Below are 68,944 nucleotides of genomic sequence, written 5' to 3'. Positions count from 1 at the left end.
CACGAGGAGCGAAAGACGACAAACGGGCTGAAGAACAGAGAGAAAATGAGAAAATGACCGTCGCCGTGAACATTTCATTTCATTGCACACATGCTGGTTATACGGTTTTTTAGGGGAATAGCATCAAACTGAGGGAAGATAGGAAGCAAGACAGGGAAACTGGGAGGGAAAATGCTCTGGGGGGGGGGGGGGGGGTGGAGGAAAAAGTGGAATAAGAAGAGAAAGAGAACAAAAGCAGGACAAATCATCTAATAAAAGAGAAAGTTACAGCACTGGTCATTTGTTCTAACTCTTAGAACAGCCACAGTTTATATTGTGATGATGAGCTGGTGTGTCTATTGTGTGTAGCAGCAAAGGTAGAAGATGTGCGACATCATTAGGAGACCTGCAGTGGGAGGTGAGATGTACAGAAGTAATTAAGGAAACAATCCAACTGTTTCCTATTGGGGGTGAATGCTGTTTTCCTCTGATCATTATGATTATAACCACTTACCTCAGTTCTTTTTACAGAAGCGTTTTGTGACCTGACACAACTTTTGTGAGGATGACGTCTTCTGTCTGTGTTTTGTATCGAAGACTCATCTATATTCTCATGGAGCGATGTGTAGCCTGCATGGATACAATGGTTTTCAGAGAGCATCATAATCACAACCCCTTCATGCACATTTTTTTTCTTTTGACAAGGCGACCAACACTTGTTTGTAAAGAGGCCCCTCACTACACAAAAACTCACACCTTCACTGCAGAGGCAAAAGATTGTGTTCAGTGACTAGAGAGCTGTTCGCTTGCTGTTTTTGGGGCCTTGCCCAGTGCTCCCAGCAAACACTGCTCTGAAGCCACACTCTCTGTGCTCTGAGCCGCCATGCAGGCCAAATCACCAGGGCTCAAGTGTGTGTGTGTGTGTGTGTGTGTGTGTGTGAAGTCTATTACCACATCGGGCACCAAGAGATCACAGCTGTTTCGCCTCCGAACTTTCACAACGAAAAACTACAGAGAAAGCCAGGAGAGGGAGGAGAACTCAGCTCTAAGGCCTAATTTCCCCGACATTGTCCCTCACCTAATTGCAAAAATCCCTGCGTCTCTCCTTCCCTCCCTGCCGTGCGGCTCTGCGGCGCTCCGAGGTAAAAAAGAAGCCGGGTTCTAATTTCATTTTGGTTTGTCTTAGGACAACTCCAAGACGTTTAATTCTATCCCAATTTCATGTAATCAGGCGAAAGGCTTCCCTAGAGGGAGGGCCACGCAGGCCAGGGCCAGGCGTGTGCTATTTGCAAATGTAATTGGTCCACCTTTGTTCTGCTCTACCTGATGTTCACGCCGACTTTTCTCTCGTTTATCCTTCATTATCTTTGCATCCTTCTTTCCCTCTTCCTCTGTAGCACAACACTATATTCCTCACGCCTCCTTCCTTCCTTCCTTCCTTCCCTTCCCTTCTTCCTCCCCCCTCCTGTCCATTCCCGTCCCCTCCCCTCTGGGCGAAGCCAGCGTGGTTGTTATTGTGATTTCATATTTTCTTCTCATCCCTGCCTCTGCAGCCTCTGGACATTGACTACAAAATCCATTATCATTTGTATATTTTAATTATGCAAATGAGGATAGCTCAGCTGGCCTGTTGGAGGCTGCAGGGGAGAAAGCGGGAACTCCATTGCGGGTGATTACAATTCATCCGCTCGTCTCGCTTTAATTGTAACAAGCTAATTACCTTGTTTCCATTTAGTTTGAACAATGCCAAAAAGAAAAGGGAACAGTGATAGCTTTGGCTAACGCGCACGACGAGGCTAGCTGACGGGGACGAAGAGGCGAGGGAGGGAGGGACGAGCGAGAGAGAGAAATTAAGAAAAAAGAATGGGGGGGGGGGGAGTCATACGTTTGTAATACTTTGAGATAAGACTTCAGCGCTATGGAAAGTTATAGCAAACTCAGTGAACATTACCAGTGTGGGTGAGGTGAGTATAGTAAATAATAATAACAATATGGCGAGTGACAGCTTAACGGCCTTCGTGCTACAGCCTTCACCAAAGGGCCTGTATTAGATATTCTGTCATGTTAATGTGGAAAAGTCTTATGCAAACTTTGGTTACACAACTGAGTCACTCTCAACTTTCATATTTATATAGATTTAGTTCGTAGTTACCTTTTGTGTAATTTAAGTTATTTAAACTTGCAGCACACTTGCAAAATGTTTTTCCATTATATTCAAATTGAATTGCATAATTCAGCTGCATCAACTGTTCCCATTACATTCCCATTACATTCCGATCATACTATTTCGTCCACATTCAGAGCTGTTTTGATATCTCATAGCAGTGACCATGTTTATGAGAGGGAACCGACAGGTAAGAGGCTGATCTAGATCTCTGTGTTCTGTGACTAGTTTGTAGAGACAGACCAGCTAAAGTGGAGTCTGCACACTTTCTCTGGTTTGCAGCCGGTAGCAGAAAAAGCAGGAACAGATGAATTTGTGAGTTCACATTGACATATGTCATCTATAGCTGATTGGGATAATCAGTACTTTTAAAAATTGGTAATGACAGCTGCTCTTTTTTTATTCTTGCTCATCTGTCCTTGAGAAAGCGGGATCTTACGTTGATTTGCACAGATACAATCACAAGGCTCTCGTGCTTTCAACTGTTGGATTAACTAGATGCTGTTCCCCCGCTCCTGACCTGTACTTGTGCTGCTGATGAAAACAAGTTTCACAACCTTTCATTCCTCTCTGGTCAGATGGAAGTGTGCAGCTCAGAAAAGTCAGTTTCCCAGTTGACACACAGAGAGAAATCCTACAGAGTCTGGAAAGCATTTGAACCTCCCCCCCCCCCCGAAAAAAAGGAACAAAGAGCGGCCATGTGTGGGCTTCACGGTGCAGAACAGGACTTATCGTCTGCTCGGATCTCTGTACTTGAGACCAGGTTTGTGTTTCCGCCAGAGGTGTTCAGTTTCGTATTCAGAGGTTTCTCACTGAAATGAGTCCAGGGCTTCTGGGGATCAAGACCAGGCCTCAGCTGAGCAAGATCTCATTATCTCTCCCTCACAAAGACCCATGCGCACACAGACACATACACACACACACACACATATATATACACACACACACACACACACAAGATATGTAGTTACTCACGCACACGCTCCAGCATGACACAACGAGCAGCATGTCACGATGAGGGATCCTGTATGTATGTCACTCCCAAACAAAACACTCTTTAAAGTATAACTCAGATGTAAATGAGTTACTGTATTTGGTAAGGGGGTTCAAAAGGTCCAATTTGTTCTTTCTCTGGGTCTTTGTCTGTTTTGCTGTGCTGATTTCTTTCTCAACTACACATACACACATATTCACATCCATATTGACCTTGCAAACACAAGGGACATGAACACACAAGCTTTTCTACAGACACCAAACAGTAATCTTTTCTCCTCCCGACCTCCACTCGCACTCACAAGTCATGAAAGCTCAAACGGCAACTTCCACGTTAAAGTATCTACACACAAACACATTTTCACACACTCAGATCTTCACCTGGCGTCTCCACCCGGCAGCGAGGCCTGCTCCTCTTACCAGCTCCCACCTTCGCCGTGCCCACCTACTTTGTGGTGCCATCAGGGAGAAACTTGAAAGGTATTTGAAACTGTCTTCCTTAATCATTTCCCGGATCCCGCAGGACGCCGTGTATGACGTGACGGAGGACGGACAGAGAAGAGGAGGGGGGAGAGAATTAAAAAGGGGGTGGGGGATTGGATGTGTTACGTCAGTCTTCTCCAAGGGTTCGGGGGGGAACGCCCAGTGACACAGATGGAAGGAGTGAGAGACTAGAAACATCCCTCAAGAAGTGTTGTTGGGAACATAATGGTTGGATTTTCTGCAGGATTTCTTAAAAGTTGGTGTCAATTAGTGAAACTGTAAATGTTTTCATAATGTAGCCACAGGAATCATGGCAAAAACATATTCAGTTAAACTCTGGTTATAATCTCTTTCCAGTGGGATGTAAAGTGGGTCATGGGCCTCTCTCTTTTATCACCTCTATCCTCTCTGCATCTGTGACAGTCGTGTTTTATAATGACATTATCGCTGCCTGATCATTTTAAAGTTGAATCATCTCAGTAAACCATCTTCTACTTCAACTTAAACACTCAAATACCTAAGTTGAGCTTCATTCTTTCAGCCAGTGTAATGATGACCAAGTTTTTTAGTCTAGAGATTTCTCTTGCCAGTGTTTTCTGAAGTTGGAATCTCCTGTAGAGCATTAGATATAAAGGTTTGGTATATTTCCGGATCGATAACCTTCAAGTGCTGACTCTTGGCTTTTAAAAGGTTTCTTGGGATGTGGAATGACTGTAGCCAGTATGGCAGTTGAACCAGTACCAGCCGGATATTAAGTTCACCACTACATGCAGTACGGCCTATGGAACCGAACTCCTATACAGGGTCTGACTATGAGTGGGAACCTGCTGCCATTGCAACTTTGATCCATACAAGCCATCCATATGTAATCAAAGCCGTGATAATCAACGTGTGCTCCAAAACAATCTTTCGGAGTGTTTCCAATCCCAGAAAATTCCAGACTTTGAATTTTGTACATTTTATTATCACAAGTCTTACCACATCATTCTTCTGTCTCTGTCCATGGTCCTGAAATACAAAACTCAACCACAGCAAAGTAAGACTGTAATTTATTTGTGTGGATGCAGCTTTCATCCATATTCCATTTGAATATCAAGATTAACAAGGAACATTTTGTGTTTTAAACTGGACAAGCAATTCATTGTCTTTATCAGATATATGAAAATCAGCAGCTGCTGCATATGTTTTTAATCCTAATACTGAGAACCTATGTCATATAACAATAAGAGCATAATGGAAACATCTGGGGCCAATAACTCCCATGTCCTTCTACTTACATTTTTAAAGTTAACTTGTGTCGCTAAGCTGTGGTCACGCATATTTATGTCTGTGATCCTTTGCATACGTATTCAAACGCTTAATTTTCTGCTTCTCATGCTAGATTCCGGTATATAATTATAAAAAAAAATTTAATAATTGCAAAATACAGCATTTCAAAAACAGAAACTCTTACTCTGCCATTATTTACATCTCGTAAGGTCAAGAAATACTTGAAACTCTGACCCCTTGACAGGGACGTCCCCCACTGGACGAACCCCCTGATCCTGTTATAGCTCTCAATTACTTTCATACACAGATGTCCCGCTGCAAGTTAAAGCGGCTGTTAATACCAGAGAGTCTTAATGTACAGAGACAGAAAGAGAGCGATTTGACGTCCTGGGTAAATATGTGGTGATGACAGATTACACAGCACCGCGGCAAAGTGACTTGATGCCTATTTGGCCTATATGAACGTATCACTGTGGAATGCACCGTGTCTTCATGTAAAGAAACTCAGCTGTCATCAAAAAAACTTACTTTGGAACTTACTGAAGTTTCCAGTAAGTTTAACCTTAGTCACCTATAAGCTGTATTAATGCAACTGTGTGGTTTATTAATGAGAATGTTTCCATATGTTTGAAGTTGTGTGTTGTCCTCTTACGTGTGTTTGTTTGTTTGTTTGACAGCTCATAAGTGAAAATGGTTTTGCTATTTGAATTGTTGAGGGCTGATGTTGCTGTTGATCAACTAATCGATTAATTACTTCAGCACTAATTAAAAGCCAATTTGATGGCACACTTATTTTCTTGAGTAAGAGAATTTGATTAGGTCACAAGGTCTTTGTTTGTGTGTGCATGTGCGCACACAGCCAAGCATGTGTGTGCACGTGCGTGTTTATGAACTGGGACTTGTAATTGGGGCCACGACATGGAAGGAAGTGCGCACGTATTTATTAACGAGGCAACATTTCATTCTCTGTGTTTATTAATCAAGTAAGAAATAATCAGAATGGAAATCTTTGTCATTTAATTAATGAGATTCAGATGAATGCAGTGAACATCACAACACATTAATTAAAGAGTCCAGACTTCAAAAGATGCTGTGTGATGTTAATATTTAATGTCAGTCCATCATTCAACACTCCACATACAGGGTTGCTGCACATGATGCACTGCACAGTGTGAAATGCATTAATGTTGTAATGTGAAATAAAGCCCAGACATCTGTGGAATGTGCTCGACCTTTGGCCGAGGGTGAACTCTATGTTTCAAGTACATCTCAGGGGCTTAAAAAACTGAGACCTGCATCAGCCGGAGAGACGGCAGCCATATGTAACTAATCCCTCGTCTGTGGAGTGAAGGATTCACAGCCCCACAGCCTCTGTTTGTATAACTAAGAGTGTTTCATGATGGGATTACTTCTTTCCCTTATAGTTTCCTGTTTGCAGTCAACTCGTACACCAGCCGGGCATCCCCACACCAAGTTACATGTTTCAGGCGACAGGTTCACACGAGAATGTTTACTTTCTGATCAGAGCAGCAGAGAACCATGCAGTTGGGGAAAAAAACACTAAATCACAGTTCTTAAGAAGCTATTCAACTCACACCAGATGAGGGATTTGATTTATGTTTCAAGAGAATTGAGGAAAATCTAACAAAACACTTCACTTAGTCTTTTGGAATTCATTTACTTTTGGATCATCTCCATCCATCATGCTTTTACAGGCTCTTAAATGGAGTGTATGCCCTTTTGTGTTTCCAATAAAAATCAGAGGTTAATCGTGCTTCTTCTCAAAAGCAAGGATTAGAATGAGCATAATCTTTATAGTTACAGTATGGATGAAAGGTTACAGCCTGCTTGGTTTGAGTTGGGAGCAGAAATTGAGCTTGAATCATTTCTTAGCATATTGAATTTTTTATGTAGGCTTGATTGACTTTTCATTTTTGTGTGTCTGATTCTTCTCTGTAGAACAGGGAGCTTTAAGAAGAATCCGCCGGGTCCCTGATTTCAAATGTTGAGTATTTTAAAAGACCTTTTCAGGACAACATCTTTTATTATATATTAATACTTATAGTTATTAAAGGACTTCCGTTGTTGTCTTGCTCCATTTGCAGCTTGTAATCTGTTTCAAAATGTCACCAAATGGCTTCAACAGACGAGATATTTAAAGATCTGCTTCCTCTTAAATATCTTGTCTGTGGCCTCTGGGTTTAAAATACAAGTCAGCGGTTTAGCAGCAGCAGGTTGGGATCAGAGAGAGTGAGCGAGAGAGAGAGCTTTAAATCTGTAACGTTCATTTAGAGATCCGACACTCAGAGGATCAACTCAAAAATGTATCTGAAAAATAACCCATTTGAAATCTTCTTAAGATTTTTTTTTACACCATGCGACCTTGTTTTTTTTTTCCTGAAATTGTTCATTCAGTTTATACAGTAAATATTTACATACACAATATGACCAAATGTACATGAAACATAAATTGCACTGTTTAATGTGTTCTTGGGCTTTGACTTTTGAAAAACTCTTGTGAAAGATGGAGATAACCAAAAGTTAAACATTTGACAAGTAAACTTTAGGGGATATTATTTTTAAAAATGATTTTAATTGGTTTGTAAGTGTTGACGTCACTAGCTCGACAACTCTGACTTTCCAAGTTGTTGTAGCTACTTGAGATGACATTCACATGACTTTAACCCGTGGGGAAGTTCTTTGGAGAACTACACAAATTAAGTGTCACAAGTTAGTTCCTTGTCCATTGAGACATCTTGATTTCAGATGATATATTTAACATGGGGGGGTCTTCCTATCACCTTAAGAATCAAGGCCACCTGTAGCAGAAATAAGACATGAGCTATAAATAAATAACTGGTAAATTGAAGATAATCTTTAAAACAGAGAGAGGGGGGACACCTTTAATGTTGATATTTAATGTTGTCCACCCCAGGGGGAGCAAATACAATCCAATCAGAACAGTACCCAGGGCAGAACCTTGAGGAACACCACAACCAAAGGATCAAATGAGGAGACACTTAAAGTTAGATTCCGACAGACTGACACCCGAGAATCAAAAGTGTACATTCAAATGTTCACCGACTTTTGGCCACATGTCCTGTCACCTCGTGCCACTTTGGTTTTTAATCTGTTTTGAAAAGTCGTGGTTGCGTGTGACTCCGCCCGCTCCCGGCCACGCTTAACTTTCATTGTTTCCGCTGCTCTGCATTAACCATCTCGTGATTAAAGTTGTGGGCCAATCAGAACGGCAGAAGACCGGGGGATTACCGCCGCCAACATCTGGGGGGGGCCGCGCTAATGGACCGCATATGTTTTTAATGTTTAGATTCAGAAGTCAACATGTTGTTCTTAATTTCATCCGAGAGAAAGAGAGAGCGGGGGCGAGCGAGGTGGGTGGAGTTTAGGAGGATAACTCTCTCTTTTAAAATAAGTAAATCACAACTGAGTGCAGCTGTCATCATTAACCAAAGTACCACTGACGACAGGAGACCCACCCAAACTGTGCGAGTGTCCCCGAGCACTTAAGAAAAACCAAATAGCCCCATCTGTCAATTTTACACTTAGTGATTCTTACTTAGCGCACAGAGCCCCTGTAAGTGTAATATGCTGTGGGGATTTTATAAAAACCAAATACACACGCCACAGACACAAACATAGTTACGCTCTCAGCCGTGGTTTTTAATCCACGTTTTAGAGTAAAAGCCGTTGGAGGAAAAGTATTTTAAGAGTCAGACGCAGGGCAGCCGGGCCACTTCAGGCCAAGAGGAACCCTTCTCTCTCTCTCTCTCTCTGTATGCTGTGTGTTGCACAGAAATAAACAATTCTTCCTGAACATCCACTGAAGGGTGAGGAAATTATCTAATGGTGTGAATGGTTTTAGGAAACCACAGGAGTCCTAAAGGCTTCAGCTAAGATATTTCCAAAGAGGATGAGAGGATATACATTTAATTCCAGTTGCAGATAGATTCCTCCTCCAGTTCAATCTGACCTTTCACACTCAAATCATAGATTCACCAACTTCCAGCTAAAGATAGGATCGGTAACTCATCCAGGATGTTTATAGGACAGGTTTTACATTTAGAGTTTACAGGAGGCTTTGTCACAGTGAAGGAAAACATGTGCAACAAGTGTCTAAGTCCAGTTTGACGATCGGGGTCGACTCTGACAAAAGTGAGGTTGGAATTTTAAGGTTTGCAAAGAGCAAGCGCAGAATTGAATTTGACTCAAATATACAACTACAGCAAATATGACGTTCAGTTTGAAATTGTATCTTTGATAAAACCTTTCACTGACTATCACAGTTAAACTCACTGTTAGCAGAAGTACTGCAAAATGACAGACACACACAAGACACCGGTCCAGTCAGAGAAAAATAACACAAAGTTGGAGCTTATTGTAAAAAGCACACAACTTTAGTGTGGCCACTGCATATTGTATACGACTCTAGCTTTAATAGTGTTAAATAGAGCAACAACAAAAAACAAGTTACAACACCTGGAATCTTTACTTTAAACTCAACATTTCAATACAACACTATGTGTAACAACAGGTTTATATTAAAATCCATGATGGTGTGAGAACTCCCCTGATAATTAAGATAAAATGTAATCAAACTCAAAAATAAGTCTTGTGATTATAAAGGATAATGTTTTGTGTATGAATGAACCTCGGGACCTTTCCAGTGTGCTTAGTATTAAAGATGTTTTTTTACATTTTTTTGTCGCTTTTTATTCATAACATCTGTCCTCACATTGTGAAAAATAGATTAAAACGATTTTAAGGGGAAACTAATCCATCCTGAACATGAAAAACATCTTGTGGAGTAAAAAGCACAGTATGCTGGTTTGTGACCTGACGTCACGAAGCATACGCTGTTTGTGTGTTTATGAATTTTGTGCGTTTGACTGAATCCTACTCAGATGACATTAAAAACAACAAAGACTCACATTTCTGCGATCATTAGCGCGGTGAGCTCAGTGTCTCTTTCAGCCCCGCTGCTAATCCCCCAGTTCACACACTGGAGTAGAAGGGTATTTACGCACCAGTGGATCAGCGGTAATTCAGCAGGAGATCATGACAATAATAATAATAACAATAATAAGGATGAGAGCTGTTTTCATGCTGAGTTTTAACTTGGGGGGATTAACACATCAAAAACAATGCAGATGTGAGATCAGTGCAGCGTAGACTCCTCTTTGGAAGACAGAACAGAAAGTTCTGTTTGCATAAGTTTGCACTTTAATATGCAGAATTACTCTCATGGAAAATCATCATAGTTAGAATTTTACATACAGTTTTTCTGTCAGTAATATGTATACATATAAAAGTAATACATATACAAGTATTGTGAAATCAATTCCCCCAAATTGGTCAATAATGTGCACATTTACTTCTGAGTCTGTAGAAATATTACTTATTAATCAGTAACATAAATTAAAGTAATCAAAAAACGTTATTTCTGAGTTTGAGTTGTGTATTTGGTCGTAAAAACAATAGCATCTAACCTGCTGAATATGTATTACTTATCTGCACAAGCTGCTGTGTGTTTTAATCTCCAGCTGCATTGTGTGTCTGTGTTATTGTTCTCGCCTCATGTGTGCATCTATCTGTGCCTCGTATATGTGAATCAGCCTAAGCCACCTCATCCTCGTACACACACAGACACAGACTCACACACAGACACATACACAGACACACAGTTGTCTTATAGGGAAAAAAAGACAGCTAATATTCGTTGTTATTTAAACAACAGAGCAGATAGGCAGCTGAACAATAATTATTTCCTGGAACAATAATTATTACCATTTAATTCTGTTGTTTACCATTTTGCCTGGTGGCCCCCCTTTAAACCTCAGCCTCTATCTATAATGGCGAGCCCTTGAGCAGAACTGCGTTTAACACAAATATCAAATAATTAAAAATCAAATAATTGAAAAATAAAAGTGTTGGTGTGTGTGATTGTGTGTTTGAACATTAATTGCCAGTCAAACATGTGAGCTGCTTTGTCCCACAGGATGTTCTTGGTTGTTTTTTGGTATCAGATTTCATGTTTATACACATTCATTTTGAAAAAAAATCATGTTTTACACTGACGGGGAGCAAAGAGAAGCTTATTTCAGTTTATTCCATATTCACACAGATCATTATTTTGTCAAGTATTTGTCAAAAAGTCGAAGCAATACTTTATTTATAACGACTTGCGGTGCAGTTAAGTGTACCTGTGTGTAGTCATCTCAATTATGTAGATGAAAGAAAGTATTATTTGCTTTTACTTTGACAAGGCGTCCCAGTAGGGAAATATTTTTGAATCATTACACATGATTTTACATTTTTGGTCTATTTTTCAGCAACATACAAACAACAAATGCAGATCAACTCCGTGCAGTGTAATCTGGCAGAGATCTCTGCTACTCTCCTGTATGTTTGAGGGGATTACAAGCAGAATCACAGGATTACACAATTATAGCCTGTCTGGGGTGAGGGGGGCCACGCTCATGTGACACAAACACCAGGTACTACACACACACACAAACACACACTCACGCTGGGATTCAATTTCTTTCCTGACAGTGTAAATAAAGGTTTGTTGTTATTGTTGCTAGATTGAGCTCCTACGGCCTTTCAATTGTAAGCATCGTGTAATTTTCCATTTTTCATCTTTTTGGGACTCATTTCAGATTAACCTATCATCTGTATTATTTTCATATTGGGTTAAACTACTTTTTTGCCAATATAGGGGGCAAGCTTCTTGAGGATTCTTTTAGAAGTTTTGAAACAAGACTTGTTTTCTGTGACAAACAGAATAAGAAAAGATCAGTTACAGGATTGGGGATATGAAGAAATAGTTTTAAATAATTTGTTGTATTATATAAATAGATATTTCAAATTAGTATCCTAAAAAAAAGTATTTCTGAAAAGAGATTCCAGTTTTTAAAATCAAACACTTGTTGTATGATTTCCAGACTGTTTCAACTGAGGTGAGACAACATTTACTCCACTGTGCACTAATGGATGATCTCATTTTTTTAACACATCCAAAGTCATTGCTGATTGATAGATGATGAGGTCATCATCACTGATGGCTTCCTCTGTTTAATTTCTGTAGAAAAACTTCCCCCCCCTCCACCCGTCCCTCCATCCCCTGCATCCCTCTCTATGTTGCCTGGTGATTAAGAGGTAGATTAACCTCCAGTCCTCATTAATAATGGACGAATAGAAAAAGCCCTGGTTTGTCCACTTCCTGTCTGCAGCACTAATAGAGCCCTTAACGTTCACATTAACATAGCTCTTGAGTTCTGGAGACGGACGGACGAGTCAGAAACATGGACAAGTGGAACGACAGGACACATAAGCATCATAAAATAATGTATCTGCATATAAACTATGTGGCCAAACTAAGTGTCTGTCAGTCCCATGTCCTCTGGGAGAGGTTCTAGAGTATTTTGGAGCCGATCTGCAGGAACTCTGTTGGATTAGGTTCAGCTCAGGACTCTCAGAACAAAAGTATTAAATTCAAAAGAGGTTTCCAGACACTATCCATCCACATGTTGCACAATACATGGATCGGATCCAAGCTGCTGCTCTTGTTGCTCTTAGTCGCAGCAGTTGCAAGAATGTCTCCTGCTCATGTGCCCTCCAACGAGTCTCCACTTCCTCCCACTGTCCGGAGATGAAGCCAGAATGTGAATATGAATATATCAGATATGAACACTGCCATCTTGAAGATCTGGAGTCTGCGTACAAGCGATCGGCGGATGGAGCTCTACCAAAACATGCATTGGATCGCCTTTTTGGAATAAAAACAGGGTGAAACATTAAGGTTAAGAGCTGAGACTGACTCCTGATTGGTCAAGAGCATGTTTAGGGTAGAGCCTCAATCACTCTGCTCCATTCCCTGATCACTACGGCTCTGACTCTGTCTCCAATAGGCAAGATGGCGGCGTTCATTTCATATGCAAGATATTTTAGACATGACGAAGCGCTGATGAGGTGTTTTAATAAATGAATCCTCAACCCACCGGTGTTTGGTGCGTTTATTATGATACGAGTGCTTTAAAAACAGGAGAACTTTCCACATTGAGTACAATGTTAATAACAATGAGAAACTGAGGTTTTTTATTTGGGTAAAAAAAAAAAGGTCTCACACATACACACCTCGAGCATCTAGAGAGTAGAGCCTTATGGGACAACATTTGTGGTAATTCATTCAGAATCCATTCTAACACATTGAGCGGGCCTAAGTGCCAATCTCCCTTTTTGGTGAGTTTCCATGATTTTATGTCCCATATAAAACGATGCAGTTAGCTCCACAATGGCCTATTTAAGTTACATTACCGCCGCATATTCCCCAGTAAAGAAAATTAAGCTGAAATACTGTGAGATCATCTCAGTTAGTTATCTTCTCCCCGCCGAGATGTGTCGCTTTGACACCCCGCGGAGAACTGAATGATTCTCCTGGACGAGGGATAATAGTCTTATGCTGTGTGTTGCTTGTCTAAGATACCTCACACACACACACACACACACACACTGCCTTTTCTTGTCTTTTCAAACCTGATCCTGAAAATTAAGTTCTATATTTCGTGTTGTATGATGCTGTTGGAAACAAAGGTTGGAACAACAGACTAATACTGTAAATATGAGCGCTACAGTAACTTTAACCAAACCGTTCCCACAGCAGATGAACTATTATCAGATTGAACAGATGAACACTGAGCCCCCAGTGACTTTTTATGTATTTACCAGTTTGATATCAGATAAATACATAAAATATACAAACTAACACAGCAAAATCCCTCTTAAATGTTATAAGAAATCCTGATTATAAACCCCACACATCTATATTGAGATAATAACAGCTTAAAGGAGCCATATCAGTGGTTTTGCTTGATTTAGCCCATTAACCTCAAATTGTATCATATACATTACTGCCCGTAGTTCTCTATAGCGTGTTAGTTTTATTATTCATAATAGATTCCAAGGCTTAGATTGATAACAGAGCTTCTTAACTTAAAGGATGTAGAAAGTGTTGTCAAACTAAATTCTTCTGGAATGGAACTCCCATGTCGATCATCATTAGTGCCCTAACTCCTCATTGAATAATATGCTGTCATTTGCTTTTTTTGCTTTCTTACCTTAAAGAGACTAATCTACTGTAAACATGGACTCTGGACACACACACAAACACACGCACACACACTCTCTCTCACTCTACCCTGCCCCCCCCTGACCCTGTAGGCTCTCTGCTTGCCTTTAAAGAGCACTGTAGCGCCCAGCAGTCTGCCTGCACCGGAGCTAATTGGCTGCAGCTCAGTGTTCACCGTTAACGTCTCATTACTCATTCCACTCATAATAATAACTTGCACAACTTTGCTTGTGTGCCGGGGTCATTAAAAGTCAAGCAAGCCTTTAATTACTAAGCCGGATCATTCAGTAAGTAAAGTTGCATCTCCCTGCAGGTCTTCAGTGCTCTGCATCCCTGATCCACTCCCTCGCAAAAAACTGAGAGTGCTCATGAAGCACAGCCATGGTGATCCCCAAGTAAATGCTGCAAAGATCCAAAGGTCACAGGGAAATTGAAGTTGATCACGGAGGAAAAATCCTGACGAGACGTTTAAACATATTATAAGGTCACTGTAAACTCACTATTGACTACAACACAGACACTTTAAATCTCAATAACAACAGCAAAGTTAAAGCCATCATCACTATCTATAAACTCATCAATTTAAATAGATATTTATTTATAAGACTTCCGAATTCTGTTTCAATGTGCTCTTTGTCTCATTAAATGCTAATAATAAAACATATAATATGTGGATATAAATGCTTATTAACATTAATTAGCTTTTTTTAACTGTTTGCTCCAATGACAGTGAGATCACTCCTTTCTCATTTTGAGTTTCATTATTATTATTATTATTATATCACAACAGCTTTTTACTTATTTTTTTTAATTTACTTCTTTTATCTCCTTTCATTTGGTAATAGCTGGTTGGAGAGGAAACATTACAACACACACACAAAGCTCTGTAGCCTACAGACAAAATAAATCAGATCTACGGCCTGGATTTTTAAGTCATTAGATAAATTAGAAAAAACAAATAATCTTCAGCCTTTCTATAATATATAGGTTACCTTCATTACATTATGGTCAAATTAATTATGACGCAGAGACCTGAGGAAAACACTCATTACTTTTTCTTGAATAATAAAAACAGAAATAACTAAACTCCTGTGGGGCCTATAAATATATATATATACATTCAATTATAAACGATTTAAGGCATCTGATTAAAAACACACACTCAGGTTCTGTGAACATCATATGCATTTAGTGAAATAATAATTTCTTAATAATTCACTCTGACTAATGTTGCAGATCTGTGGTGAAATATGAGGATCTTTAGTGGAGGCTGCGCTGCGCTAATTGGTACAAGCGCCTCAGGCCAGCTCCCATCCAGCAGACTGAGGAGTGCATCGTTCACGTGCACGACGGGAAAAAGGTAAGTGAGAACAGATGACTATATATACCCACCTTTACCATGCTATTAATATTTCGTATATGTTGTTTGTGCTGGTGACTTTCACTGAAGTGAAGTAAAGTAAACGAAAGGGATCAGAATTCAGAAGTTTAGATTTTACGCATTGCTTTCAGAAGACAGTGTAGCCCAATAACAGGCTGTCAAATGACTAATGTGTAAATGTTAATATTATAATTATCATTGCTGTTATTAATAATGCAGCAATCATATTTTAAGTGCTTTTACAAGTTTATTTATACCGCAATTAAACACACAACAGCAGAGATTAATGACACGTGCATGGTGACACAGCAGAGCGCGTGGGCATGCATGCACGACCCAGTCCCTCGTGCGCACCCAATGCACCCCCCTCCCCCCTCCCCATCAAGGAGAAAGCGCGGATAAAGAATAAAAAAAAAACAATAAAACGCACATAATCATAATAATTGTTTGGTGTTTGTCCTGCAGGGTGATTAAGATGCGTGTTAATTGTAGTGCTGTGGTAAATCTTCTCTGCAGAAGAGTCTCATTCGGTAAAAGACGTGCAGCATTAAGTAAGGATTTAAAGTGGGGCACGTAAGCAGGGCGACTGTGCAGCATATTGTCTCCATCCGCCTTTAAACCCACAAATATGAGCACTGGTGCAGCTGCTGCCTCGTGCAAATACCACAGTTAGGATATAGGCAATATAACACATCTTTATAAATACGTGTTTATAGGTACAGTTCGGTTGATTGAGGCTTGATCCAGTGCGTCCTGCAGAAGGAGTCGATGGATCTCAGGATGGTAATCGCTCACCCGGGGCCACGTTTCGTTTATTGACAGATTTGATGTTAAATGTCTCAAGCTCACTTAGTGTTGTAGCTCTTAATTTGTTATGTTTGCAGCAGCAGCTCCCTCCTCCTCCTCCTCCTCCTCCTCCTCCTCCCCCTCTTCCTCCTCCTCCTCTCCGCTGTGACCCCGCCAGGTCACGCAGCCAATTCTTTTTTTAAACGCATGATTAATTTCTCAGTAGGGCGACCCGGCTAATGCGCGCTGGAGAAAGAAAGAAAGTGAAATGTATTCCAAAGGGGCTAATAGCGCTATTGTATTCCAATAAGAGCCTTTCTCCTCCCCCTGCACACGGTTTAGATATGCTCTGCTTCTGATAACATGTCACACGCGTCTTTTTCTTTACGTTGTTCGTCGTGTAAGCGGTTTAAATTAGTGTCGTTTAAAAACGAAGGGAATTCTCCACGCGTGGTTTTCACGTGTCAGGACCTCAGCTTCATTTAGTTCGCGTTATAATAGAAATCCCACATATGGTTCAGGGAAAGAAAACCCAGGCCTGTCAGCAAGTCAAAAAAAAACAATCAATTAAGAACTTCATAAAATAAACTTTATAAAATATATATCGTTCAGCTAAATGTAGAAACATCGATTTGGTTCCTAGATTCTGGTAAAGAGCCTATTGTGTTGGAAAACAACATTATAAAACATTGAACATTTGTATTATATTAGGTACTATATTTAAAATAAGTAAATAGTAAATTATACTTTTTTTATGTATGAAACATGTTTTGTGATTATTAAAAAATTCACCAGATTTTCTATTATATCCTCTCATCTCTCTATTGTGACGTCAGCTGCAGCTCTCTCTCTCTCTCTCTCTCTCTCTCTCTGTCTCTCTCTCTCTCCCCCTCTCTCCCCCCCTGTGGCAGGCGTCCGCGAGACACAAAAAAGTGCGCGTGCGTGTGACACCAGCACTAAATTGGCTCGAGTTGGAGCAGATGGGGCTCGCGCTCATCCCCGTGCCGCTCGCGCACACGTGCACAGCATTGAAGGACTGAGCCTTTATCGAGACGCGACTATATGAGAAGAGATTGGTTAAGAATAAATTACAGCCAGTGTCAATGTCTCACATCCGAGTTAACCAGATTGACTGATGTGTGGAAATAAACACAATGGATTGAGTATTATTTGTATATATATATATAGTTCTTTTTTTTTAAATCAATATACAACTGAGAGCAGATGAGCTTAAAATGCAACTGTAAAAGTATTTTACACAAGTTAAAGTAACAATATAGACTTCAACTTAAACTTAGTAATAAGAAGAACCAGTTTTGGTTTGAAAAGCAACGGTGTAATGTCCATATGTTTTTTTAGACACGTGTGCACTTGTCCCTCATGAACAGCCACCGTCTGTTACCTGTGGCACTAAGTTCTCCTCCGTGAAATCATTTTGTCCTGTAAAAAAAGAAACTTCATTAAGCTGATTTAATTAACAGGGACAATCAGGATGTGGGACACTTCACTCAGAGCTGAACAACAGCCCCTGCTCGCTTCCTTTAAATACTTCCTGTGAGGCAGCTAATATCTAGATTTCATGTGTCGTCTGTTGACAACTGTGACAGAGCATCATGTGCTACACGTCTGGTTTAAGAGCTTCATGCATGGGAGGTACCTGCACAACCAGAGAACCCCCCCCCCCCCTTCCTCCATTCTGATATATTAAATACTTCTACCCTGCCACTTTCAGGGCCCTCTCCAGGTGAATAGTCACTGGCCTTTATAGCACATGTTGTTCACTGGGAGCTCCTCTGACCCTCACTCACACCAGACGGCATATAGGCTTCCTGCTCTGCCTCCGGTCTCCTGGGAGCCACCTGCACATGTATCCAGAGTCGTGTTTCCAAACGGCCTCCTCGGACAGTGAACGGTGGTATCAGCTGCACTGACAGACACTACTCTGATCCCCAGACTGTCTGTCTGACTGCTGCCTCAGCCTTTTCTCTCTCCTCCTCCTCCTCCTGCAGGCCCCTGTGGTCCGAGCCGCTGTTCTCCACTGTGTCTGTGTTTGAAAGGTACATTTTCATCTGCTGCATGTGTGCTGTCAGTGCTGCTGCCTCTCTTACATTGTTGGAAACTAAATGAACCTCTGACTCTGTGTGTGTGAACAGTCACATCACCATGCTGTCGGAGGCTATTTCCGGGTGTGATGGGGAGATGTACAGGCGGCTGGCTGGTGGTTAGTGTGTGGGTGTTTTAGCTATAACGTTAAAGTTTTTTTTTTTTGGGGGGGGGGGGGGGGGTGTAATTCTGAAGGGGTCATTTCATGCACGCGCAAATGTGGCGTGCATCAGTCCAGGCTCGTGCCCGTTGCTTTGACTTTTGCAGCGTTTGAGTGGCAGCTCCAGCGAGACGACAAGTAAAGCGTGTGTGCGTGTGCATGTGCGTGTCTGTGTGCGTGTGCGTGTGCGTGTGTGTGTGTGTTCCGTGAGTGGTGGGCTGAGCTCGCGCAACACGCCAATCAAACGAGAGAGCGAGAGAGGGAGGGAGGGAGAGAGAGAGAGAGAGAGAGAGAGAGAGAGAGAGATTAGGACGGCGCGTGCTGCTTCTGAGAAGCGAATAAAGCCGGCGCGAGCGGTCGCAGTTTACTCACACCTCACGCGCTGCTGCATCGGTTCCGAACTCCACGTTTTACCGGATCTAACCAAGAGTGAAACCGGTTCGTTCGCGTCATAAAAATGAGTTTGTTAAAAGTAGGTCGGATCAGTCGATTCCTCTCGTGACGGGCTTCTTTTATTTTTTTACATTTTGACGTATTCGGGATTATTCCCGGGATTCGCAGGTAAGAAGTGTTTCCGCTGAAGTTCAGTGAAATGTTGTAAAAATGAGCGCGCGCGTGTTAACGTAATGATGTCTGTGAATAGCGCGCGTTTTATTGCATTTCTAACTCTACCTTAAATTGAGGCTAATGCTTTTTAATGTCGTGTTATTATTATAACTATTATAATTATTATTCATTTCATTATATTATTATTCGTATTATTAGTTCATTTGAGTCACTAAAAACACAGAGCGATTAATAATGTGAAGTTATTCCGGATGTCTGATTGACGCAGGCCTGCACGCTCCTCTGCCCTGAGTGTCACTCGCTCTCAAGTAAATCTCTAAAATTATTCTAGTGGAAAAAATACCTAAGTGTGGTTGAAACCTGTTTTATAGTTGAAAAGTAAGTTTTTCCAGACCTGTCTAACGACTTTTATGACCTGAAGTGTTTATGATCTGAACTGTGTGTGACCTGGGAACTTTAAGAGCTGTTCTATCACTTATTTACTCTCCATAGAACTGAATGTATATCTGCTCTAACTCCAAAGGACACACGTGTTAACTCAGACACACAGCCTCAGTTCTCCTGTGTACGATCCTTGCATTTGACTGCTCCTCATCTTCACTGTGAGATCCCTGTGACTCTGTGCTGATCCACCCAGCCTCTTGTAGTTTCAGATTCCCATCAAAAATATCAAACAGCTTCTTTCGACATCTTGTTTCCACAGTGAACTCAGATCTGTTGTTAAAGCGTTTCTCTATAAGTGCTTGATTTGTTAAATGGCGTTATTGACGTTGCTCAGCTCACGCAATTAAACCAGCTCAGTCCACTGGAATGAATTGTTGGAAGGTTAATTTAAAAATCCCTTTTTTCGATTTGTTTCATTGTGTAGTTCGTTTCAAATCAACACCTTGTTATTCCGTGTTATTACTGTGCTGCTGACTTGAATATAATCTGTGTATAGTTGCTAGTAAATGTAGTTTATTTGTTAGAACAAATATTTCCTTGGGGGTAGAACCTGAGAGTAATTCCTCTGTTTTTCCTGTTTCATAAACATTCCACACATGTGAGGAACAAAACGAGTTTAGGTGTTATTGATACATTCTGATATGAAGCCTACATATATAGGATTTTTAATATTTATTCTCTAAGCAGATGTTAACAATAAAGTTAAACAAAATATTGTAAATATATTGTATTGCACAAGCCCCAAAAAACGCAGCCTAATTTGTTGAAACAATAAATGAAGCTACGATAAAAAGTTGCTATTCACCAACACATCACTTTATTTATTTTTTACATATTTAAGAATATATTCTTCCCTTTCTTTATTCTGCTTTTTTGTGTTATCTTTTTTTATTTTTGAAGGCAGACAAACACCATCAGGAATATTATTTATTTGTTTAAAATCCTACAGACACTTGATATTCAAAATAATTAACTGAACTGCAGGACGTTTTAGAAAACGCACACAGCGATAAATGCAGAAATCTGACGTTCAAATTGAGCCTTTGCATTTTCTATTAAAAAAAGCAACATATTTAACTTGTATTTAATTTTTAAAAAACAACATCATAACTATAAAATATAATATTTCTCGAGAATTTTTTGGTTCAGATTACACCCTTATTTGTTACATATAGGAAATAAAAGCAGTGTGGTGCTTGGCTGTAAATTGATAATGAAATAGATTCAGTTTAGATGTTTGTGATTTAAAATATTAATACATTTTAATATACACATTCTTTTAACTCATGATGAACATATTTGTAATTGTATTTGTGTCACATCCAGGTTCATCAGCTATTTCTCTTTATATTTAATACAGAGACTTATGTAAACTAATTCTGTAATTTGTGGAATTTCAACAGCATAAATCAATGTTCTTTCTTTCTTTCTTTCTTTCTTTCTTTCTTTCTCAGGTCGTTCTACAGCTTTTCACCAAGAATGGACAAAGCCCGTCTTTCCAGCTCTAATGACATCATCATGACAAGCTCAACAGGCACCTACCAGCAGGAACCCCTGACTCCACCCAGACCCGCCCACCACCACTCCTCATCCTCGTCCTCGCCCTCCTCTTCCTCCCCGCCCATGAAGCCCAACCAGGTCGGCCAGGTCATCCTGTACGGCGTCCCCATCGTGTCACTGGTCATCGACAACAACGAGAGACTTTGCCTGGCGCAGATTTCCAACACGCTCCTCAAGAACTACAGCTACAATGAGATTCACAATCGCCGCGTGGCGCTGGGCATCACCTGCGTCCAGTGCACGCCGGTCCAGCTGGAGATCCTCCGTCGGGCCGGTGCCATGCCCATCTCCTCACGCCGCTGTGGCATGATCACCAAGCGCGAGGCCGAGCGCCTGTGCAAGTCCTTCCTGGGAGAGAACGCCCCGCCCAAGCTGCCGGACAACTTCGCCTTCGACGTGTCGCACGAATGCGCCTGGGGCTGCCGCGGCAACTTCATCCCGGCACGCTACAACAGCTCCAGGGCCAAATGCATCAAGTGCTCCTTCTGCAACATGTACTTCTCCCCGAATAAGTTCATCTTCCATTCCCACCGCACGCCCGACGCCAAGTACACCCAGCCCGATGCTGCCAACTTCAACTCCTGGAGGCGACACCTCAAGCTCTCTGACAAGGTCCCGCTCGATGAGTTGGTCTTCGCCTGGGAAGACGTTAAAGCCATGTTCAACGGAGGCAGCCGGAAGAGAGCGCTTCCCTCTTCATCCCATTGCTCCTCCATGGGGTCGATGAAGTCTCTCCAAGGCTCGGTGGGGCCTCACATGATGGGACCCGACATGGGTCAGAAACGAGGACGCTTCGAAGAGGACGACGACCTGGACGGAGATCTGTCTCCTCGTAAGACGCAGCGCAGCTACCCCGTCATCCCCGTCCCCAGCAAAAACTTCGGCATGCTGCAGAAGTTCCCTCCCACGTCGCTCTTCCCCTCGCCTTACCCCTTCCCAGCATTTGGCCTCTGCCAGCAGAAAAAAGACGACAGTGATGTCTCCGCCGGGCAGAAAGCAGCAGGGTTGTCTGGTCTTTTATGGCCCGGCCGCAAAGACACTTTCTATCCTCCTTTCTGCATGTTCTGGCCCCCGAGAGCCGCCGGAGGAATCCCCGTCCCCACCTATCTCCAGCCTCAGCCCAGCGCCCTCTCCTCCTTAGCAGACAACCCCTCTCTGAGACAGGCCTTCCTGGATCTCTCAGATCACAGTGAGCCCGGAGCTGTGGCCGGCGGTGGAAATGGCATCGGTGCCACCATGGCCTCTGGCAGTGGGACCGCCGCACCACGGACGGGCCTGTTTGACCCCGACTGCACAACGGTAACCTCTGACCTTCGCCCGGTGACATCAGAGGGCTGGCTCAAGCTTCTCGACAACCCGACCCTCCAAACCAGGAAGCCGAGCTACGGCTCTGCCTTCCGCCCCGTCATCAAAGATGCAGAGAGCATTGCCAAACTTCACAGCACTGGTGGAGGAGTCACCGGGGCGGCGGAGGAGGACTTTGGGGTCGTGGTGGCCGGGTCGGAGCGCCACCAGCGGCTCTCGCCCACCAGCAGCTGTAGTTACGGAAGCGAAAGCGGGGGCGAGGGCGAAGCCGATGTGGGGGACAGTGAGGAGGAGGGGGAGGTGGATGTGGAGTCATCGAAGCAGGACGAGGAGGAGGAGGAAGGGAGTTTCACGAGAAAGCCCCCACAGACTCAAACCAACCTGTACCTCCCCGTGCTGAGCGACAGCGCCGGAGAGGAGAGGGGGAAGGAGAGAGGGGGAGGCGCCGTGTACCCCAGCGCCTCCCCTCCCTCCCCCTCGGACCCCATCCAGCAGGAGTCCCCCAGCTTGCCTGCGTCCCCTCCAGCCAGCCTGCCACTCTCCAGCTCCAACCCACCTCACCGGGAGGACCCCGCTTACAAAAACGTAAATATCCCCCCAGGCCACTTTAGCTAATTATTATTTAAATGGTGCTGCAGTCAGGCAGTGATGTGATCTGCATAAGCAGATTGATAGGCTGGTTTCTCCCTGTAGGAATTGAAACAGTCACCCCACTCTGATCCCGGCTAATAGGCCCAGGCGTGGATTGTTTAATGTCCATGGCGTGTTTGTTCTCCCTCTGTCACCCCAGCCTGTTAGGGCAACTCTAATCTTTAACCTGTCGACTCCCACATTAACCAGGCCTTTGAGAGACAGAGGAGGAGGAGGAGGAGGTGGAGGAGGAGGAGGAGGAGGAGGAGGAGGGAGCGACACACACACAGTTATGAGCTTTTTAAACTGGTGCAAGTTAAATGATTCACCGAGCAGCACTCTGCAAATACATCTGATGAGAGGGAGAAAAAAACTGTTGAGATCAATACAACTGAATTCTATCATTAACTGATAAAACGTCTTTCTCATAACATGCATCGTGTGATGAGTTACAATTTAACTGTGTTTTAATTGTACAACATAAAGAGAAGTAAGAGATGCTGACGGACTCTCTGTGTTTTTCCAGGTCCACAAAAACAGAGACGAGGGACTTCCTGCGTATGCGACCAAAGACAACTCCAGCATCTCCGGTGAGCACGGACGTTTTAATCTGTTGCTTTCGGACGTTTTTTTGACGTCTCTCACATTGAGTTTTAAAAACCCTAAAGACACCAGACGTAAGAGAAAAAACACAATTGAAATGTATTCAAATTAATTTGTGCAATTCAATGTTTGCACAACAGTTTAAATCCTTTATAAACCACATTTGTTTTATTTAGTTTTTGTTAACCTAAACTACAGTTTCTCTGCATTCAAATATATAGTGCGGGTTTTACTTCTTTCACCCTCGTTCAGGGTTTCATCACGCAACTTATTTTCTGCAAACTGTTCCATGCTGTCTGTTCCATCAGACGTCCGAGTCGGTTGTGTTATAGCATCTTTGTTTCATTTATTGTCTGAGTGAGTGGTTATGTAGGGCTTCTCTCTCCCTGCGCGGCTCATATTATCGTGACGTTTCATTTGCTCCTCTCATCTCCCACTCTGACCCTTTTGGAAAATGTCTTGTGTGTATGTTTTCTTGTGTTGTCGCAAAACACACACAAACACGCATGGTCTATATATGCATTCACACAAAGGCGACACACACCGTGCCCACACTTAGTTATCTCCATGTGTCCGGATAACCAGCTCAGCCAATGGGCCTTAGTGAATTTCTCCTCCTGTCTCATCTCCTTCATTTTCTCTCAGACGAAAACAAAGAGCAGAATAGTTTCTTTGCACCGGAGAGCGAGACGTCAGCGCCGGACTACTGGAGAGAGAGCTCAGGTATTATTTCATTTCTTTTTTCTTTGCTGAGTGTCTGCGCATAGATGGAGAACAACAAAAGAGACAACAGCAGAATTTTAAAAATGGCCAAAGGAGAATTATAAGGATTTCTAGGTCGATTTAAGTTGTGACTCCGCAGTAATTTGAATCTCAACTGGGGTCAGTGAAGTTAAATGAAAACACCTCTAAAATAATAAGTGACTGTAAATAGAAGTTTGCAAATCAGAGCTAAAATATTTCATAACTTGTTGTCGGGGCAGGAATTTAATTTATCTGCATTCTGACGTGAAATTATATCAACATAAAAATGATAATCAAAATTAAAACAAATGAATGAAATGTGATTCAAATGGCATCAAAAGATACACTTTGCACTTCCTTCAGCGAACACAGTGCAGATTATTATAGGGTGGGAAAATAAAACTGATTTAAAAAATACAAAAACTAAAGCATAAAAAAAGACTCAATATTTAAAGCAGTCAGATAAAAGCTCCATCCACCTCAGTCTCCTCCTCATATCAGACGCTGAGTGAAAGCGTTGGTAATAATAACATACACACACACACACACACACACACACACACACACACATGGATGAAACAGCAGCAGAAAGCCGCTCCACCACAGCTGCTCTCTTTAGCAGCGCTGTCGCCGGGGCTGTTACTCTTAGGGGGGCCGTTATAGTTCAACAAGAAAACATCAGCTCGGAGATAAGCAGCCGTGCTGGCAATCTTCATTCTAGACCCATATTGCTGCCGACATAATTGCCTTTTTTTCCCCTTCCTCAGCGCAAAAAAAACACACAACCCTTTCCTGTTTGAAAAAGATCACAGCTTATTGCCTTTTTATATCTGTCAGGAAGACATTAAAAGTGCTTTATGACATCTGTGCCAACATTTATATCTACCCCCCACTCCCTCAACCCCTGCACACACACACACACACACACACACACACACACACACACACACACACACACCGTAATGATCCCCGCGCATAATGTATAATGTATTTCGAAAGATTACACGAAACAAATTAAATGAGACCACCTTTCCCCTGATTGCCAAACGTCTCCCTGGGCGGTGGGAAGCTCTACGTGATTAGAAGGCCTGATTCCTCCGAGTCCCACCACCGCCGTCACCCCCCCCCCCCCCCCCTCCACTGTCTTTAAACTCTCCCTCTGTTTCTAGGGAGAAAAAAATAATCTAATTTTCCATTTATGTAATGCAAACCGCCTTGGCTTTGACTATTCACGGTTAATTGACTGTCAAACGAGGTTGTTATCCTCGGGCACTGTCTGCAAATTTGCTTGTCAAATGAGACAGAGAGAGGAGAGGGGAGGAGAGGAGGAGAGAGAGAGAGCGCGAGAGGGGTGAGGAGAGCTCTCTCTCTCTCTCTCTCTCTCTCTCTCTCTCTCTCTCTCTCTCTCTCTCTCTCTCTCTCTCTCTCTCTCTCTCTCTCTCTCTCTCTCTCTCTCTAAGAGCTAAATGAGAGAGAGACACAGAGAAGCACAGGGAGGCTTAAGGAGCGAGCGAAGATATGAAATGACTGGAGGAGGATAAACACATCGAGGGCACTGGATTGCTTCATTTATGGCGTTCAATACCAATTCAGATGTCCGCACAAACACAGACACACACAGAGAAAACAACACACACACGCACACACTTTTCAATTTGAAAAGAACGTGTGATGATGATGTTGACGTTTTCAAGCAACAAGTAAGATCAGTAAAAACAAAACGTATATCACACAATATACTATTTACCAAATTACTAATGCTGTTATAATATATAATTATAATGCAGCTTTATAGACAACAAATAAAATGTTTGACATTATAACGCGATAATTGTCGAGGTTGATTACTTGTGAGTTGTTTTCTTTTTGAGAAATAATCTTTGGAAAGTCCAATTAAACCTTTACTCATCATCTCAGACTTCACATCTTTCAGAGTTACAAAATCCATTTTTGTGTTTATTTCATTTGCTGAACGCTCTGATTGTTTTCCTCCTTTTTTTTCAAAAAAAAAATATATTTTCTGTTATTCTGATAACAAGAGCACGCAGTAAATGTCTCCATTAGAACAAGCTTATACTGACACCTAGAGGACAAAGCGGGGATTACAGCATGCCCACTGGAAATAGAGCATTAGGACGGAGAGAGGAGTTCATACCATTAATGCAGAAATGGAATCAAAGAGGACGAGAATATATTCATGGATCAAAAAATGGATCTTACTTTTCAACTGTAACTTCCTGTAACTACATCTGACTGTAATGTTTAATAAAACTCACAGTTTGAATCTCTGTTTTCAGGCGATCAGCGACAAGGTGCCTCGTCTCCCGTTCCACTAAAGAAGGACGTTGAGAACATGGAGAAAGGTAATTTTCATCTATTTGAGAATTACCTCTCGATGCTCGATGTTGAATAGAGGAATCATATCAAACACACACACACACACACACACACACACACACACACACACAGAGACACACACACCCTCCAGGACTAGGCTGTGTTTTGCTGAGTGTATTTCAGTATTTTCATCTCTCTGTTCTTCTTCTCTCGTTCAGAAGAGCTTCAGAAGGTTTTGCTGGAGCAGATCGACTTCAGGAGGAGACTGGAGCAGGAGTTCCACGCCCTGAAGGGCACCTCGCCGTTTCCTGTCTTCCGTAAGTCACTTTATTTAAACACACCTGTTCTATATCTTCTCACTTCAACTCAAATTATTGGCTGATCATAATTTTGTTTTACTTCGATTTCAGATAATTTTCAAGACCAGATGAAGCGAGAGCTCGCCTACAGAGAGGAGATGGTCCAGCAGCTACAGATGGTAAGACCACTAATGATCTAATCAGTGCTGAACCTTGAAACTAAATAAACATCATTGCTCTGCACTGATATTACAAATAAAATGTCATTATGTAGATGCTTTAATTTAAAAACTGATATTGAGAGGAAGTATAAATCCTGTCTCAATAAAATACAGTTTTCATGAAGAAATAAAAAATGGATCAGGAAATAGAAGAAGTAGATTTTAGAAAGACATTAAATAATAAATCTGAAGCCCTGTCTTCTAATAGAGAGATTAAATGAAGGCGGAACAAAGACAAATCGTCAGGACTCAACTCGCGCTGTTGCTTATTTGTCCATCGAAGGCAGAGGCAATCATCTAGTTTGTCTTTCATGGGTGAGAAGTTCCTCTGCGGCCGTCTGATTGTTTCCGTCCACATCAATCACCCGAGCAGCTGGCAGACACGCTGACAGACGCTGTTTGTCTTTGCTTTCTGACACACGCAACAACTGTGCACGCTTGTGTGCACACGATCGCTATAAAAAATAAAAACGCACAGAAAAGGGGGTGCTGCATTCTTGTAACCACAAAGTCACACGAGTGAACGTGCCTTCAAGCCGGTTCGTAAACGTGCACGTGCTAAGATGTTCAAAAGTGACAAATGGGTCTAGACAAAGCAGATGGAACCGACTGAGAGTAAAGACACATTCACACAAAACGTAAAAATTAATTCATCATTTTCAGGAACGTTGCTGCAGAATATTTCTTCATCTATATTTTCATTAAAATCTTTATTCAGATCCTGTTTCACTTGTGCCTTGTAAAAATAGCATTAGATATTAATTTTGAGACAAATCAATTTGTTAATCCTCACAGAATATATAATTTTTAGGCTGAGTGCAGATAAAAGTCAAGGTTGATCCATCTTGACCTTATATTAATCCTTCTGTCTTTCAGATTCCCTACGCAAACATCATCAGAAAAGAAAAGATCAGCTCACATCTCAACAAGTAGCTCAAACAAAGGTAAATTATCTGATTTTTACCTTTTTATCAGTATTTATTTATTTCAATTAAAACACATTTAGCCGCAGTACATGATCCTAATGTATCATTTTAATTTTCTTCATTGTCTTTACAGGCAGAGTCGAGAAACTCTCTTTTCTAAGAGGAAGAAGCTGCTTGGATTTCTGGGAATGTTCCAAAGTAAATAGACTCAAAGTAAATATATAAATACAGAACACAGCCGGGACCATTGACCCTTTTCCATCCCCTTCCGTGGGGGACCGGTCTCAGACTTTGTAAAATTCTTATCGTTGGAGAAGAATGACTTGTCTTCTTCTTCAGCTCCATCTCTGTTAATATCCCAGCACTTAAAAACTCGGTGAGCTCACATGGACCAGCTCTTGCTGCCGTGTTTATTTCCCCGGACCGACTGAACTGAAAGGGGGGACACAGGTTTCTCCTTGTCGCTGCTCTGGCAGTCAAACTCGAAGCTTTACCCAAACAGGACCAAAGCAACCACGGCCTTTCATTGCCCCTTGAACCTTTTTGAGGGCGTTTGAAGACCACCAGGAAGGTTATAAACTTTTACTTCTTCAAAAAAAAAAAGAACCTCTGAACTTTTCCATGTTCTTTAAAAAAATGAGACTTTTAAAAACTGCGGGTGTAACGTCTGTGGGTCTGTCCGCTGCCGGCCCAGTTACAGTGCACACACCGGACTGGAGAAGAGGACTTCTCAAGGTTTTATTTATTTTGCTGTTGTCATTGTCGTTGTTGAAATGTGGACTAAAGACACCAACACTTATTTATTGTCAACATTAGATCCCAAAGGGAGATTCTCCTCATCACGTCCCAGCTGTGTTTATTGATCGAAAACAATCCAGTTGACCAACCCGGTCGATAATCACTGAAGAGGCATTGGTGGAGATTTTATTTAAATAAGCTCGTTCTTTGAGTTCGTAAACTTCACGATGCCAGAAGAAGAACAAAATAAAGGGATGAGAGCACAGGAAGTAGCCGTGTTGTTCCACCAGTATTATTACAGGGTGGGAGCACGTATTTAAACTGTAACCTGGCTCGACTGTTTTTGTATTTGGGAGTTATTTCTGAATGTATAAAAAAAAAAAAAGTACAGTATTATGTTGAATACAGGTGTTGCTAGATTATGCATTTTACTTTGAAAACAACATCCTGTCACATCTACGGTGTGAAGATAAAATACGGTCGTGTGCTGTTCGCCTCTACGTGGAGAATCCTGAAGGTTCTTTTCAACCTCCGCCCGTCAGCGTCACCTCCACCCAAAGTCTGAACATTCAAATCGCCTCCATCAGCTGCTAACTTGGCCTTTGAAATGTGTTCGGGGGGTCGGCAGATGACGGACAGATGAATAAAGGCCAACTCTGTGTATTTATTTGCTCTCCAAAGGAAAGTCGGGGCCACAAGGAGCAACGTTTGTCAGTGTTGTAGATCTGCCTGTAAATGATTTCATTAACTGTATAAACCGTCATGTCTGTCTATGTGTTTGTTTATTTATTTGAGTATCAGACCTTGATTATGAAAATATAATTTATTACAGTGTTAAAAAGAAAGAGACACAGTGATGATGATGATGATGATGATGATGATGTGAATAAAAAAGGAGAACTCGCCCTCATCTTCTTCACCAAATGAAATGACTGAATGGATCCAGTTGTCATTTACTGAGAAAAGAAATGTTATTATAAACTGTCAATGCAGATGTATTTAAATATGTTCCTGTAGTTTCTCTACTATTTATGTGTAAATTAAAAGTCTATACAATAACCAGGAAGTGGTTTCACGATGAAGACTTATTTGTTGTTTGTGAAAATGAAAACCTCATATTTTTCTATTTCAATAGGAGAAAAGTTTTGATGATTACACACTGTTGAAAACCAAAAGTAGTTTCCAGAAAATACACAAGACATGTTGTTTCAATGTTGGAATTCCAGAAAATGCAAATATTTGAATGGAAGTAAAACATTTAACACGACCAGTCGTTAAAGGAATAAACAAGAAATCCCACTGATCATTTTAAAGTGAACTTCCTTCTTCTTCGGGGATATTAGGAGGTAGATATCTCTGAGGGAAAGCAGAACACTTTGAAGTGAACACTCTGAAGTTCACGACACCTGCCGCTGGTTTTACGACAGCCGCTTCTGACTGGGCGTGTTGGCAGAAGGAGACGAAGAAGAAAGTGCCAACATGGCGTTTACTCTGTACTCTCTCATCCAGACCTTGATTCTCTGCGTCAATGCCATCGCTGTGCTGCACGAGGAGCGGTTTCTCAGCAAGAGTAAGATTCCCCACATGTTGTTGATGACGTACATTGCGTATTTTAACCAGATAAACACGTTGTTTTCGCGCTAAAGGCAGCTAGCTAACTCTGCTCTGTGAGCTAGCTCTGCTCTGTTAGCTAGCTGCTACACTCTCAGGTTGAGATTTAAGTAAGAAAACGATTAGATTAAAATACTTAATGTGGAATTAAATTGTTTTTACAGATTTAAAGCGACTTTGGGGGAATTTAAAAGTAGTTTAAAAACATTTTCAACCTTTGTTTATCTTCCAGACATTAAAACCCTCTGCCTGCTTCTCTCTCTTATGTTTATCTGTGGTGGAGGGGTAGTTAGTTATGTGTACATTTGCATACAATTACAACTATAACTATAGCATGCATGTTGTGTATTTGATGTAAAGCTTGTTGTTCTCCCTCCTTCAGTGGGCTGGGGCGTGGACCATGGAGTCGGAGGGTTCGGGGACGATCCAGGAGTCAAAGCCCAGATCCTCAATCTCATCCGCTCAGTCCGGACGATCATGAGAGGTGAGAGGAAGCTGCTGTAGTATTAACAATATTATAAATAATATTTAGCATCAAGCTACTACTTCCACAAAAGTCTGCCTGTCATTCAAATGTATATATGAGGCTCACACGTGTACAGTAATAAAGCAAATTCATTTTATGCAAATAATGAAATGTTCATTGAAGATGAATCAGGTAGGATGAACACAACATTTTTCTAATTTCCCTCTGTAGAATTTTTTAAAGCTCTGCACTCAACGTCCAGAACAGAAACAATAACAGAGTGACAGTAGATCGTAGAAGTGTTTGAGGAGGACTCACTAATGACAAGGAAGAATTCTGAAGTAGCTTCAGAGCCCATCACTGAAGCACCGTCCTTAAAATATTAACACGCATCTGTTATTCACAATATGAAGACGGGAGTAATTCATCTTTCTAATAACTCACTCCTTAAGTTTCAGCACCTCACTGGCTTTATCCCCACAGACTCTACTGACCCACTTATATATCCAGAATCATCTGATACCCGATGTCCAGCTCTATGAGAATCTAAAGGATGTTGTTACTGAAGCTCACAATGTTTTTTATTTTGTATTTATTTGTCTTTGTGCTCTTTTGTTTTTGAACAGTGCCGTTAATAATCGTGAATTCTGGCTGCATTGTCCTCTTGTTGCTGTTTGGTTAACACCAGGACCAAATATGTGGACCGGACACGAGCCAACGAACAACTACACACAGACGCACACTAAAATGTGTGTAAATGTGTGTAGAGACATCTGCCGTTGCTGCTCTTCAGAAGCGCGGACAATGTTTTAATGGTTTTCAGTGGAACAGAGGAAAAGAAGAAGCAGAGACAAACATGTTCAGAGCTGAAACATTAAAGGATTCAGAGTCAACAATACACCGTGTATCAACCGCTGACCTGCCTGTTGTCAGCGAGTCGCCTCATGGACCAGACCTGAAAGTAATGTGTGTTTTACATGTTTCATCACAGACACATATAAGTGAATCTGTTTTAGTGATTTCATGATAATATAGGTCATGTTTAATTTTGGAGTTATAGAGGAGGAGCCTGTTACCTTTTTTATAGATATGACAAATGTCAGCAGCAGTATTTCCTGTTTCACCTCTCACACACACACACACACACACACACACACACACTACATTGATGAGATGGACTCTGTAACATAGCAGATATCAGTGTTCAGATCTGCTTCTAGCCAGCTCAAGGTGCTTTTAGATGATGTTTGGAGATCTTAAATTATGCTGCTGCCCAAATTTCTACCTGTAATATTTGTCACTTGAACAGTTTTTGTAAACATAGACATCTGTAAGAGACAGAAGGAGATATTCAAGATTTGTCAAAGTCTCTTACTTTTTAAAAAGTTTTTTCTACTCGTGGTCCTGCAGAACTTTGGTGGATAAGAGCTGAAAGCTCAGTGTTTGATTGAATATTTGTCATGTGATCTTGAAGCAATACGGCCAAACCGAACTCAAAACATTATACCTTTTGTACTGTTTACATATAAACACCGTCTCAATGTCACAGACATTACTGAGATGGTATCTTGAAATATTAAAATGATTATTTACTGTAATTGAGCGTCTTAGTTTTTTTCTGTGTTTGAGTGTGGCAGCGGGGGAATAATAGAACATCTGAAAAAAACAATTCTGGAGTCGAAAACATATTTATTATCTTATTACATTTTTACACTTTAATAGAAACAAATACAAATAATAAACTTCTTCAACATGTAACCAGTTGTCCCTCAGAGTGTTTGTCTCCCTGCTCCACTTCATTAATAATCCACATATGTTGTGAATTATCAACGGTCCGTCCCCCTGCTGTAAGCTGCACAGATATTTTTATTAACATTAGATGTGATCCTGAAAGCACAGGAGTGGGAGCGAGAGGGGAAAACAGGGATCAGCTGGAATTAGAAGCATATGTTTATCAGGGAGATTTGCACAGTAAAGCCACTTTGATCTGTGATTAGTCGGAATTTAGCTGCAGGTTCACGGTGAAATCTGTAAGCGATCACAGGCGTGCGGACGTGGATCTGTTTCTACTCCTCACAGGTCAGGATTCTTTGGGTTTGCTGTCATAAAAAAAATCATGAGAATGTGTGGTTTTGTTTTTTGTGCAACTTGTACGATTTATTCCAAAAAGCTTTTGACATTCTGGGACACTCAATTTGAGTTATTTACTGTATATATACGTCAGTAAAAATGTAATAATTGTTTGAATAAACATATTTGAGAACAGGAATATTTAAAAAACAGGTTGCTAAATGATCTTTTTATGTGCAAATAAAAACTATTTCAAGTCATTTTAATGTAATTTTAAATAATATGGAAATGTGTGATAATACTGCGAATCAACTCAAAACTATATTTATTTAGCTCCCGACAATAACAAAGGAAAATGCAAGCATGAAAACAAATAAATAAAAAAAAAGATAATTGGGAAAATAAACAGATTAATAAATAGGGTGATAAATAAATTTGATAAATCCAAAACCTCAAAACACTTATTTTTAATTCCAAGTTGGTTTGGGATGCTTTTCTGCAAACAAAGAAACCATCTCACCAACATGATGTTTTTCAAAACCAAGCTACAAAATATTTACGCCGAAAAATTGCTCACAGAGCCGTGTTATTCACGATGTGGAGGAAGCAGGGAAAGAGGATTTGACCACAGAGCTGTCTGGCATCACGCAGAGTCGAGGTTTTAAATGTTTGATAATTCCAAAACACATTAAATCTGAAAGACGCACTAATGTGCTACATCTGTTGGCTGTTAGTTTGTTAGCAGGATGGGATACATATGTTTTTTTACTCTAATGAGTGATTAAGGATAAACCTCTTATCTGCTTGTAAAATATACATTGGAAAAATAGTTTTAAATATAACAATCAAAGAGAGACCATGAGGCAGTTATACAAAAATGAATTGATGTTAGAAATATTTTTTCCTCTAGAAAATATAAAAATATTTAAAAGTATACACATTTCAAAAGGAATTTGAGAGAGGACGCTACCATGTTTGAGCCGCAGGGGGCAGCATAGAGCTCAACATTCCCCAATTTGACTGACGAAGAAGAACAAGCCAACAGGAAGTCGCGGAGGTAAGCAGCTGCAGAAGTTCAAGGTTTGTAAATATTTACAAGTTCATTCATTTTCGAGCCAAGGTTTATAGATTAAAAGCCACGTGACACCAGGTCGTTCAAGAGAGAGGTTATTTACAAGTTTTGTTTTTTATAGATATGTAACAGAGATGCTGTAGAAATGAAGATGGTGATAAAGACACATGGATGAAAACAGCAAATACACCTGAGTCTAAATCCAGTGAATGAGGCAAAGATGAATATTAATACCGTGATTGCAGATATTTGACCTCCAGAATAGAGTCATTACTTTAACAATGGCTGCATGATCCAGGGCCTGAGCTAAATAACACTTGAATGAAAATGGAGCCGTCCTCTATCATTTGTTATGATGCTGTGATAAAGATCTCCTACTAAACCTACTCAATATATTTGAAATATTTGGGATTCATAATTTTCTTTCTAAAAGTTCGAAAATCTATTTCAGGTTTTCCAACAGTTGTCATCCTCTGATCATAATTCACTGCGTTTCCTGTTATCAGTTCAGCTAAATACAAGTAATAGAAACGTGTGTGTTTAAGCTGTGCTGGGGGGGCATTAAGAGCATTAATTGTACCCTTCCATTGATAACTACATGACAGAAATCCAAGCATGTCTAAATAAAAGGGGATCACAGTCTGAAATCACATTCCTATAAAACACAATCCGACAATCTGTATTCTAGGCAGGAAACCATAAATACTTGAGACAAACCGGTCGATAATCCTCTCAGTTCGTCCCGATGCAGGTTTGAATAACGCAGTAATCTGATCAGTTCGGCCACTACCGATGCAAAATTATGATTAGGAACGCATAATCTCTGAAATGACACATTATTTTTGAGAGAATAAGCTTTTTTTAAACGGAGTAAAGCTCCATTCACAGCTGATCTTGGACATATTTAGGGGGTTTTATGAAATCATAATCAGAGACTGCAGTAGAAGCAGCTCTCATCGAACAGCCTGAGCAGGTGAGGCGACAGGAACCTGGTGAACATGTCCTTCTTCGTGGTTGGTTGAGCTAAAGTCCCGAACCAGAGCAAATTCAGGTGAAAAGCATGAAACACAACATTTTTCCTGCAGGAAAGATGTCGGGCAGACGAGCTCTGAAGGCCGTGCTCATTGACCTGAGTGGAACTCTGCACATCGAGGACACAGCGGTTCCTGGGGCACAGGAAGCACTGAACAGGCAAGAAACAGCCTCCAGACCAGCGACTGCTTGAATGTTGCTGCATGAATGGAAACTAAATCTGGATCTTTAAGATCAGAGACTTAAAATCACTGAGTGTGTTTTCTGTCTCATTTTAAGATCACATATTCTCCAGTATTATTTTGTTGTATTAGATTGATCATTGGTTTGTGTGTTTGTGGCGTCAGGTTACGTCAGGCGTCTGTAGCTGTGAAGTTTGTGACCAACACCACTAAGGAGAGTAAGAGGCGCTTACTGGAACGATTGCACCGCCTCAACTTCAACCTTCAGGTGAAACAACCGAAGCCATTCAATTTAGTGCAAAGCCTTTTACTGTAAATGATCAAGAAAATCAGAGGAAATAAGTTTGTTCACAGTAATTGTGGTTTCTTTGCTGAATCTGACTTTTCTTTCCCTTAAACATTTGAACAACTGCAGGAAAAGGAAATCTTTACGTCTCTGAGTGCAGCGAGGAGTCTGCTGGAGCAGAAACAACACCGACCGCTGCTGCTGGTGGAGGACAGCGCACTGGAGGACTTCACTGGTACTGGAGAGAGAGAGAGACAGAGAGAGAGAGGGCTTTAGATTAACAATGGAAAAGTGGAAAAACCCTTAAAATATTAAATCAAACGCAGACGCACAGCAGCTCTTTGCTTTGGTGAAGCTGCCACTGATAGAACTTTCAAATTGATTCATTGACTCTCTCTGTTTGTCCTTCTCTTTACAGGAATCGACACGTCAGAACCAAATGCTGTGGTCGTGGGACTCGCTCCTGATCACTTCAACTACCAAACACTCAACAAGGCTTTCAGGTGAGAAACTGATCAATAAGACGCGTTTGTCAAGTTAGATACTTAACCGCTTTTGTGAATGTTTTATTTCCTTGAATATAACTTTCATACAGTCATCGCGGTCTGTTAAGCGTCTACATTTCTCCGCAGCATGATTCTGGATGGAGCCCCACTCATTGCCATCCACAAGGCTCGGTACTACAAACAGAAGGATGGTTTGGCCCTGGGCCCCGGGGCCTTTGTGACGGGACTGGAGTACGCAACAGACTGCAAAGCTACTGTGGTGGGAAAACCAGAGAAGACCTTTTTCACACAGGTTAGACATGTGCAGATTAACCTTTTCACCTTGACATTTTTTTAAAGGCACTTTCTTATTTGGATTCAGATTTTACTTTTTTTAATAACAAAAAATAAACAAAGTCTTTTTCTCTGGTTGTTTTGTTCAAATAGGCTCTGCATGATTTAGGCTGTAGCCCCGGTGAAGCTGTCATGATAGGAGATGTAAGTATATTGTCAAATTCAGTTAATTAAGTTCATTTAAAATATTTAGCGAGAGAGTTTTATATATTGTGTATTATTTTGTGTATTAGTCTATAGTGGATTGTGTTTCTGCGGTTTTCCGACAGGATGCAAGGGATGATGTTGGAGGGGCTCAGAACGCAGGCATGCTGGGTATTCTAGTCAGAACTGGTAAGAAAATGAAAATCTACTTCTTCCTCCATTTATTCTCAGTTTCATCTTCATGACAAGTGCACAGTGACCAGGAATTGTGGTCATCATCTTCCATCGTCATGTCTTTACTGTCTGAGTTGATCACATAAAGCATATTGTTCATTTCTATCAGTCCACCTTCTCCTCTGTCTTCTTTCAGGTAAATACAGAGACGGGGATGAGAATAAGATCCAGCCTCCTCCCCACCTGACGTGTGACAGCTTCCCAGACGCTGTGGAACACATCCTGAAGAACCTGCTCTGAGCTACAAGCAGCAGCAGAACTATAAAGCTTCATTTTATTATACGAACTTAGACTTGAACAGGAAACACTGGAGCCGTCTGCTATGACTGTAGGAGGCTAGTGGTCTTTAACACTGGAGAGAAAGAAGCTATCATCATCCTTAAGACCTGAAAGTATTCTCCTCCTTCGTTCAGAGAAAAATAAACAACAATCATAACTTTAATCATTCCCTCTTCAGCTCCGCAGTGTTGAAGAGTAAAAGTAAAAGCACCAACCGTCTCTTGCAGCAGGAACCATTGTTAGTGTGTTAGAGAGACTCGTACTCTCTCTCCCAGGCTGTGTATCTGCCCGTCAGGTTTCGGGCTGAGGGTTTGGAGTGTGCGATGACTTCTAAGAAGTCAGCCGTCGTCACGGTCTCCAGCTTGATGGCGGGCAGGGGGGCGTCTTCTGTGGAGGAAAGTGACAGAGAGGTTACAGCGTTTTATTCAGAGACGTCCGACAGACGACTTGACAGGACCTAGCTGCGCTGTTTGTGTGTGTGTGTGTCTGTGTGTATGTTGTACCATGCTGATGTGCCTCCAGAACATCAAAGATCTTGCGAACTGGTCTCATGGCAGCTTCCTTACACACCAACCTGATATCAGAGCCTGAGTAGCCCTCCATGTCCTGACACACACACACACACACACACACACACACACACACACACACACACACACACACACACACACACACACACACACACACACACACACACACACACACACACACACACACACACACACACACACACACACACACACACACACACACACACACACACGCGAAGATGAGGCCAAACTGAGAAGGTTGTTTCCTCTGCAACAGATACAAAATTCTCTGTAACACACCTTGGCCAGGGTTTCATAGTCCAGCTCAGTGCGTAGCTCCACCCCCCTTGTGGAGGTGAGAGGCGGTAGCCAATGAGAGGTCATGGCCTGGCGAGCTGCTGAGGAGGGAAGACCCACGTGAATCCTCTTCTCCAACCTCCTCAGCACGGCGTGGTCCAGGTCCCTGAGAGACGAGCAGCACCACTCGTCACAAACTGCACTTTATTCTTTTCACGTCTTCTTTACCATTCTCCATTTTTCACTGTACAAATGAAGTGTCTGTTCTCGGATTCAAGTGGAATAGTCATTATCAACCTGATTCTTCATGCATTTTATTTTTAATGTGGATTCTCTGTGACTCCAAATTGAAAACTGAGTTGAATCGTAGTAAAGTGAAGATGTTGAGATGATAATGGCGTCTGTTATTGTTTTAGGAAATTACTGAATGTGCGAGAAAGGGAAATAAATCAGAAGGAAGTAAAACCGAAAATGTGTCTTGCGTTGTATTTGTGTGTCACACTTATATCTGTCTTCCTTTAGAGATGTAATGGCAACACAGTAATTTGTTGTCATTGTGAGGATAACAAATAAATGTGAGTGCTTTGTGTTCACGCTGAGATCTACCAAGGTAGGTTGGAGGCAGCCAGTACGAACACCAGCTCCTCTGACCTCACCAGTCCGTCCATCTGCACCAGCAGCTCCGTCTTCATCCTGCTGCTGCTCTCATGCTCTCCTCTGAAAACACAAATCAGCATCTTACTCACCTCGGCATCTACGTCAGCTGTTAAAAGCTCTAAGTGGCACATACACATGTTAACTATAGGATCAAACCTGTGGGAGAAACGCTGAGTGCAGTGAGGAGGACACCTAACTTTCAACTCAAGTAAAACCTCCACATCTACAACTAGAATGTCAGTTGGGCTCACCCATTGCTGGCTCCTCTCTGCCCCATCACCGACTCCAGCTCGTCCAGGAAGATGGTGGAGGGGGCGTGGTACCTGGCCAGCAGAAACAGGACCTGCAGGAATAAGCATACATATATTTACACACATCTAAACTTCAAACATACTACTTTATTCACATTTGTTGCATCTCATCTGTCTTATGGGAACCTACCCTGACCAGTTTCTCAGAGTCTCCCCTCCACTTGCTGACGATGCTGGAGGCTGAGATGTTGAAGAAGGTGGTCTTGCACTCTGTGGCCACGGCCTTGGCCAGCAGGGTCTTACCGGTCCCTGAGGCAGGTGGTCACAAGACTACAGGTCAGGGAGAATCGCAAATTGAAGGATGACAAAGATGCAAATAAAATGAGAGGTCTCCTGAGGTCTTACCTGGGGGGCCGTACAGCAGCAAGCCCTTCCACGGGGACAGGATGCCTGTGAATAGTTCAGGGTACTGTAAAGACAAAGGAGTGAAAGAAAAGCAAGTGACAAAAAGAAGAATGCAATCAGTAAGGGACAGAAATAAAAGTGCAGATATGACAGAAAACTAACCTTTTAGAAAATCGCTTTATATTTCAACATGAAAATAATTTAGAGATATGAACTTATTATCACCTTCCAGCAACGTATACACGCGTTTCCATTTTCTTGCCAACTAAGAAGAAAGTGAGCTGTGTGCAAAGGGAGCGGATCTGCCCGACGTGGAGCTGAGTCAGTGCTGCAAATACCACCCCCCACAAATCAGTCGGAATGTTTTTAGGTGGCAAACACACGGTGGGAGGGAGGGGGGGTAAAATCAAATCACCAAACTGACCTTATATCCCACAGAATGAATAATAATGGAGACAGGAGTTGAGGATTGTGGGATGGTGGAGAAAGGGGGGGGGGGTGTTATTCAATAAGACGGAGCAGCGGAATAGAAGATAGGACACATCAGTCCTCATCGCCGTCGGTAAATGTCAAGAGGATGCAGACAACCTGATTTGTTGTCATCATATCCATGAGAAAGGTCTGGGTGATGATGATGATAGAAAAGTGTGTGTGTCTGTGTGTATAATGTTGTGTTTATGTACCAGCTCTTATTTGTAGGGTGAAATTTATGTACACACAGGTAAAAATTGTGTTAATATGCTGCTGTGTATGAATTGTTCTCTGCGTTTCCACGTGTGGGCTCCCTGCCCATCTATCCATCTGTGTATGTGCGCTGCTATATTATCCCTGATATGGATTTAGTGTCAGCCTAACAAACTGGCCTGACCCCGGCGCCCTCCTTCTCTTTAAGCCCTTTAAAGGAGATGTATTCAGAATCGAAGACGAGTGACCGGTGCTGAAATACCAGCGTGCTCGGGCAGCGGCCGAACCTTAATGGGATAGACGACGGCCTCTTTGACTAATCGCTTGGCATCCTCCAGGCCGATGATGTCCTCCCAGCGCACGTTGGGGCTGTGCAAATAGATGTCCTTTAGGGGGGAACACACACACACGCACAAACACACAAAGAGAGATTGAGGGATGCATGTGATATCAGCATGAAATGGACACACACACACACACAAACCTTTGGGTGCGATTAGGTCGTCGTAAAGAGGTGTCCTTTAGAATGAAACATCACATAAGGGAAATAGATAGAACCTGGGCCTTCATTAATACAACGGATCAATTCAGCCACACCAAGACTGTCACTGCCCTCAAGTGGATACATTTGGTATCACAAATAAAATCACCTGAATGATATTTTCACATGTTTGTTTGTGTCTTTCTCAGTCAGTGCATATGACAAAGTATGTATGTGTGTAGTTAGTACCCTGCTGATGACTTCAGCCAGGTCAGACATCTCTCTGTTCATTCCTGAGAAGCCACTGAGCGGCTTCAGCAGCCGTTCCTGAAACACAACAGGAAATCATCAAAAACAACAACAAAGAACTTGGATCATCTGCTCATCATTAGGATTTTTGCTATTTCGGTTTCCAAGATACTCCAAAGTTATTACTAAGTAGTCTTATTACTTTTTGGACATGTGTATTTGGACATAGATGAAATTAGACTAAAAACAGACAGCAGTATCAAATTGAAATAAAAAGATTGAATTGCTTTCTATTAATGCAAGATTTGAGAGTGCAAAGAAAGATGATTGATGAAGATTATTATTTGATGGAGGTCACTGCTGAAAATGAAGATAAATACCTTTCTGTTCATGGCTACGTCCCCCGCTACGTCCCCCGCTGGTCCACTTCTGATGGACGAAACATTCAGGCCGAAGTCTGAAGTCTCTGGAGGAACAGAGGAGCCATTCTGCTGGGAAATCAAACACAAATATTAGGATGTTAGATATAGTTATTTTAATGCAAAGTACTATTATGGTAGTTTTTATTAATGTGCATGTGTGTGTGTACTTACACTAGTGGTTGCCTTCTTGGCTCCGTTTCCAGACTGGGGTCTCTGGGATGGGTTGATTTTGGGAAGACGCTTCCCAGCTGAACACGGACTCCTGAGGGACAACAAGAGATGTAAAGGCATCGATCAATGGAGGGAACCAGGCTGTTTTTTATTGCTCAAACAAATTCCCTCAGATATTTACACTTTCAAACACAGCAGACTTTATTCATCAACATCATGGTCACATCAGTCTCATGCTTCTGTAATAAATTATGAGATTTAGATGTGTATTTTACAAATTTCTATAAGAATGGTGTGAGAGCTGAATCTCACCTCTTTACTCCACTTTTCACCAATCTGTTTTCAACTTGAACAAAAACAAACAGAAAATACAGACTTAGTTGAGAAATCATGAGAATCTCTTCAGAACGTAGCAGCTTAGTATTCAGTGTGTCGCTCAGTGTGTCGCTTAGTGTGTCGCTCAGTGTGTCGCTCAGTGTGTGGGTGTCGGTGGTCACACACCTGCTTCCGCTGTTCTTCTGATAAGTTTGGGATTTTTCTGGAACTTGACGTAGTGATAACTCTCGTACTCCATCAGCACCATCTCCAGATCAATGTTGTCGCAGACCTCGAACTTCCTCGCATCTCCTTTCGTCTCTTGGTCCAAGGCAGCTGCTGCTTCCATGTAGCTGGAGAACACACACACACACACACACACACACACACACACACACACACACACACACACACACACACACACACACACACACACACACACACACACACACACACACACACACACACACACACACACACACACACACACACACACACACACACACACACACACACACACACACACACACACACACACACACACACACACACACACATGCCTCAGGAATCCAACATGATTCACTTAGTTTTGTCCTTGAAAAGCATATTTCTGTACTTTCTATATATAGATACACACAGGCACAGGCTCTATGTTGATGTTACTCACAAACCATTTTCCGTTTTTATGTGTATGATGGAGTTTAATGATGTTTCCCTCTTATTTATGCATTTCTGTTCTTTCACAAATAGGTGTTTGTTGTGTAGGTGGTACTAACCCTTGCCCCAGCAGGTGGTGGTAGATGAGGATGAGAAGACTCTTCCTCCTCATTGTCGTCCGCAGATCTTCCTGTTGGCGACAGCAGAATTTTAAAATTTGGTTTAATAAGTGTGGAGTGGAAACAACTGCTCTAGTCATCATATTTTGTATTTTAACTCAATGTAGGAAAATGATAAATTTAAACAATAATCTGACGTTAATAAAACCCTGGACACCATCATTGCATAAATGTTGATAAAAAAACACTAGTAACTTTGACCAATTTCACATATTTAATGTTCATATGATACAAATCTATTTCTAGTGTTTCTAATTGTTGTTCTATATTTCTATATTAATGCTCATGACAAACATATCTCAGCAAATTGCTTTTGTAAACCTACCTGGAAATAAAACCTCTCTCTGATTCTAATACAGTAATACTGTAACTACTCTAGTATTCTTGACTTGATTTAGATATTTAACCCACAGTTTGTGTATTTCTTTAAATATATTTATATATAAACGTGAAGAACATGCATAGAGGAACTAAGTGTGTCCCACGTGCTGCCAGTAGAGGGCGCCCCACGGCCACACAGGACCTGACCTGGTATCTAGGCAACCAGTGGACGCTGACAGTGGATGAATGGAATTAGCTCAGATGCTAAATGCTAACTGTTGAGCTGTGACGCGTTACCCAAAGTAGCTAGTTAGCATCGCTAGTTGGTTGGTTGAAAGTTGTTAGCTCACTTGCTCGAGAGGAGCCAGAACCAAACTTGCATCCACTCACCGCCTCTCGAGCTTGATGTGCGATCTTCATGGACTGATACGACATCTCCATCGTGAGTCCACACGTTCACGTCTGTGGTGATTTTCCTGTGGCGTCTTCACGTCTGTTGTTTCCGGGTTAGAGTTTGTAAACAGAGATGACGTCAGTCGGCAGGACTCACAACGGACTGAACCATTTTTTTTATGACCACTGACCATGTGACGTCAAAGCAAACTGACAGCAGACTGTCTTTGCTTAATGAGTCCTCTGATGTCTTCTGTCCTCTTTCGTCCCCCATTTGTACACATGTAAATATTATAAATATTGTAAAATCTTGTGAAAAATAGAATAAGTACAGTAACGTCCACCTGTGTGTGTGTGTCTTTCTAAATGTAGATACAGGATGCATGGCTCTGATCAACACACACAGTGTTGGTTTTGTTTCTTTCTGTATTTGAACACGTCACAAGTCGACAACAGGAGTTAAACACATCAGGAGTCAAGTGATTCTTCAAGGGGAGCCCGTCATCCATTCTGAATACATCTCCTTTACAGAAGCAGGGTGGCTGGGGTCAGGCCAGTTTGTTAGGATGACATTAAATCTATATGTGGCATAATGTGGCAGCACACACACACACACATACACTCACACAGATGCATTGAAAAGCAGAGGGCAGGGGGATCTCAGAGTGGATATGTAGAAATACACACATCTCTCATCTTTTATAAGCACACATCAGGTTGTCTGTATTATCTCGATATTTATAGACTGAGATGAGGACATAAATTTAAATGTAATAAAAAATTTAAAAGGCTTGTTTTCCTCCAGAAATATTTATTTCATCTGCCACAGTCAGTTTCCATCTTTACAATGAATTGCACATCCGCTTGTCAGAATGTCAGGTACAAAGAGGTTTTAGGAAAATCTCGCATTCTGCTTTACTTTCCATCCGAGCACGCTAATGTGTGTTGACTCCAGTTAAGTATAATATACATTTTAGATTTCCATTCCTGCTCATTGTAATATTAAAAAGTGGAGATTAGTAAAGAGGCTGTGATTAGTGTTTTGTTTTCTACCCCCTCTTGGGCAAGTTGCAAAATTCGAGACCTCCCCTTGAAGCACGGTCAGAAACTGAGACTCATTCCAGCAAAGTCTTTAATCGGCAGCCATCTGTTAAATCTGTTTAATAAGACCAGGCTCCTGATGACTGGGGGGGAGAGTTGACTGCACTTCAATGGTTTGAACTTGACATGTTTCCCAGATGTTATGAATCAGACGATTGGGTAATTGGTGGACAGGAAATCATCTACCCTAACCCTTCTCTTTTTCAGGATTCTTTAAGTGCTTTGTCGCCATCTAACAAAACATTGAATGAACTCCACAGTTATAGTCTATTTAAACTGATAAAACCACTTTTTGATTGAAATACATATATCTCACAGAAGCTCAAGAATACTTTGTTTGTATCTCAATATTTTCAGACAAATGAACCACGTTAACATTTTAAAAGGGCTCTAGAACATGTATGTTTCTAACTGTACGACATAGTATGTATAATATGTGATGTGAACGTAGTGCATTATAGTTACAAATTACACGTTTTTGGCTGAGATTGTGAGAAAGGGACAAATATTGCTCCACTGTTATAAATCTATTGCTGTGCAGCAGAGGTTCTGAAATAGTGACTATATCGTACAAACAGATCAGCAGAAAATCAGGATTTAATCCTATTACAACTAGAATGACAAAAGTTCATCATTTACTGAGAATCCTTTTGCATATAAACATGAAACAGGTATTTACTAAGAAAATAGTGGCTTTGGCTTTGCATCATGTGTTTTGCATTTCTTTTAAAAGCCAAATTAATTATTGCATGTGATTATTTGGGCCCTCAATGGGCAAAGATGAACAACAGTTACAGATAGTTAGTTTTTTTCTACATGTTGCTCAGAAACCTGGTTACATACAGTCTTAGTTGTAAGGTTATTCAGGCCTTTAAGCCTGAAGTCAGATTCTAAAACAATATGAACAATGTGTAATTTTAATGTGTATTAGGACTTTACCAAGTATGTAGGCAGTTTGAGCTCTCAGGGGAATGTTTGTCGTGCAGAGGAAGATAATGTCTATCACTAAGGGGTTCTTTTCTGACAGATTAGATTTAGAATAACCTTTTTAGAGAAGTTTGAGGTCACAGTGTTAATGTTTAGACAGAAGACCTTCTGCTACTTCAAGAGGGGAGAAGGACTACGGAATAATTTGTGCTGCAGCGACTTTGGATTGTCTACAATTTCGTAGATTGTCTACTGAACCGCTTGACACAGTGATCTTTATGAGTTGTCCCTGTGCAGTTCCTCTCTTAGAAAACTCCTGCCTCTGTTAGTAGCGTACTGGCCTCCAGCAGCAAACCCTTGGCATAGACACGGACAGTGTAGAACATTGTGAGGAAGTCCTGGGTGCTGAACAGCGTGTCAGCGAGAGCGAATCCCAGTGTGGACGGGATGAAACCTCGGCCGTATTCCACCATCCACGTCCCGGCGCCCCACTGGACTGACGTGGCCTCGCCGACACCGTGTACGATGGTGTCACCTGTATGATACACGATTTTGAATTAAGAGTAAGGAAGACATGCACTGGCTGTTCCTGTCAAGACAAATTTATAATAATATAAAACAATAAAATCTTTTAAGTGTATTACCCGGGTAGTACATTTCACTCTTGGTTGTTCCCTCCTTCCATTGTCTGAAGTTGCCGGAGATGATGGTGTCAGAAATCTCTGCCCAGTAACGACCTGATGAGAACACAAAGTGGACATGGAGTTAATATCAGGGGAGATATATTATATTACATTAAAAATCCAGGTGTGTAGACACTACCCTGTTCAAAGCTTTTCCCAAAACACAGAGTGTTAAGCCCACTGTTCCTCACCTGAATGTCCTCCTGTGTCGACCGCGGTACCAAACAGCAGCAGGTACTCTGTGAGTGAAGCGTGGAGCAGACACATGGAGCCCATCCAACCGCCAGCGTTCACAAACACCCACTGCAGGTCCTCGTCTGGCAGGATGTGGCCAGGATACCTGGTTCAGTCACACTCTATTAGACACTCATATATATTCACACATGTATAGATTAGTGATGACAAACAAGCTTTAATATCTCTTTCAAGGTTTTGTTTTCTTTGCTATTTGTTAGGAGGATGCCCAGGACTTTATTTAAGATATGGTGTTTTTCAACATTTGAACAACATTCATATTAGGGGTTGTGACATTTCTATGCGTTTGCAATTGGGTGCAGATCCAAATAAAATCCGGATCTATTGGATTTAAATTCAAGAGGAGCATGTTGGGCCTTGGAGGAGGACCACAGTAACATTGGAACCTGTGTATCTGCTGAGCAAGCACGTTTCTAAATAAACACTGAACCTGATCCTTCTTTCTGGTGACTTCTACATTCACATTGTTGACATCCACATTTTGCTCAGCAGTTTACTGACATGTCAGCAACTTTTGAGACAAGTTCATTTCCAGAACATTCCCTGCAGGTCTTTATATTGAAAACTACACATGTATCTGTCCTGTAACTACATGTGTCGTGGATTTAGAGCAGAACATAGATCTGAAACGATCCAATTACAGCTCAAAACATGTATAACTTCCTTATTCAACTTACATAATGTGGGTCAATCACACGTTCCATGACTGATTTTCATTTCTTGCTGCTTACATAACATTCATGCAACGTCTATGCAGAGCAGTTACCTCTTCCTGAGCTCCACCACCACTTTGGAGAAGGCCTGCTCATGATCCTGTCCTGAGAACAACAACAACAACACACATACAGTTACTATCCCGGGTCCAGGGAGGAAAACAGAAAACTCACATGTTTGACTTTAATGTGGATTTGAGCTGGAGGAGCAGTGAGGGGGGGGGGGCTGGTACCACACTCACCTGAGTACTGTTTGGCCAATTTGGCGATCTCCTCCCTGTCGAACACGTGTTGTTTGGTGGCGATCCAGTCTCGCAGCAGCAGCACGACCAGGACGGAGACTGAGATGAGCACGAGCAGCCGCAGACAGCTTCTGAGTGCGGACATGGCGGACACACACACACACACGCACACACGCGGGTGCTGACAGAAACACACAGAGAGAGAGAGAGAGATTAGACTACATGTGCAGGTCGCTTCCTGGGGGGGCGTGTCCCATGTCCAGGCTTCTTCCTGCTCACGTGGGTGGGCGGGACGTCACTGCTGGCCAGTCAGAGGCCGAGTTTCTCGCGCAGGCACCCGCTCCTCCAAGGTTGCCAGAACTGAGTAAAACCCCTTTTAGTGTCTTTACACTAACTCAACTCTTTTTAACTCTCAAAAACAACACACAAATTTATTTTATATTTGTATATAAAATATATTTAATATCACGTGCTACTCTTAATTGGTCGTTTTAGCTCTTAATTGTTGTGTGTCGGGAGGTTTCCCTTCATACGTAAATGTGCCCCAAACAGCACTTTCCCTTCCACTTGTCCAACAACAGGAAGAAGGTGGTAGTCGACAGCAGCTAACTCGAGTCAGCAAAGAGTTGAGGGATTTAACAGAGAAGTGGCAGCTCTTTAAAAAACCTCTGTCAACATGAGCGACAGAGAGGAAGTGGGTTTCGATCCCAAAGGTTCGTATTCACTCAACTTGTCCATTTAAAAAGCTCGTTTCATTCATTGGGAGGTCGGTAACTGCCGCTGAGGAGAGTTCACTGTCTGTGCTGTGGTTGTGATTCCAGACTTCATTTAAAATCTGTCTGTTTTAATTCACTTTGTCAGTCAGACTTTTAACAGATAATCAGGATACACTGTTGAACGTTCATGTTTTTAATCCATATCGACAGCTGCTGGAATCAAAATCTATAGCACTTTCAAACAGATGATTAAAAGTGGTAATATTTACAAGACGAATTCACCAGTAGGTTAAAGTGATTCATAAAATCCTCTTTGGTTTTACCATAGTCTGAAGCAGAATTGTTAGAATCGAGAATGAGTGTAAAATCCATATAATAGTCTATGGAGTCTGGGTCAACCACAACCAGTGGTGCAGTCTTGTGACCTGAGTTCCTGTTAATGAATGAACAGCAAACTGAGATTCTCATCAACACTTTACTCATCAAATCTTTCAATGTTAATAAGTGCATTAAACGTCCTTTCTTTGTACTGTTCACCCTTTGTTAACTTGCACATAACAAATACAATTTGAAGCTGATGATTTCCCATAATTTCCCTCTAGTTGTCCTCATGTTTGTTTGATTATATCTTGTCTTTATTGCTGCTCTGGTTCACCTCAGACCACCAGCACCTGCGTTATAACCCTCTGAGGGACAACTGGGTCCTGGTGTCGGCCCACCGCATGAAGAGACCCTGGGCGGGACAGGTGGAAAAACCCTCAGAGGAGCACATACCAAGACATGACCCCCACAACCCGCTGTGTCCTGGGAACACACGTGCAAATGGAGAGGTAAGATACTTTAAATCAACTCAGGACTAAATCACACAGGGAACTGCAGCTACTGAACAAACCCATCTTGCCTTTTTCATTCCAACATCAATTTAGAATCTGTTGTGTCTGTTTCTGACTCTCCAGGTAAATCCAGACTATGAGAGTACCTTTGCTTTTGAAAACGATTTCCCTGCTCTGCAGCCAAATGCCCCAGATCCAGGTCAGTGTCATTTTGCAATAAGTTATTGGTTCACGTAATAGTAAAATAAATGAATAGTTGCAATATTTCTGTAAAACAAAAACCAATAAAGCTGTGTGAAATATACAAAGATAGAGTTTTAAGTTATAAGCTGTTATACCTCTTCATGCATGTGCAAAGCCTGTTTCTGCTTGGATGTAATCCTGTGTTATCTTGGTACAAAATATTTTATTTTGGGATAACTTCAAGCAACATTAAACTTAATTTAACTATTTTCTTCTTCAGGTTCGTGTCAAGACCTGTTGTTCCAGTCTAAAGCTGCGAGGGGTGTCTGGTAAGAATAAAGCTTGGTGTCACAGTCAGGCACGTACGGCACAGTCAGGCACATTTCTAGAGAATTCTCCCTACCCTGTCTTGTTCTCCCTACCCTGTCTACTGCCCCTGAGCAAGGCACCTTACTCCCCCAACATCTGCTCCCCGGGCGCCATACATGGTTGCTCACTGCTCTGTGTGTCCTGCACCAGATGGGTTAAAGCAGAGGTTACATTTCCCTACAAATGCATGAGTGTGCCTGTGCATGTCTGTGCATGTGTTTGGGATAAATAAATGTATCTTAATCTTAATCTTAATTTCATGTTAACAGTCTTAAGGTGTAATTATTTGATATGTATTTATATCTGCCTCAGTTATATCACCAAATTGATTTATTTGTTTGTTCAGAATACACAGAAACATTACACAATGTAAATTACAGTAAAAGAGGGAAAAAACTGTGTTCTAAAATCTTTGATTGATAGGTCACAAGTTTGATATTGTGCCTTTACCAATAGACTAAAACAAAAATAGTTGTTATTATGGGCTGTATATTTAACAAACGCAAAATATAATTAAAACGTGACTCGAGGATTATAAATGATTGAGGGTTGCATCTTAATCAACTCCTTTTGAAAAAACATTCAAATTTGTGACAATTAAACAGAACTGATGAGAGCAATCAGAAAAGTGAGGCAACATTCTTTCATTAGTGATCATCATCATCATCATCATAATCAACTGTTGGGCGAAGCAAATTTTTTTAATCAACGCACTACATGAGTTACACAAAAAAATGAACACACCACATATCCCAGTACATTAAGATGTCTGTTTCCGATATGTCACCAGCAGGTGGGGATGTTTACACACTTTATTTAATATAACTGATCAAGTGATATTTATGTATCAGTGATCAGGGAATACAAGCTTCACCAACAGGCCAGGTCTCACGTACCTGTATTCCTGGGGGTGAATTGTATTCAGTCACGAGTGTGAAAAGTTTCACTCCAGCTAAAGGTATTGACAGTTTTATATTGGAGGAGAAACAGGAGAGCTGGAGCTTTGTTACATGCTCGATGCACATCAGTGTATAATCCTGACGTCCCCCGCAGAGCTGAGCAAATGTTTTTACATGAATTTCAGCCTCTGGTGTAGATGTTTTATTTTTAAAAGACGTTCCTGAACGATCCCGCAGCAAACTCACCCAACAGCTGAATAATAGATTAAATCACATTGTGATGCATGTGTGGGTCGAAAAGCTTAACCTGGCGTGTGTGAATCCCACGAGTTACATAAAGCCTGTGAGTCATGTCTTGCCACAGACAGTAATGAAGCACAGTAAATCGCACTGATAGACCCGTTGCACTGAGGCCGTGTCAGAGGGAGAGGAAGTTGCAAAGTGAACCATGCAAAGGTCGATGCCCTGCAGCAACCTTCAGAGAGCCAATTAGAGGGACAACAGAGCGGGGGGGATTTGGAGCATCTGGGTCATGGGACACAAAATGAGAGATGGGGTTATGAAGAGGTGAAAAATCCCTTTTTGTTATCAAGCTGGACGAATCTACTCATAATGTCAACTTCAACAAATGGTCCTTGTCCAGTCGTGGGTTGTGTGTCTTACAAGGGTGGAAGTTGCAGGTGTGGTTCACGCACACCGGCAGAGCCCACGCAGTAATATACTCACGTGCGATTCATAAATACAACCTTTCAGTTTTGCTCCGAGCGTAAACACTTGTCCAAGTATCGATCATATAGCTGCTCCGGCCCTGATGGAAGAGATGGCTGCTCGAAATCTCATCTATATGTGACTCTGTTTCCTTTGGTTCTGGAGGTAAGGCTGAGGAGCACTGAGGTGTTACAACATCATTCTCAGCCTGAAACCGTTTCTTGTTCATATTTTATCTTGAATAACACGATTTAAAGCTCTGACCACATAAACCCAGTGTTTCTAATGTCAGCTCCCCCCAGTGATGCATGTCTACTGTGACCTTTCTTTTAAATTGGGAAAATGTAATTAGTAGATTAACTTTATTCCTCCTCATTTCTGTGTTTGTGTGTGTTTGTCGTTACTTGTTATGCCTCAGCACCGCGACTTCCAGTTGCACTACAGGAGATTTGGTGCACAGACAGCATCAACTGTAATTCTTCCTCTCTTTTGTCCTCTTTGTGTGTTTTGCAGTAAGGTCATGTGTTTCCATCCCTGGTCTGACGTCACCCTCCCTCTCATGAAGAAAGAGGAGGTTGTCAAGGTGATCGACAAGTGGACGGAGCTTGTTGAAGAGCTCGGCGCCACCTACCCTTGGGTTCAGGTATGAACTACACTCACACATTATTGATAGAAACTTTCCCTGCCTGGATACTTGTTAAATCAACTTTTCACCTCCTGAGCGGACGTCACAGATCATCCAGTTCTCTGCTCCAATGATTCATTTTAACGTGTTTTTGTTTCTGATGAGATGGAATTTTAATGATGCCTCTGGGCAAACTCTCAAATTCAAACTGCAGCAGAGAAGAGGAGGGTATGGATGAGATAATCAAAGTTTACACGAGCAGGATTTGCATGTTTTGCCGATATCGAGAGGCTGTTTTTGAGGTTACAAGCTGGTAGACGTGTATCAGCAGGTGTGAGGTAGAGGGATCTGCAAACTGAGGGCAGGAATATTACATCAGCTCAGCGAGTTAAGATCCACTTCAATTCAAAATAAATCGGTCTCGGCAATATTAACAAATCATTGCACTATAGCTGCTGAACTGATCCAAAATCCACATTTTATTGTGTTGTGCCTATTTCAACATCGTCAAATTGACAGTGTCATATCATTAACGATGAGAAAAACAAAAAACAATGCTAGCCGGTAATGTGTATTTATAAATTGTATGGCTGGCTGCAGTATAGGTCATAAACCCCATTGATGGCTTATGTTTCCTGCATCACTGGAACAAGGGACGAGGTAACACAGCCTCTTTTATTTTTTGATTTCAGATATTTGAGAATAAAGGAGCCATGATGGGTTGTTCAAATCCACATCCACACTGTCAGGTAGGAAAACGCACAAACATCCTCTTTCCTTTCCTACGTTACTCCAGTCATGTCTGGATTTTAACTGTGAGAGAGAACATGAAGTCCACCACGTCCATCAACACACAAACACAAACCCCTTCTCTCAATATAACACAAAATAAATGCTTTCTAACCAATGCACAACATAAGCTGTTATTTTGCACATTGGAGATGCCGGATTTTCAGATTCGTTGTGACAAAGACGTTGATGAATGTTAGAAAGAACTTACAGGTCTAAACATAGAAGCTGTCAACCCACTCTTGACGGTGTATATGTCACATTTTTTTTTGTGTATCTGTAATTTACTCCTTTACTGCTTCTTTTTACACAAAGTCACACCTGGAGTATTGCCCGGGCGCTTTCTTGTCTTTTCATGTTTGTCTATTTACTGAGGTAATTCAAGCAAGACTAACAGTTCAGAGAGACGGAGACAGTTCCTGTCAGACTGTCACCTCTCAGCGAGCTGGTGAGCAAGAGCACAATCAGGAGGGAGAAAAACAAGAGCCCGACAGGAAGGGATAAAGAAATATGTTGAATTCTTTTAGGGGCAATATCGTCTTTGATATCTAAATTATTTGTTTACTATCCGTGCAGCATGGAAGACATGTCAAGACTGGTTGTAGAAGCCAGTCTGAATGAAGCCATATACCAAACTGTGTAAGTAGTAGGTTGTGTGTAATCCTCCCTACAAACAGCAGACATTAACCAAAAAGCAAACAGACATGGATGAAATCACCTGGAGAATATTACTCTCAGGATGATAACGTTGAACTGTTGATTTAAGAGTTACTTGACTATCCACTGCTCTAGTTTGACACTTTGTCTTTACAACCTCAGGTATTTGGAGTCAAGTAAATCTTTCCTCGGACGCCTAAAGGCTTTTTTCTTGGATTTGTGTTTCCAGTTGTTTTTAAAACTCTAATACAAACAGCAGAGGGCAGTGTATGACCTCAGAGTAATAGGGTTTTAACACTGTGTCACAGATGTTCAATGACACATCTGTTTCCCTGAGGGCTGTCGTGTATTAGTCTCATGAGTTTACAAACGAGAAAGGAAGATACAGTCTCTGTAAAGGCAGAAGCTTGGTTTAAAATCGCTATAATTAATATTTACATGTTTTCATAGGTGTGAAAACAGTCCAAAATCCAAACAGGAATATAGCTTTGATGGAGCTTTTATGAAAGTTGTCAGAGTTTTTTCTCCTGCAGTCCACATTCCCCCTGTCTTGTGAAAATGTCCAAGAACGACAAAGGGTTAATATCAGTGATCATGTGTGCTTGCCTGTAAGTACAACAACAACACAACCCCTGAAGGCCAAATAAAACCTAAGAGGCACGGAATTAAATCTTTGAAGAATAACGAACAGAAAATGTTAATCACGGTCTGGAGGCAGCGTCTCACAGGATCGGAGCTGTGTACGTATTTTTTATGCAATACTGACACCTCTGTAATAGAACCATCCTTTTTCTTTTTAAATGTAAGTAGCCCAAGGTCTATACAGTTTTGAACAGTGTTCAGAGTGCTTTTGAAAAGCATGCATGCCACCTCTCAGGAGTGGATGGTTATTGAGTTCACTCTTACATCCCCAAGTACGTCTTTTTGCCGTTTAAGAGCCACACTGGCAGCTGAATTTAAGAGGGAGGATGTTATCATAATAGCTTTTCACAGTAAGAGCTGTCAGGACTTCGGTCTAGTAGGAATTCACTGTATACACTTTTCCTCTCTAGTGGTTTAATTTGACTTTCTTCTACGTCTCTCTGGGAATCTGCTGCTGGAAACGAAGATAGAATATTCAAGAAAAAACTGTGTTCAAATAGACTCCTGGCCACAGAGTTTGACTGGCATTCAGAAATACCCATACACTATTATACATGGCTGGAATAAATATACACATTAACACAATCTGATCTAGGATCATGATCATAACCATGGTACGGCCTTTAGCCAATTAGCCATTAATACTAAAGGTCTAGTGTTTGAGACCCAGAGGGTTGTATTGTCAGAAATGGAATATAATATTTATAATCATGTTTTCCTTGGGTATAATCACATTAATCTAGAAATAACTGTGTTTCACCACCTTAGACTGAGTCGTCTTTATCTATAAGTGCATCCTGTTCGCTCCACATCACTAAACCCTACTATGTTCATTTCTTTTAACATTACACTAATCTGGTTTCTACTGTCATCGCTGTATTCGTGTACATAATCTAACCATGGCTCAGGGCAACAATTCCCACTCTATTAAATTAGCTTCATTACGTAGTGAATATTATTAATGAGTCTAAACCTGGGATGATTCAACACCGTGACATGTGCCCTAGTGGCGAGGCCGTGCAGGACACTCGTCAACTGCTGGAAAATATAAGAATATGGATCAAACTGCTGATCATTAGATGGAATTTCATTGTATTTCTCAATGAAGTCATTGGAGCTTATTTTTTCCTCCCACTTGTTATTACTGGAGTCGATGACAGTGTGGTTCCTGCACTGAATTCTGGGTGTTTAATCAGAAAACAATTTAGCATGCAGCCTGAAGCGGTGCTGCTAAAAGCGGCAGCGAGTGCCTCTGATTATTACTCTGTTCGTGATGAGATGGAATATAATTGGAAGAAAATGACTCACGATGGCATAAATAATTCACTGTCGGTGAAACTACAGTGTGAAAGGCATGAAAATGTATCTGGAAATTTAAACATATACGTTTCCTCGTAGTTCTATAGCCTGGACAACATGCACAAATAATAAAAAAGAAATAAGAGCATGGATATAATATATGCATTGCATGTTTTTACCCCGGGGAAGCTAATTTAGTAAAGTAAATACCCACAAGTCAGACCCTGAGTAGCTGTTACCTTGAACACTGATTTATCATGCCGCGCTGAGTCTTGACTGTCGGAGTCATTTGGCCGTCGCCGCCTGATTCTACATCCATTAAAACATCATAAAGTGCAAACATAAATTATTTGATTGCCTGTCGAGATGTGCGACGAGCCGTAAAAAGCTTTCTGAAATACTGTAGAAGCACATTCCAAAACATTATTTATATATATTATTATTATGATTTGGCAGCCTTGAGTCTTTACTCTGAAGCTGCTGGAGATGCAGTCAGATTGACAGAGACCTGGCGACATAAGCAAACAGCCCCGGAAAGTAAATTTCATTCCAATGCGATGGATCCTATGAGGTGAATGTCATGACTCCTGATTCAGACCAGAGACCTGAAAACAGACAAAATACACAGATAAAAATACAGAAATGGTCTCATGTGAAGTAAGTTCCACCTCTGAGGGATCATTTTGTGTTCATGAACTGTGGCACCCTGACTCACATGGAGATGAACTGATTGAGAACCACAGAAGCTCGGGTCATGTCGTTCCCTGGGATGAATTACTTTCCTCTGTCACATGATAGTGTCTGCAAGTTGATTTTCACACTGTACTGAAATAAATGAAAGTGTTGGCTGTGGTGGAAACTGATTCGTCAATTCACAAAGCTGGGAAGAAAGAAATGAGGAAAGTGAGATTTCAAACCTAGCACTAGTGAGACATTTATTTACTGAGAGGTGTTGATTATCACAAATCCCAGATAGATTGTGCTTGTGTGGAATCAGAGTGTTTTTAATTTTCTAAATAGAGTGTCCCGGTAACACACATTGATTTTTTTATTTAGTCGTCTCATCATCATTATCATCTTCCTCCTCCTCCTTCTTCCTGTTTCCTGTCACATTCACAGGTGTGGGCCAGCAACTTCCTGCCCAATGAGCCGGAGCTGGCGGACCGCTGTCAGAGAGCGTACTACCAGAAACACGGAGAGCCGATGCTGCTGCAGTACGCCCGGCGAGAGGCTGAGAAGAAGGTGCAGCAAATCATTTATATAATTTATAGTTTATTTTACCATCAGAAAGTTTTATCAAGTTCTACTTTTCCCAGAAAAACTTACAACGCCCAGACAATGTGAGGTGAGCCGCTTGTTATTGGTGTCAGGGAATTTAAGTAATGCTGTAATACATTCTGTGTCTAGCGGTAATACGATAAATACAGAGTAGTAAATATTTAAATATGCCATAAAGGTGGGCATAATAAAGTACTTGGTTTGAATTACCTTTTAGAAATTTGGAATTATGAACACGAGTAAACTCTTTCCTGGAAAAAGGGAGCACAAGCCATTTTAACAATTAGATTTTATTGTTTTTTGGATTAGAGGACTGATAACAAATTAAAATGTCTGTAAATTTAATTTCTGCAAATCAAATTTAGCTCACCTCATCGCCTCTCTCCCATCATCCATCTATCTCCACGCTCTCCGGCCATGCTTTTCTCTCTCTCTTTCTCTCTCTTTCTCTCTCTCTCTTTCTCTCTTTCTTCCCTATCAGCATCCTCTGCCTGTCGTTCACTCAGCGAACCGTGTGATTGGACAGCAGGGACGCTCATTAGCATAATGCTGCCGTGAACATCTCCAACTTGTGTGAAGGAAACAGTCGAGTGTAAAGCAGAGAGCCTCCGACCACAGTCAGCGTGCTGGCAAATGTCTTATTAGTAAGCAAACACAGCTTATTAGAAACTGTGAACCAACTCTCTGCAGGAGAATTGAACTTGACAGAGCTGTAATTGTTTTTTTCTCTCTACTTGAAGACGTATATGCTACTTCATTATTTACTTTACTTAATCTCAGGTTATATTCAAACGTACAACCTTGCTAGAATCCAGCGAAGGTCGTAGTGCATCACATTCGTCTAGAATGTCATCTTATATTTGATATGCAGAATCTAAAATTCATGTTGTTACATCAAAACAATTTATGGATTTTTTTAATACCAAACAAAATCACATCTCAAACGTCTTGACAAAGAAAGACGAAGAAGAACTTCAGTGAATCTTTTTAACTAAAAATTATTTGTGTTGATTAGAATCTTCACAAGCAAAGCTCCAGGTCGATCTCAAGAGGAGGGTTATTGTTTATTCTTTCTCTTTTGAATTGAATCTGATTATTTGGAGAAGAAAGTATCCTCTTCAAGAGTACTTAGACAGGGAGAGTTGGCTTGATGAGCAAGTACAAAATGAAATGAAGACTTTTAAGTGCGAAGTTACACAAAGAGGATACAAAAATCGAAGGAGCAGAAGAATAAAGTAAATACACAAAGTCAGGGAAAAGGCAAAAAAGAAGTCTGACAGCCACTGATTCATTCAGGGGATGAGCTTTGTGGGTCCGTGCATGTGTGTCCTTGTATGTGTGTGTGTGAGAGAGAAAGATTGGCATTAAAGTTTTCAGAGGAGTAGAGTAGAAACTTCTCCTCGACAGCGGCTCATTGGGATTTTTATAAAATCAAAGTGGAAGCAGACGTGTGTGTTTGCAAGAATGACTTAGAGCTCTTCTTCTCGTCCACTGGTATGTGTGTGTGTGTGTGTGTTTCTGTGTAGCCCTTTTTGCCTGTGTCCATTTGACCTGAGGTTAGGACCGTAAATTGGCACTCTGCGGCGTCCGGAGGAGTCGGGTCTCGGCTCCCAGGTGACGCACTGGACTTTGAAAGAAAAACTTTATGAGCTAATTGAATAAAATTGGATAGGATTGGCCGTGTGTGCAGCTGTATGTTTTATGGACTTTCTCTCCTCCTCCTCAATGTTTCCTATACATCCTGGTTGTCTCTTATTCATCTTCTCTCTCCTCCTTTATAATCCTGTTCGAGCCTGTGGGGGACAGAGAGGAAATCTTCACCAGAAGAAAATAGACGTAGAAGTTAGACATAGGAAGAACAATACATCAAGTTGATCTAATGGATTAAATCAATAATGGACATACTTTGCAGTTACACATAATATTCACACAGTTCCCTCCTATTTATCCCCGGCTCATTTTCGTCCTCAAAATATTTGTTATTGCACTGAGGGCACTGATCCTGAACGGCAAGTACAGTTCATTGAGAGAATGAAAACTCTGGGAATCTGTTTCTACAGCTCTGTGTTTTCATCCACACTCATTAAACACCACAGTATTCCCCATAGATCCCTAATGATGCACTAATGCCTGGCTGGACACGTTTGTTCAAACCTCTGGGAGATTTACAGCCCCCCAGCGGTCTCTGCTTTGTCTGATTACTGATAAGAACATTTTTAAAACGGGTGAGCACGCCATTCTCACAGAACAGCACAGGCAGATAGTGGATATAATTGTCTGACGCACTGTATAAGTGGAAAAATGCAATGAAAGAAAGAGAGAAGAAGGAATGAAAGAAAACCCACTCAAAGTAATATTCATCCACCCACACAGATGAAGACACAAGAGAGACTTCTAAAATTAGACCATTGCGTAAATATGTAGCGTGAATGCAGCTCCGCATGCACACAGTTCTCTCATGTGCGACAGATTCCCAGTGATATGTGCAGGGATCAGAGTGAGTGACCAAGAAGGCATGAGGCAAATAACACTGCAGACAGCAACTGAGCAAAACACTCACTCAGAGATCACTAATGTTATTATGAGTAGTTTAGATTCTTTGGGGTTCATTATGAAACCGTAGCAGGAGAAATGAGAATGAAGCAGGAAGCCACAGTCTAGATAATGAATCACGTGCATCCAGAGTTATCTGAGAAACAAAGACTGAGAATCTCTCAGATCATCATTCAGCGGCACAGAGCCGGGTTGACACAGTGTGTGTGACATCTGATAATTAAACAACATAAAAAAAAGAACACGTGGAAAAATGTGCAAATGGATTTTTTGGAAGGATTCCAGTTCTGAGGCCATAAAACCCAGGTGAAGAGCGACGGCAGATACATTCCCAGTTCATTTACTTCTGTTCACGTTGCACTGGGATGTCAGAATGCAAATCTTAATAAAGCGTTGACATAATCTCAGGGATTAACTGCTGAGGGAGGGCAGCGTCTTCGGTCTGTAAACATCTGGCCATGCACAGCTGCACAGGTGGTTCCAGCTGTTGTCAGAGTCGACGCCTCTGCAGGTTGAGCTGTGATCAAATAACTGGATTAACTGGGTTCTGGTAGACGCCACTGGAACCAGCAACCTCTTGTGCTGCTCTAAGTGGCTGTTGATGCTAACATGCTGATGTTTAGCGTGTGTAATATTGACTGTGTACGCCATCTTAGCGTGTTAGCCTTCTCGTGCCTACTGGTGATTTACACGTCTGTGGTTTTTCACCAGATAATTCACTATTATGCAATCATTTCAAAACATGGAAGTCCTTCATTTACAGTTAAAAGACTGGACTTCTGCAGTTTGATTGATGTTCTCTGTACAAAACAGCTCTTGAGTTCTGGTTTCACTTCGGCTCGAGTTTTTAAAATCACAGTTAAAAATAAAACATATGTATAAAGTATTCCATCACCTGACATTCAAAGACATTTTAAATGTGTGTCTCCTCCTTAAGGAGCGTGTGGTGGTGGAGAGCTCTGATTGGCTGGCTGTGGTCCCCTATTGGGCAACGTGGCCCTACCAGACCCTGCTGCTACCACGAAGACACGTCCTCCGAATCGGTGACCTGACAACATCCGAGAGGGGGGGTGAGTGAGCGAGTGAGTCGGGCGAGTGACTGGGAGAACAATGAGACAATTTAGAGCGGTCTAGACTCAGCATCTCAGCGGGGAGCCTGCAGTGTGTGTGTATGTGTGCCAGTGTGTGTGTGTGTGTGTGTTTGTTTGTGTCCTTGTGTATGTGTGTATGTGTGTGTGTGTGTTCTTTCACAGCATGTTCAAGCTTCCCACGAGATGAAACATTTTCTTTCAGAACATCCTGGAGCTGCTGATTTCAAAAGGGATAATAACACCTAAAACCACCACCATCACCTTCTTAAAAGATTCATCAGAGTCTAAATACATAGACGTAGGCCACATTGTTAATGGATAATGTGGTGGGACCAGTCTGTCCCCACTGCAAAACATTCTGCCAATTGGGATGGAAACGGTGAAATCGTAACTCAGCTCCCTCCCGTCATAACTTTATGGATTTTTAAATCCCTCTTGCAGATTCTGTCGTTCTCGTGTAGGTTCGGTATTGCCCGGGATAAAAAAGATATGTGTCAGTGCTCCGCCACTTTGTCTTAATGAACAAGAGAGAGGCATCGACACAGAACAACAGACCAGCTCCTGCAGATTCAAGGGAGGAGGATGCGAGTCGGAACCAATTTATGATTCAATACCTGAAGTCAAATCAAGCTGTTAATTCACATTTTATACCTGTGGTTTTGCCTGCAGCCACATAAACAACAGTTTGATGCTCTGGTTGGTTAATGACCATCAAGAGGAGCAGTGTGCAGCATCATTTGCAAATCAGACTCCATCCCTGAACTACATCCAAGAGATGGAGTCTGTCACTTTCTCAGATACTAGTTGTTATTTTTTTATGTAGGTCACCTGACTTAAAGAGTTATTTGTGGCACAAGGAAATAAGATGAAAATATGAAACCACAGATGTTATACAATTTATTACACAATATCGCACAATGCCTCACTGTGTATTCAGTTCATTATTCAAATATACAGTATTACCCTAATATGTAATACACAGTTGTTTTTGCAAGACATTTTACTTTTCATTATTTGTAATACTCCAATACTTAATCGACTATTCTTTGTGGTGGATGATTGATGCTTCAAACTCAACGGATCTGCATGTGCACTTTATTTTTTAGCTTCTGACTCCATCATGTATTCAGGTGTTTCTTTTATATTTCAGCCAGCCCCCCTGATGAATAAAAGTTTCATGTTCTTTTTCTAATCACAGCTTCTTTTTCTTTTGCCGTATAGTCGTTTCTCATTTCATTTTTCACTCTTGCATGCCTTCCTCCAGCTCCTCTTCCTCATGTCGTTTTCATTATCAACAATATTCAATAACACAACTTGCTATCTGTCTCTTTTTTTTATCACTTTATCACTGTCTGTCTCTCTGCTTTCGTCAGGTCTGGCTGACATCATGAAGCGTCTGCTGACCAAGTACGACAACCTGTTTGAGATCTCCTTCCCTTACTCCATGGGCTGGCACGGTAAGACAAAAACAAGTGAAGCAGGGTTGAGTAAGAAAGGCTGTTTCCAAAATCCCTATATATTCCACTATATATTGATTTTTGCCATTTTATTCTGTCTGAATGTTTAAGGATTTTTTTAATACCCTATATCGTAGACTCATTGTTTCTCGCAATGCATAGTGACACGTAAAACCAATTTTCACTGACCGAGCAATATATACCATCATGCATTGCGCTTGCAGCATTGAGTTTGAGATATAGTGGAGAGGAGAGAAAGCAGGAGCAAGTTTATTTCTACATTTACACAATCAAGTCATTCAACAGGCTTTTTACCTGAGTATAAATATTTTAAATGTAATATGAGATTTTTAAACCAGCTGACGTTGTTGTTGTCGTACGCCACCATCCTGCGACAGTTCCCTAATGACTGGTGCAGAGATTCTGTACCGGGTGGTGTCCCAAAGCATTTCTTTTGCAGATGACCTGCACCACACAAACCTCTCAACCCTACACAGTGAGCAGGGGTCAGTGAACGAGTCAAGAAGTTTTGCCTCAAACGTGGCGACAGGTTTAAAGTCCTGCATCAGGCCGGCTCTAACCCGATGCACACAGTCAATTCAATGAGCTCCTCTGACAGAAGTCTGAGGCGAGTTCATGGTACTAATCTGCCAGAGTCAGTGTTGAAATAGGTGACGTTGAGTCTTTTCACACTCAGGATTTGAATACACTAAATACCTTCAGCCTCTACTTATCCACACGTCCCCGAGCAACAGGAAAGACGCCACCGCTCACTTCTCCCTTTTCCTCTCTTTCCATTCCCCGTTTCTCCATGATCCCTCTCTTCAGACACCTCCTTTCCTTGATCCTCTCTTTCACTTCATTGCTATTCTTCTGTCCCTTTCTCCTCAAAGTCAATTTTCACTGCTGCCAACGTGTGATCAATATCATTCTACATGCAGAGGGGCTCTCCTCACATCTCCCACCCACTTCTTCTCCCATCCGTCACTCGGCTCTTTTCTCTCTGATGTTATTTTACATTAGCTCCCATCATGCAGCAACATGGCATTAATATTACATGTGAATATTGACTCTCTTATGACATGGTAAGTTAAAGTTAAAGGGGCTGGAATCTCTGTAGTCTACAGGTTAGATCACTTTTTTGCTGCCCTTGCGTCACCTCTGCTGCAATAAACTGACAAACGACAGACGCTCGGCTTTGATGCCTCCCACTCGCCTCAGCTCACACGGGGACACGTCCCGATACTCAACGTCTTGTCTCTTACGTAAAGGTTTCACAGGTAAAGAGCGGGCGTCGTGTAATTCCAGGCTTCTTAAAGTAGCATGAGGAGACAGAACAAACTGCACAATGCTCGTGTTTCAGATGAGAAACTCACAAAGGCTTTTAAGAAATATATCACATTGAAGAAGAAGATAGTGAGATTTTGAGAATAATGTCATAATATTATGAAAATAAAGTCGTAATTGAAAAGATTAATATTGAAATATTTGTTCCCCCTCTTAAGTGGCCTTAATACTCTGTGTAGAAAGTGGTCACTTGTTATTTTGTGATTTTGGCCATTTTCAAGCTTATCTTGTATTTCACACACACACACACACACACACACATCTTTGCTTCCAAATCACTTATTCCAGCTCTTGTGTGTGTGTGCCTCCGGGAGGTTAACAATCCGGTATCGAGTGAATAATCAGCTTTCATCTGTCAATAGAACAAGAAATCACAGATACCCTGGATCTCAGTGCTTCAAAGACACAAGGGTGAGAGATAGAAACGTTATGTGGTGGTTGGAATGAGATCCACATATCATGGGGATTTGTACGAGTATTCCCTTTGTCAGCATTTTTCTTTTGAAGCCGCAGCATTTCGCAGAGGAATTATGATCTTGAAGGGCAAGAAAAAAAAAAAATGGTATGTAGAGATTTGTTGCAGATTCAGTGTCAGGGGAGACACTTTTACAAACGGGCAGTTTTTGTTACATAGAAACATGACTTTCATACTATTTAGTATCTAAACTTCAGTTTCTCATCCTGAACATTTTCCATTTGATCTCATTTCCAATTTAGCGTCACGTATCGTGATCCTGCGCTCGGTTTCCTGTCGCAGCTAAACACCACAGGTCAGAGAAGGAGCAAGCAATTATGAAAGAAATGCTTGGGAGTGTTTGGTGCCAGTAACCTTCACAATAAGAGCCTAATCACCTTTTCAGCAGAGTGATAAACACATTTCCCTTCAAATAGTTTAATAACACGACAGTCAAAGTATGTGAATTTTCTTTCACTGATGCCCGAATACATTTTTTAATTGGCCAGGCTTCGTTCAGAAACGAGTTTGCCATCCAGCAGTCTGTTCCTCGGTTAATCTGAAGTGCATAGCTGGTACTCAATGAGTTTTACCTGGGCTGAGACAGTGAGGCGATGTCAGAGAAACACTCTACAGTGTTCTAGAAATGAGCAGAGAGCTGTGATTCCATATGTGACAGAGAGCAGTGTCATCATGGCTGAGCGGCCGCAGTGATCCTCCTGTAGAAACTGTACATCCGCGAGTTCAAGCCCTGACACAGGGCTGGGGACACGGTGATAGGAGACATACTGCAGCATCCTGCTGAGCTGTTTCAGAAAAAGGAAACTTCACTGCTCATAAAAGGACTGACTCTGGAAATATAAACACTGGAGAGTGGAAGTAAATGCACATTGAAGATAACTTGAATATGTGATACAGAAACAGGGAGGCCTCAAGTCTTTTGGCCTGTTTCCACTTGTCAAAAACCCACTAACACCTGCTGACATCTGTATTTTGTCTGCAATGGGAATGGAGACAATTGGCATCTATACCGAGTCAAATGATTCTGCAGTAGAAACTGGTTTCAACGGCTTCGGAAAAATGTATGTTTAAAATGCTAATTTTCCACCACACATTTATCACTTTGAGATCTTTGGTAATCTTTAACATGTTTTCTCCTTCACCAAATTAATATAAACTATTGACTTCTTCTAATCCGTCTAACTTTCGATAGGTTTACTCAGGCCAGTGACTTGCACACACACTCTGACCAATAGGAACTAACCATGAGGTTGAACTGAATTCATTTTGTCCACAGCTCCACAATCAGGAAGGTACTTGTGGAAATTTAAGATGTTTAAGAGATAGTTTTCAAGCCATGATTTTCTCCCCTCATCTATTCTGAGAATCAAAATCTTTTTTTAGTTTTTTTTTTACGTGGGTCGCTGACCTGCCGCTGTCTGTCTGCTGCTTCCTTCTTCAAGCTCAACGCCTTGCAGCATGAAGAACAGTTTATAAAAGGAGAGATGAAACATTCCCTCCCAAACCGTCGTGTGGAGAAAAGAACAGAGGGCACGAGTTCACATATCAAATTTTTGAACTCAAATCTCAGTCTGAAGTTGCCTCTAGTGAAGTCTCGTGCAGATCTCCTGCTACGTTTTCTGCTTTAATCTTCTGGTCCGTTTAGATTCCTGAGACATTGAACTCGTAGGTCGTGTTCAGCAATGTTTTCAAGGTTATATGTCGGTATTCAGCGGATTCCCCTCATTCTTTACATAGAGCTGTTGGAGTAGTAGTGGACCATTGTATTTAACAAACACACACATACACACACAAGAAACATATTGTTATTCCAAATATTCAGTTTATTTTATTAGCTATTTTTAAGAGAGACACATACAAAGAAAGAAGGTGAAGAGCAGCAGAGTTGATATTTGGTGTCAAATATTTGGTGCCATTTTAGGACTGAATAATTGAACGGCAATGATAATCATTAGAGCTGAAAAAGGTCATCAAAACATAAGAGCCTTAGTTAACCAGCTAACCACCTATCCGTCTGAGTGCATCCAATGTGTTGGTGACACGGGGCCACGCTGTGTTGAGTCTGTCAGCCTTTAGAGCAGGAAAGAGATTTTTCTGAATAAACTGCACCACTACAGCGCCGACGGATCAATTTCTGTAATATGCCATCTGCTGTGTTAATAAGAGTTAGAAGTTCTCATTAAAATGAAATTACGTCCCACTGTGGCAACACATAGCCCAAATATTTACCACCTCAAGCTGTTTCATGATCCTCTGGCAACGTGGAAATAAATAAGTAAAATCCTTTTCTCTTGTTACATCTGACAATGGATTATTTTCCCACTTGCTAGGAGAACTTTCAACTCCCAAAATAATGGTGTTATTTGAACCTTATCAGTGGGGATTAAGGGAAAAGGAACTGTGCCGCTGAGCGCCGACACACACACACACACACACACACACACACACACACACACACACACACACACACACACACACACACACACATAAACACACACACAAACACACACAGGCAAACTGCACAAGCTGACCACCTAATTTGGAACATGCATTCCCATCCACACACACAGGCAGACCTGGCTGGCATAATGAGTTGCTTTATGTTCCCATCTGTGGCTCTGCTTTATTTTGGCACATTTAGATGCAGCTACACTCTTTTTTTGTTTTGCACCAGGCTTATTAGCGGCAGAGCGGAGAGGGAGAAGTGGTCGGATGGCGTTCGAGTCGCCGGGGAAATCATGGATTAGATAAAGCTAGCTGCTTAATACATATTACGATTTGTCTCTCGGAACCAGCAACTGTTACGATAGGTCGACTCCTATCTACGAACAAATCTGTAACTATAATGCAAAATGGTAAATCATGCACACGCTCGCAAGGCCACACACTTGCAAAACAAACTCACCGTGTAGTTTTAAAAATACATAATTGTCTGGTAATAGGAGTGAACGCAGTTTATCCAGGAATCTGTCTATGTATTTATTTATTTAATCTTTTGAGAATATGTTTGTTGTTCCCTGGTCGCCTCATTACCTCTGTACCTCCCACGGAGACCAGGAAACAAAACAGGCATTAAAGAGGAGAATTAAAGGATAAATAAAGTTACCAGTCAGAAGAGGGATCTTCAGTAAATTACCCTCTTGAGACAATTTAGGAACTTGTGTAATAATGCAATTTTTCATGGCGTGTTTTGTGAAGCTGCACGTGGAGATAGTGGCAGAGGAAAAACTGATGACAGGTGATGCTTCCATTGAGGGGACAAGGAGTTTCTGGATGGATACTGAGGTCTTCACAGATCTCAAACCAGTTCGACACTCATGGTTTTGGGTTCTGGTTTGACCAATCACGTTTGAGCAGTCGTTGGTTGGCTGCAGACACAGATAATACAATATTTAAAGTGTTGCCTGGGCCTTAAACATCTACATGAAGCATCTGGAGAAACGTAACTCGAGTGATGAAAGACACTAGTCTGTGATGTCTGATGTCTACACCAGTAGCTCCAGGATTCTGGTTGTGGCCCCCGGAGGCTGATTCATTGTCAGCTGATGGCGGATGAGCTGAGATTTGTCTTCCTCAGATCTGTTCCTTGACACAATCCCAGTGTCCTTGAGCAAGATATTAAACCAAAACTTTAGAAACATAAAAAAAACCCTGAATAAATGAATTTTTACTCTTTTAAATATCCTCAAACTGTCTGATTAGGGAAGGGCAGGGTATCACACACATTAACAGTTCAGATTGAACTGAGAGTAAAACCAGTCCCCTCTCCCTCTCCCCCTCTTTATCCAGGAGCCCCGACTGGCCCCCACTTAAAGGAAGATAACTCCCACTGGCAGCTGCACGCTCACTACTACCCCCCCCTGCTGCGCTCGGCCTCTGTGAAGAAGTTCATGGTCGGGTATGAGATGCTCGCCCAGGAGCAGAGAGACCTCACCCCAGAACAGGTGAGTATTGTGCACGTACGACATTTTAACAAAGAGCAATAAAAACTAGCCTATAAAAGATATTTAAGACACTGATGAATACGATAAAATTTGAGTAAAATACAAATAAACAACAGTCTCACTAAAGATTGATGCAGCGACCACGAGAAGCTCATTACGCGTTGAGAGACACGCTGCTCTTCACAGATGGTTGTTAGTTGTACACGTTCAACGGCGCCGTTAACTTTAAGAGTCAGAGTTAAAATGATCAGAAAGCGAATTAACAGGATTTGATGCTCGGCTCACTGACACAGACATAACTTACTTAAACAGACAAACAGGTGAAACAGACATAAAACACGATGAGAGGCCAACTGTTGACTTTCCAGCACGTAAAATATAATGGAAATCCAGGATTACAGAAAATGTCCCTGCATTTGTCTTTAAAACTGTTTAAGAACTCAAACGTTTCCATGTTGTCTTTGTGTTTTCAGGCTGCTGAGAAGCTGAGGAACCTGCCAGAGGAGCACTATAAAACCAGAGAAAACCAGGAAGAAGGAGGAGGAAAAGAAAAAGACAGAGGGAAATAGAAGTCGAAGGGGAACTTGTCGTTGTTGTATTGTTTTTGTTATCAAAGAACTGTAAACGGAGATATTTGAAAGTGCCTTAAACAAAATCACACATACAACTTTCCCATTCTGATTAATGGGAGAGTTGTCCCACTCTATGCACATTTCAAATTCCTATCTCCATGTTTTTGGATGATATTGAGTGAATGTTTTTCCTTTTTTCTTTTTCCATCTGTTGATTTTAAACAAAGCAATCTGTGATTCAAATGAGTGTCTTTGTTTCGTGCACATGGAGGACAATTCTTGAGCTTTGTAATTCTTTGCTTTGTTGAGAATCCACATGAATAAATAGACGTTGGATCGAGCGTTTTCCTGAGTGAACATTTCATTTCATGCACTCCCAGGTTTTCTGAACATGGAAAGAAGCCATAGACGAGGTTTGAAATGCGTAAAACATATTTATAATAAATTTCTATCATGATGAGAATTTTGTGGTTGTATTATTGCTTTTTAAATTGCAATATACACAAAACTCAAAACTTGTACATGACACCACACTGCACCAATGGTGGATAATAAAGACAGAATGAAGGACGAGAAGAGTTGAACACTTCAGAACTTGTTGTTTTGTAACTTAAGAGAAAAATACAACTACAAACATGTTTAATGAGGTGTGCGCTCACTACGCCAACAGCAGATGGCGGTGTTGCTTAATAAAGTGAGGAAGATGACCTGGATTTAGAATCTGACCAAACTTCAATCCGCATTAAAACCCTCAAATAGAATATATATTATTCTTTCAATCCATGGTCGATGTGTCTAACTCTGCTCAAACGACATGTGGCGATCACCATTGTGCGCTAAAGTGATTGTGGCTTTGTGTTTCTTAGAGTTGCATCATTTCATCTGACCTCTACCCCCTCCCCCTCCCCCTGAGGCTAAACTCTGATGGAGAGGAACCTTTTACTCGATCCCGCCTCCACCTTCCACTTCTATCCCAAATATAATCAGAACTGATCTCACCTTCTTCTTCTTCTCCCTTCAAGGTCAAACGACACCTCTCAGAAAAACACACAGCGCTGTGTGTTCTGTGTTAATGTGAGGGTAGGAAACTATTACTCAAAGATTTCACAAGTGATGTGCATTCCTTGAGTATTTATCAAGTATTTCTGCTCTCATTCATATTTCTGCAACGTTCACATATTTCCTTTTACTGTCATTCACAGTTCTCCGCCTTTTCCATCCATCTCATTGTGCTGCACACATTGCATTGGACTCAGTGGATTTATACTCACCAGTGCTTTTAACCAAACCATTTTACAAACTCTCACCTCAGTGTATGAAATGTGCCTCATAAATAAAACTCCACTACCACTGTAGAACTAAATATTCTCAGAAGTGTGTAACTTGACGACATAACGACTATTCTTAGATTCCTCTGCCACCCCCCCCCCCCCCCAAATATAGCCCTTATTCTGTTTTATAATTCCCACAATCATTATTTCTAATTAATTACCTCCCGTTTCACGCACACTGTGCAGCA

General features: G+C 41.4%; 6 protein-coding genes across 8 annotated transcripts; 4 read left to right on the top strand and 2 right to left on the bottom strand.

Annotated features, from left to right (window-relative positions):
• Positions 1-20,947: 20,947 nt before the first annotated feature.
• Positions 20,948-29,898, top strand: skor2 (SKI family transcriptional corepressor 2). The gene is made up of 8 exons (XM_062412295.1): positions 20,948-22,927; positions 23,499-23,562; positions 24,221-24,298; positions 26,617-26,682; positions 26,875-26,973; positions 27,067-27,134; positions 28,053-28,120; positions 28,236-29,898. Exons 1-7 carry the CDS (start codon positions 20,957-20,959, stop codon positions 28,107-28,109), a joined length of 2,403 nt encoding a protein of 800 aa, XP_062268279.1. The 5' UTR covers positions 20,948-20,956; the 3' UTR covers positions 28,110-28,120; positions 28,236-29,898.
• Positions 29,899-30,257: 359 nt separating this feature from the next.
• ier3ip1 (immediate early response 3 interacting protein 1) lies at positions 30,258-32,515 on the top strand. Its single transcript, XM_062413142.1, has 3 exons — positions 30,258-30,410; positions 30,834-30,935; positions 31,544-32,515. Exons 1-3 carry the CDS (start codon positions 30,320-30,322, stop codon positions 31,597-31,599), a joined length of 249 nt encoding a protein of 82 aa, XP_062269126.1. The 5' UTR covers positions 30,258-30,319; the 3' UTR covers positions 31,600-32,515.
• A 1,517-nt stretch (positions 32,516-34,032) lies between these two features.
• hdhd2 (haloacid dehalogenase-like hydrolase domain containing 2) lies at positions 34,033-37,218 on the top strand. Of its 2 annotated transcripts, XM_062413141.1 has the most exons (9): positions 34,033-34,067; positions 35,145-35,250; positions 35,439-35,541; positions 35,689-35,794; positions 35,978-36,062; positions 36,192-36,357; positions 36,492-36,542; positions 36,668-36,731; positions 36,913-37,218. In XM_062413141.1, the coding sequence occupies exons 2-9, from the start codon at positions 35,150-35,152 to the stop codon at positions 37,014-37,016; spliced, it is 780 nt and encodes a 259-aa protein (XP_062269125.1). In that variant the 5' UTR covers positions 34,033-34,067; positions 35,145-35,149; the 3' UTR covers positions 37,017-37,218. The 2 variants fall into 2 exon arrangements, with proteins under 2 accessions (XP_062269125.1, XP_062269124.1); XM_062413140.1 differs by lacking the exon at positions 34,033-34,067 and having other exon boundaries at positions 35,120-35,250.
• Positions 37,219-37,302: 84 nt separating this feature from the next.
• Positions 37,303-43,186, bottom strand: katnal2 (katanin p60 subunit A-like 2). 2 transcript variants are annotated; one of them, XM_062413138.1, is made up of 15 exons: positions 43,065-43,186; positions 42,294-42,364; positions 41,704-41,870; positions 41,515-41,548; positions 41,203-41,293; positions 40,990-41,100; positions 40,610-40,687; positions 40,167-40,265; positions 39,196-39,259; positions 38,981-39,099; positions 38,791-38,882; positions 38,489-38,599; positions 37,886-38,048; positions 37,559-37,661; positions 37,303-37,442 (listed from the first exon to the last, which is right to left on the bottom strand). In XM_062413138.1, the coding sequence occupies exons 1-15, from the start codon at positions 43,113-43,115 to the stop codon at positions 37,303-37,305; spliced, it is 1,494 nt and encodes a 497-aa protein (XP_062269122.1). In that variant the 5' UTR covers positions 43,116-43,186. The 2 variants fall into 2 exon arrangements, with proteins under 2 accessions (XP_062269122.1, XP_062269123.1); XM_062413139.1 differs by having other exon boundaries at positions 40,990-41,097.
• A 672-nt stretch (positions 43,187-43,858) lies between these two features.
• On the bottom strand, positions 43,859-47,246 carry sigmar1 (sigma non-opioid intracellular receptor 1). The gene is made up of 5 exons (XM_062412841.1): positions 46,989-47,246; positions 46,800-46,851; positions 45,970-46,118; positions 45,740-45,832; positions 43,859-45,630 (listed from the first exon to the last, which is right to left on the bottom strand). The coding sequence occupies exons 1-5, from the start codon at positions 47,131-47,133 to the stop codon at positions 45,401-45,403; spliced, it is 669 nt and encodes a 222-aa protein (XP_062268825.1). The 5' UTR covers positions 47,134-47,246; the 3' UTR covers positions 43,859-45,400.
• A 324-nt stretch (positions 47,247-47,570) lies between these two features.
• galt (galactose-1-phosphate uridylyltransferase) lies at positions 47,571-67,766 on the top strand. The gene is made up of 11 exons (XM_062413391.1): positions 47,571-47,701; positions 48,365-48,534; positions 48,661-48,736; positions 49,001-49,049; positions 51,210-51,339; positions 52,014-52,070; positions 55,828-55,950; positions 59,477-59,609; positions 61,004-61,087; positions 66,699-66,853; positions 67,327-67,766. Exons 1-11 carry the CDS (start codon positions 47,665-47,667, stop codon positions 67,420-67,422), a joined length of 1,110 nt encoding a protein of 369 aa, XP_062269375.1. The 5' UTR covers positions 47,571-47,664; the 3' UTR covers positions 67,423-67,766.
• Positions 67,767-68,944: the final 1,178 nt, after the last annotated feature.

This window comes from Platichthys flesus, chromosome 19 (genome assembly GCF_949316205.1).
Source record: "Platichthys flesus chromosome 19, fPlaFle2.1, whole genome shotgun sequence".
In the NCBI taxonomy this organism is placed as follows: Eukaryota; Metazoa; Chordata; class Actinopteri; order Pleuronectiformes; family Pleuronectidae; genus Platichthys; species Platichthys flesus.
The sequence above is the reverse complement of the archived record's forward strand: the minus strand, read 5'-3'. Positions and strand labels throughout refer to the sequence as shown.

Excerpts from the sequence above, each read along its gene's own strand:
- sigmar1 (XM_062412841.1), bottom strand. The coding sequence starts at position 47,133 with ATGTCCGCACTCAGAAGCTGTCTGCGGCTGCTCGTGCTCATCTCAGTC. Across the intron at positions 46,852-46,988 it reads ATTGGCCAAACAGTACTCAG|GACAGGATCATGAGCAGGCC; the intron begins GTGAGTGTGGTA and ends TGTTGTTCTCAG. Across the intron at positions 45,631-45,739 it reads GAGTGAAATGTACTACCCGG|GTGACACCATCGTACACGGT; the intron begins GTAATACACTTA and ends TGTATCATACAG.
- katnal2 (XM_062413138.1), bottom strand. The coding sequence starts at position 43,115 with ATGGAGATGTCGTATCAGTCCATGAAGATCGCACATCAAGCTCGAGAG. Across the intron at positions 41,549-41,703 it reads CAGAAGAACAGCGGAAGCAG|TTGAAAACAGATTGGTGAAA; the intron begins GTGTGTGACCAC and ends TTTTTGTTCAAG. Across the intron at positions 37,443-37,558 it reads TCTGGAGGCACATCAGCATG|AAGACGCCCCCCTGCCCGCC; the intron begins GTACAACATACA and ends TTTCCTCCACAG.
- hdhd2 (XM_062413140.1), top strand. The coding sequence starts at position 35,120 with ATGAAACACAACATTTTTCCTGCAGGAAAGATGTCGGGCAGACGAGCT. Across the intron at positions 36,543-36,667 it reads AAGCTGTCATGATAGGAGAT|GATGCAAGGGATGATGTTGG; the intron begins GTAAGTATATTG and ends GTTTTCCGACAG. Across the intron at positions 36,732-36,912 it reads GGGTATTCTAGTCAGAACTG|GTAAATACAGAGACGGGGAT; the intron begins GTAAGAAAATGA and ends GTCTTCTTTCAG.
- skor2 (XM_062412295.1), top strand. The coding sequence starts at position 20,957 with ATGGACAAAGCCCGTCTTTCCAGCTCTAATGACATCATCATGACAAGC. Across the intron at positions 23,563-24,220 it reads AGACAACTCCAGCATCTCCG|ACGAAAACAAAGAGCAGAAT; the intron begins GTGAGCACGGAC and ends ATTTTCTCTCAG. Across the intron at positions 26,683-26,874 it reads CGTTGAGAACATGGAGAAAG|AAGAGCTTCAGAAGGTTTTG; the intron begins GTAATTTTCATC and ends TCTCTCGTTCAG.
- galt (XM_062413391.1), top strand. The coding sequence starts at position 47,665 with ATGAGCGACAGAGAGGAAGTGGGTTTCGATCCCAAAG. Across the intron at positions 48,535-48,660 it reads ACACACGTGCAAATGGAGAG|GTAAATCCAGACTATGAGAG; the intron begins GTAAGATACTTT and ends CTGACTCTCCAG. Across the intron at positions 61,088-66,698 it reads TTACTCCATGGGCTGGCACG|GAGCCCCGACTGGCCCCCAC; the intron begins GTAAGACAAAAA and ends CTCTTTATCCAG.
- ier3ip1 (XM_062413142.1), top strand. The coding sequence starts at position 30,320 with ATGGCGTTTACTCTGTACTCTCTCATCCAGACCTTGATTCTCTGCGTC. Across the intron at positions 30,411-30,833 it reads GGAGCGGTTTCTCAGCAAGA|TGGGCTGGGGCGTGGACCAT; the intron begins GTAAGATTCCCC and ends TCCCTCCTTCAG. Across the intron at positions 30,936-31,543 it reads AGTCCGGACGATCATGAGAG|TGCCGTTAATAATCGTGAAT; the intron begins GTGAGAGGAAGC and ends GTTTTTGAACAG.